The sequence below is a fragment of the Amblyomma maculatum genome, chromosome 2 (assembly GCF_055883805.1).
Source record: "Amblyomma maculatum isolate TAMU_Amacu chromosome 2, ASM5588380v1, whole genome shotgun sequence".
Lineage (NCBI taxonomy): Eukaryota > Metazoa > Arthropoda > Arachnida > Ixodida > Ixodidae > Amblyomma > Amblyomma maculatum.
The window spans coordinates 129,424,740-129,489,436 of NC_139345.1; the positions used below are offsets into that span (position 1 = coordinate 129,424,740).

Below are 64,697 nucleotides of genomic sequence, written 5' to 3' on the forward strand. Positions count from 1 at the left end.
CTTGCCTTGGTGGGGGATGGTAGAATCATTAGTTCGCGTTTTCAGCTCCCTAATGGATGATAGAAACGCGTCATTAAAAGAATTCGCAACGATCGCAGAATCCACTTCTCCGAAAGTACAACGCAAATTCTCATCCAAATTAGGTTTTTTCTGTCTACCTAATAACTCATTTAATAGATTCCAGGTTTTCCTTTTATTCTTGCTACACCTAGAAAATTCCGCAGAAAAATATTGCTTCTTTGCTAGCCTCAGTGTAGCAGTAAGTTTATTACGATGTGCCCTGTATTGCTCTTTCAAGGCTAGATTCCCGACATCTTGTTTATACGCACTCCAAAGTTTGTCTTTTTGATGAGATGATTTCAGTATATCCTTCGTTATCCATTTCTTCTCAGGATTCCTTAACCTGATTTTAACCTCCTTTGTGGAACTGGCATACAGCTCATCAAACTTAGCTACTAAAGAGTTATAAGCATCAACGTGACTTTGAGTTAACAGTATCTTCCAGTTAAAAGTTTGAACGAGGTTGTCCAAACAATTGTTATCGATAATTTTTATCGTTCTAACAGTCTGACTTGACGTTTCCCTATCGTGCTTGAGCACACAAAGCACAGTGAAATAATGATCCGCCACTTTTTTTCGTATTACTGCAGCGTTAACGTCAAAATTCGGGAGTCTAACTGCTATATGGTCGATACACGACTGAGTAAGTCTAGTGCCCATTACCTCTTCTCTAGTATAACTACGAATCATATTCTCTATTCCGTATGAGGCAACTAAGTCTAAATAGCACTCAACACCAGGCTTCCTTGTTTCTGAAATGTCAATATTAAGGTCTCCTGCTATTATCAGATTAATTTGATTGTGTCGATTTAACAATTCTGTAAGTTCAGAAAAACATACATCGAGTATTGAATTAGGAGGGCGATATATTGCCAGCACAAAAAATGTCTCGTCTTTGGAAGTGAGTGAAAGTGCCACCACCTCCGCCGCAGAAAAAGCACAGGCGAGTAGAACGCATAAATCAATGGAGCCTCAAATGGGACTCTTTCAGATGGTTTTCAAATAAACTGACACTTTCGGCTTGGTTTCAAGGTTTACGGAACAATACTTTCTAGAATATGCCGCTTCAAGAACCCTGTAATTACAGAGAGATTCACTTTATTTTGTGACGCAATTGAATCATGCTAGTGGATCAAATACTGTATATATTGTGCCTACATTTAAAGTTATACTTTCACCATTGCCCACTTGTCAAGGATCCAAGACGAGGAAGCCGACCGACCACTAATGACAATGATGCTCGAGTCGTCATTGGTGTTATTACGTTTATATATATAACTGATGGTTAGCTGCTAGTGGCTACTTCACGAGCACACGAGAGCTCTATATCGGCTAACTGGCTTGATACTCCCGGTTCTAAGGCAACACATATGAACAGCGCACCTTTTATCGAGCTTCTGTCACAATTTCTGTGTGTTTGCAGTAATAGGGCCAATCCCCTTAGTACGATATCGGACACGATGAACGCCATCCTCGGAACCGTCAGGTACGTTATAAGTGAGCTCGAATTTATGTGTACGCCGCTACATTGACTGCAGGATGAAAAGGCTAATTTCGTGCAGAACTACAAAACGCATCTTCAACGGCTGCACACACTTCAGCGTCTTCTGTGTTCGGTCCTCCTTATGATGTGCACGGCGCTTTTTTGTTAAGAGGTCAGTCGCCTAAAGAAATAGCAACGACCGTTATAACACCCGGAGACTGACCAATGCACTTGTTTTTGTAGCCGCAGAGTTCTTTTTGCTTTATTTTACTGCACTTATTAGTAATGCACCCTTTTTGCCACGTTACAGGACAGAACGTAAACATACATGAATCGATTTGCAGTCCAACAATACACTTGTCGAGGAGACCTACGCAATACAAACCAATGAAAACGCACACACAAAAAGTAAGCATATGAGCACCTAAACGAAGATAACGGGGTGGAAAAACGTTCAGCGGCTACAAACTAGATAAAAATAAACGAAGCCTGTACCCGATGTCACGATTCTTAATCCAGCGTAAATCACAGCGGTTTTTCCTTATATATAAAGTGAATGAAAATACAGTTCCAACTACGACATCAACGTTTCAACTTTAGGAATTTCGACAAAGCGGCTAAGCAAATTGTTTTGTTTTTTTTAATTCTGCGGAGTGCGGGGAAATCCATTTGAATACATTGCACTACAATAATAAGGGATGAGGCACCTACTGTGTATACGACTAGGGTGAGCATTATAGGTGACTAAGTAGCACTTTTATTCTTATTGGCAGGGACATGGCAAAAGTAAAAGGGAAAATTTAAATAGAGTACAGTTTGTGGCTACACGTTCTCTCTAATCAATTCGACTTTGCCGACGCATACGAATACTCGACAAAACTATCTGCAAAGGAAGTAAACCAAACTTTTCTGGCTTTATGTGACGATGCAGTTGCAAGGGGATGTCTTGAATAGGTGAGTCATAGATAGACACATCCGCGTATTTTAATTATTGCCCGGTTGTACTTTGGCAGAGGGCGCACAAGAAACATAAGCAAACAAAAAAGTTGAAGATTGTCGGATTGCGTTTTAAAGCTTCAGGTTATGACGACTGAATCGTAGCCTCACCTCACAAGAAATATTTTTGATGCCCCCAGTAAAAAGTATCATGTAATGTATGATCCTCTCGCAGGCAGTGGGACGGAAACGTGGCCTTGGAAATCGTTTCATCACAGTTTGAAGCCCGATCTGCCGAGGATCCTATTTTGGACTCAAGCCTATGGCATCTGGTTTTGGCCTTTAGAGGAAGAAGATCCTAAGCTCCGGATAACACGTTGCCCCGATCGATGCCATATGAGCAAAGACCGTCGTACTTTAAATATCAGCGATGCCGTGGTCTTCTATGGCTACGACATGAACACAAGCTTCATGCCAGAGCAAAGGAGCCCCTTCCAGAAATGGGTCTTCTGGTCCCTCGAGCCTCCCTGGTCAAATCCTCTGGACACTTTCAGGGGTCTAACGGAAACCTTCAACTGGACATTTACATACCGGTGAGTTCTCTGTGCTTCAGGACTAACTTTAGGAAGAAAACTAAGACGATTTATAGAGTATAAAACATCTGAAATTCCGGAGAGTCGCATGTAGGAGCGGTCCCAGTAAAGAGTCATGCAAGCTTTTATAGTTGAGCGAAGAGGTTTCTGCACTTGAAGCCGCTACACTGCACCTGGTTGCTGACGGGCTCCCGAGGGAGTTTCTGTAAACCTGTGGCTGCTGCGTAGAGTGATTCGCCATAATATTTAAGCCTGCCAAAGATCTTCTTCGACGTGTACATGCCATCATCATCGTCATCTTCCCGCGGCGCCACTGGTGGCACGCACCTCGCTTGTGCATCGGAATAAACGCCAGACACGGCATCCCTTGCCTTGCCGTCTCGACCTTGCCGTCTCGACCTGGCCTTCTTCCACAATATTTAAGCCTTAGTTACGCCTGCGCACTTCAAAGTGCATGCAGAATAAGGCGCTATGCCATTTTGTTGGCCGCGTCGCCTAAGCATAGTGCATCCCCGTGTGTCGCTTCACACCGCGGAGATGGTCGCAAATTCAGGCATAGACCACCCAGCTGGCGTCGTTTTATAGCATTTCTGACGCGGTTTGGTGCTGAGGTAAAATTTTCGGACCAGTTAGTTGGTATCTGACCTTTAAAAACTGCTACACGCAGAAAAAAAACACAGCAACACAGGGCGAGGAAAGGACAGAAGCGCTTCTGTCTTATACCCCCTCAGTTTTCCTGTAATAGTTGTTTCAGCACACAGCTCTTAAAGATGATCAGCGCTATGTCAGTCTCTTTCATTTTCCTTTTGCACATCCCCATCTGCCTTTTTCATGTTCCTCTTGAGGCGCGTTCCTCCTTTTTCGATGCATTTGCCGGAGATGTTCGCGCAATCGCCGCACGCTGGTTGCAGCTTCTGTAGGAGAGGTTGACCATACGTGGATGTACCGCTTGTGCGAAGGCTCGGAGAAAATAACCTAAGGTTCTCTAAATATGCTGTCACTGAGTTCACTGGAACATTTCCCTCGAGTATTAGAAGCCAACAGTTTGTGCATATGGCCAAAGATTCTTCCAAGGATCAACGCGGCAAGCGGTGTGGTGGTGCCCAAGATTTGAAAGCCTGCAAAGCAGGTTATGGTTGTGCCAACTGCGCTGGTGGTGATCTAGCGACTTCCATTGTCTGCTTTCCGTGTGAGTGCCCTACACCGAACAATGCCCTTCAAAATTGTCCCACAACCTAACCAACCGAGCAGCATGTGCCTGGAAGTGGCAGGTTCCCTGCGTTGAAGTTTAATATTTTTGTCCAGTAAACGAACAGTGTCCCTGAAAGACCTGATTCAAGCTAGACGCAAAGGGCCCCTGCACGCGACAAGATTGTTCCAGATGCTTTGAAAAACAGTCCATACTTCTGAACAACTACATCACGACATGAAGGCAGGAAGGACTGCCTCATGCCTCACAAGCGACGAAAAAATCAGCTACCCTGGCCAAGAGCGCGTCCCTGCCCACACCTTTCGTCGTCGTCGTGAGCCAGTGCTTTGTGCAAAATAAGGGGCTCAAAAATCAGTGTGTCCGACTTCCCACTTGTATTAATTGAGAACCCATATACACGCATTCCAATTATACTGCCTGATCACCTAAGAAATCCCTACAGCTAGTGCTTTCCTTGAGTCTACGGTTAGCGCCTTCGATCCATGACGGCTGGTGTTCAAGCTTACAGAGTTGAAACTGCCAACATTTACGTTTATGTTGGAACGGAACTGCGCTTGGAATCAAAGTCGATTAGCGGAAGTGAAAACATTCTTGAAAGGACCTAGTGTTCCAGTAATGGCAGTCTCGAAAGCAGATCTGCCAAGCGGGAGTTCTTCGACTAAAAGCATCACTCATAAAAATGCAGCATAAAGGCTTTTCCTGTGGGCTGTACCATGCTTTGCGCGTGCATGGCAACTATACTTGTTTTTAACACACATGCCTTCGCACGAATGACATTGCAGTCGCGGCTGTTAGGATACAGTTCGGTTTTCGTGTCTCCCGGTATGAGGTGACATTGCATTTTTGCCTGCAGCAGGTTTGTGATGGCTGCCCATCGGTTAGAATAAATTACTTGTGATTTCAACGCCTGTCATTATGTCTGGGGTGACATAAATACGGATTGCAATGGATGCAAGCTCGTAGATGCCATTGACAGTTTTAGCCTTTGTGTTGCCAATGAAGGACGCCTCAATTTCTCCCAACATCCAGCCTCATCCACAGCTATAGAACTGACTGCATGCACCTGACTTCCGGATAAAGTGGTCAACAGTACCTAATGGAATGGAAAATGATCCCTAACTGAGTTTTGTGTTTGCTAGCGACTTCCGTAAGCAGGGTCCGAAAGTCAACCATGCCAACTGGAACAACCGCAGACAGAACTGAGGGTGACTTTCTGTACGTGTCATTGACAAAGCGGTTTCTACTAAGATGGGAGCAGCTACGGCAGTCACTTTATCTGACTATTTCGCGGCTCCGGATTTAAACGTCAGGAACCTTTGCGCTGTGCTGAGAGAGGCGAAGCAACAACTCATGGTGGAAAATGATGACGATTGGCAGTCTTTCCGTCAATATCAATTCTTCCATTCTATGACACACGAACAATGTCTTCAGATCGCAATTGGCCTCTTTCTATGCACGATTAACTGCATTTTCAATGGTGATAAGGTTACGATGGTCATGGCCAGTCGTTTTAGAGAACCTCACCCTCGGAACCCTTTTTGAGCTCTTGCAGTGCGCAAGCAGAAACCTTTACATGCTTGTCAGACACTTTTGCACGTGTTTTTGTACGAGAAAGTTACAGAATCGTCCGCTAATCTCCACCTGTTTTCTCCACGTCTGTTATATTGATGCCTGTATAACGCTCAGAGAGCTTGGGACAGCGCTCAGCGGCTTACGGAGCCGGTGCCCGCCAGGTCCGGATAGCAAAACCCACCAAATGCTGCACAACTTCCCTCTAGAACAAAGTCTATCCAAAGTTACTTCAATCCACTCTGTAAGTCTGGCGACATTTTTTTTTATCGCGTAAGGTAGCATGTCTTGTTCCAGTGTTGAAGCCTGGCATACTGGGCCTGGCCTTGTATCATTCCTGCGTCCTTTACACCCCTGACAAGGCTTTTAACGCTAATCGGGGCGGCTCGAGGTCAACAAAGAGTTCTATAGCATTACCGAAGTGTCATCATCTTCATCAGCCGAACTATACCCACTTCAGGACGAAGGCCTCTCCAATATTCCTCCAATTATCCTGGACCTGTTCTAGCTGCATCCATTTGACCCCTACGAACTTCTCAACCTCAAACACCTACCTGAATTTCTGCCGCCCCTGCAACGCTGTTTTTTCCTTGGTATCGAACTTGTTTCCGTTTTCGACCATTGATTATCTACCTGAATTTCTACTGCCCCTGCAACGCTGTTTTTTCCTTGGTATCGAACTTGTTGCCGTTTTCGACCATCGATTATCCTCTAATGCATTCGCTGCCCATGTCCAAACTTCTTTTTTATTTACACCAGGATGTCATGAACACGAGTAATTTTCTGACACACTCTGCACGCTTCCTATCCCTTAACGTTACACCTATCAGATTTCGTTCCATAGCTGTATGTTGTCCTCAAGTTAAGTACAGCCATTTTCGTCAGCCTCCATGTTCCAGCCCCATGATGAGTACAAGTAAGATGCAACTCTCGGGTGATACTGGCAAGCTGCTAGTCATAATCTGCGAGTACTTTTCAAATACGCTCCATCCCAATCTTTTTTTTTTCCTGGTAATTGCTCTTTCATTGTCCGGATCTGTGGTTACTACCCGTCCTAAGTAGATATATTGGTTTATAATATCGATACGATCTGGTTTATAGTATGGATATGATCGATAGTGGAGTACCCTTTCCCAAAACCGCTTGATCATTTAGTAGAATAAAGTCTAAGGTTGTCTGATCCTGTTAGCGATTACTTCCGTAACTAGCTTGTAAGAAATATTTGGTAAGCTGATTTGTCTGTAATTTTTCAATTTCTTAATGTGTCTTTTCTTATGCAATCAGATGTTAACCTTCTTTTTTTTCTAATATTCTGGTACCATCGATGACACCTAGCATAGCGTACACATAGTGGCGGGTTTTTCTAGCATGATACCGCCCCCTCCCTTTGTCCTTCAAGAAATCTGTAGTTACCTCAATATCCCCAGCTGCTTTCTCTATTTTTAATAGTTCTAGACCTTTCTGAACCTCATCCTTCGTAACTCTCGGAACGTAAGACTGCCCTTCACTACTGCCAAACTCATTATTGTCCTGACTACCTTGGCTACTGTATAGATCAGTGTAGAACTCCTAGGCTACTTTGGCCATCTTGTCCATATTAGGGATGACATTACCCATCTTGTTGCTTAGCGCATACTTCTTATTTTAGACTATGCCTAATTTTTTCTTCACTGCTTTATAGCTACCACTGTTCAGCTTGTTCGATTCTCTCTATGTTATGCTTCCTTAAGTCGAAAATTTTGCAACTATTGATTACTTTTGATAGTTCTGCCGTTTTTAGCCTGTCTGTTGGGTTGGTAGGTTGCTTTCATACTTCGGGGTGTCTTAATAAAATCTTTCGTCTGCTTAATTTACGGGTGTCCTTTTTGACTATCCTACCACCTAGCGCCGCAGTGCACTCAGTAATGTCTCTGAAGGTATGGTTCCGGAATGAGACGAATACTTCTCTCACTCTGATGCTCCGTGTTCAGAAATGTTTACGTTTTCAACTGATGGGGAAGATCTGTTCTATTCTGTGCTTCATCCTTAGCTTTTTCGAGCAGTAAGGAATTTCACTTACTAAGGTATCTGGCGGCCTTTAATGACAAGACAGTGTTACGAACCGAAAGTTTTTAAAGGTTTTAAGCTCATCTCTCTCATCCGCATTTGTCACCTTTAATAAGCTCCATTTCATCCAAAACAAAGCAGTGTACATAGGCTCCCGCATAGCGCCACAATGCAAACGAGTAAAACATTTTGAAGTATGCAGACGATTGCCTAGTGACGGCGAATTCGACTGGTGATCAAAATTGAGGTATTCCTGTAAATAAGATTCCTGAAACGTTTGGTAGTGCTAGTGACGCGTTGGGCCTGAAGTGCGCTCACGAATTACAGCAGGAAGTTCCCATTCAGTTCTTTAATATGTGCTTTATAGTTGAATAAACGCGAGTGGGCTGGCAGTACAAGCCATGGTCGAAGAAGCAAATTCTTAACTACCGATCGGCCCATTCCAAGCTCGTAAAAAGAACTATTGCAAACATTTGCGTCTATCTGATCTTGCAAAGTCGAGCAGGCATCAAGTGCGTGACAACATCCACGCACAACTAAGGAGACTGGTGAAGGCTGGTTCCCCAACAGAAATTGTGGTCTCTGTGCTGGAAAGCCAGATTCGTGAGATGAAATCTGGTGAGCAACACAAGCTAGAAGAAAACGCACGTCCGCAACAGGCGCTTGTCATGCCCTGCTGGCATCAGACCTCACACCGCCTCAAGAAGGTCGGCAGCAAGGGCGTTGTACGGGTTGTAATTTCAGCACCGGAAAAGTTGTCACGCAAGTGATGGTAAATGATGTCAAGGAGAGGCATTGAAAAGTTAAGCACATCCAACCACTTGTTAAATGTAAGGTTGGCATGGTGCTCAGAATGTATCTCATCAGACAGGAGGGACGCTGCAATAACGAACTCTTGCTCAAGCATCGCAGGACAGTTCACTCGTTAACTGGTGGTCATCTCGCTGACCACATTCGCTGTTGTTCATGCAAGCCAGTAGTCAAGGCGTTTTTGAAAAGAACACTTGTGATGCGCAGATTAGTACTCAAAAGAGCCGATAAGGCTTTAAAGCTTTCAATATATTTGCCGGCATCTTAATAAAGTTATTCATACATACATAACTATTCCAGTGGCCCTTCTGTGGCGCTACGGAAAAAAAGAAACAGATTATCTCAAGGCAAATGTGTTTGGTGAGCCAGGTAGGTGAAGGAAAGTGCACTGATCTGATGAAAGTGAGTGGTATGGCCATCGTCCCTGCAGCGTGTATTTCTAATATCGTTAAAAGGTCGCGGAATATTTTTGTGCCACTGCGCGCTTTTTGTACATTAATCACCGTCCATGGAACAAAACTTAATTGAAATTCTGCGTTTCTGGCGTCCTCTTTACCTTTGTAGGTTTGTGTTTTAGTGTGCTATAATAATGTCTCACAATTTTACTGAAGCTAACTGCCCCGGCTTTCCACGCTTATTCAAGCTTGGAAGGAACCACTGAGCTATGTGAAAAACGCGATGTCCAAGACGTCAAGCAGCAATGCCTTAAGCTCAGATATGGTGTAAAGGCGACGATGCATTCAACGCCAATTTAGGCACCTTCGTTCTCGGCTGAAGAGTCAGAGTAAACGACTGTGCTATGCGACTAGAGTGATATGTCAAGTACTACCGTCTTCAGCTGAGTAGTATCAGGTATTAAGGCTGCAATGTATTCAACGCAAATTTAGGCGCCTTCGTTGTGGCCTTAACTTTTGGAAGAAATGACTGTTCTATGCCACGCGCGTATGAGCCACGTTGTCCAGAAGCAATGATTTCAGCTCAGGTTAGTGCCAAGAGGTGAAATGCTTTCTGGGCAAATTTATCCTTGTTTCCTGGTTGCAAGTTTGGAGGAAACGACAATGCAATAAGCGTGAGGATCAAAATAGCAGCAAAGACTTCAGCTCAGTTTAGTATGTCGTAGTGAAGCCAACAAGCTTTCCGCACTGCATTAGGCGCTTTCGTTCTCAGCTCAAGGTTCGGGGGAACGACTGATCCATACAATGGCAGTGACGGCCAAAAGCAACAACAACCTCAGCTCACTGGTTCCATGTAAGCAAGTAAAATTGCCTTCCATGCCCATTTAAGCTTATTATTAGCTTCGTAACCCAGTTGTTTCAAGCAATGCTGCGAGCAATTTTTTTTTTAATGTGGACTGTAATGTAAGGTTTCGCCGGTTGCCTGTTTTTACCCTTGAAACGCTGTCCTGCAGTCAGCTGCGCGCACGATGTCATCTATTTCGCAATGACGAGAACATTATTTCCATTGTTTTTTTTTTATATTCCATATTTCATAGGTGCGCACCGAAGGACACAAAAAGTAACTTTTGAGCAACGATTCTTCACTTCGACGTGCTTCAGCGGAGTTTTATATAGAGCTAACCATGACGTAAAGTATGATGTCATCTCCAGATGTGTCCATGTTTGCCTGGATTTTTTTTAGCGTCGGTTAATACGTTATGCGTTATTTTAGTCATTGCCGGTTACTGTAATAAAGATATAAAATTATTATGCAAGTAAGCGTAGGTAAAAGAGCTCCCGTTTCATCCACTGTGTCTTTGTCTGGCCATTTCAAACGCAGGCTGGATTCCGACATCCTAGATCCCTACGGCAACTTCACTCTTCAGAATTCCGGTCGCGATATGTACCCCAACGACACCCTGAGGCGTATCTGGCAAAGCAAGTCTAAAATGGCCGCTTGGGCCGTGAGCAACTGCGACACACCCGGCAGACGTGAAGACTATGTGCTCGAGCTGAAGAAGTACATACACATAGATGTGTACGGAGCATGCGGGGACAAGGTGTGCCCTCGCAGCAAGGAGGACTATTGCTACCGTTCTTTCGCCAAAAACTACTACTTCTACTTGTCCTTCGAGAACTGTATCTGTAAGGATTACGTCACAGAGAAGCTCTTCAAGGTACTCAAGTACGATATTGTCCCCGTGGTATTTGGCGGGGCCAACTACAGGCGCGTGGCGCCACCGGGGTCGTTTATCGATGCCCTGAGTTTCAACTCACCCAAGGACCTTGCGGTCTACCTTAAAGAAGTGGCCAATAATTTCAGCCTATACAGTAGGTACTTCGAATGGAAAGGCAAGTATGAAGTGTGGCACTGGACATTCTTCTCATTCTGCGCCCTCTGCCGGAGGCTGCACAGCAAATCCTTCACGGAGAAATCTGTGGTCCCAGACCTACTTCACTGGTGGAACACTTCATCGCATTGCCGGGCTTTTAGCCGGAATACTAAAACTTTTCACGAATGACATTGCTCAATTCAATGACTCTACCTCATCAGCTGCACCTGCACTATACATTTCGCTCGCTGCGTCGAGGAAAAGCAGCATTTACTTCTAAATGCTGGCAGATTGGCCCTACTTCATTGTAGCGTGACCACTGGCTCCAAATCGCAGATTTTCTCAAGAAGATACAGCAGAAAAAAAAAGGTACACGGACGTATAAAGGTTTCCTTTCTGTTCACTTTCTACTTCCATGTACCTTTTTTGCACTTATGTATGTTCCAAAGTATAGATCAACTTGCTCATCACAGGTTCGTGCCGTGTACAATAACTCATTATCATCACTGAAGCTTATCTACAGCAATTGAGCAGTGCGCTGCGAAGCAAGTCAAGTATGACTAGGTATTACCTGGTTCGAATCGAACTGCAGACGTGTGTGTGGCTTGCATTCTCCTTTGTTGATTCGGCGCGCAGGGTATACAAAGGAACTGTATTGGGGAGGGCCATAAATACAAATGCTACAATGAAATATGACTGAAGGATAAAAAAATTACCAGGGTTCAACGCTGCTGAACCAAATATTGAGCGAAAGCATTAGCTGCGGGTGACCGAGCGTTCTTCTTCGTCTCTTTTTCTTCTTCTTGAGCCCACATATAAAGCCCTGCTTTAGAAAGCCGTATGAGTATGCCTTAGTGGCCTATAGGGGTAACGTGAATGCCAGGGTCCTAGCAGGCTAATTCTGACATAACCGTCCCATGTGAAACGAGAGAACCAAGTTGGCAGCTCTTGCCAGCCCATGTGTCACGTGGGTTGTGACGTCACAGCGTCACGTGGGTAAGACGTAACTGTGGCCGGGTCACACAAAGGCTTGAAAGTGCGAGTAGTGTTGCTGTCGCAATAAAAATGGAGGCGCCAAAAAGAAAAACACTTGGAGGCGTAAGTTGCCTCACAAACGTAGAGCAGGCCGCTCAAATACTCGAGAAACATTTATGCGGACTGTACACACTACCTAACATGTATGTAGCGTAAAGGGCACAGAATTTAATTATGCACTTTGTTCGACATCTGCCGGATTGAAATACCACTGTCTACAAAAGATAGTCTAACAGTTTTGCATGTTCTTGGTTTTCTCAGTGTGTATATAGTGTATTTATATGGCCAACAAACCAGAAAGAATCGGCAGGATGTGCTATACTTGAAGCACTTAACCAATTCGCGGTTTGCTGGCATGCGTTTTGTTCACGGTGCCAGCCCATTGGGTTTTGTGGTATAATTGTCATAATTTCAATGTGACGCAGTCGTGAATTGTTGAGGCTAGTTTTGAACGCCACTCTAGTCAACATACGGCACAATGTTTGGTTATGTATTCTGAATGATATGCAGAATTCGCGCCATTGCGGAGAACGTACTGGAACATACGCGATCAATCGGACCCGCTTTGCTTATTAATGAGGTCTGACCGCCAGTGAAATTTCAGGCAAGTTTCTCCAATTCAGACCTGGGCTCAATAGTTTCTCGAAGAATGACTACTTTCGTCCATAGCTGTTTAGACATTGGATCTCTGTGAATGAGACTGCCTATAACGGTTCGAGTTCAAACATCATGTGCAGCAATATATCAACGCCAAATAGAAAACAGTTGCTTCCCTGTGCATTGACCTAATCGATGTTTATTCGTGCGTTATCCTTAAAGTGTATTGTCCCTTCGTTGACTTAATTTACCACCTACCCTGGGGTGAACGTAACTTCTAAACAAAGAAAAGTCCTATGCTAGAAGAAAATAATTATAGTACGTACAAGCATGCCATTTCAGGTTAACAATATTTAATTACAGAACTGAGCTTGACGACGACACTTGCATGAAGCTTGCGGCTGCGTACTTTATTCATTTCAAATATTAATGCCCAGCGGCCTTTCTTGCTGTCATTAATAAAAGCGCAGTCACTGTCATGTCCAAGGGGCCGCAGACTTCGCTCTGGAACAAGAACGCAGCTTTGTCGCCCTTGCGCCTGTTGTAGAAAATTGGTTATGTTTGTGCATGTCGGTATTGATCCATGACGTAAAAAAAGAGTTCAAAACCACGACAACGTAGTAGGGATAGAAACATGCACTACAAGCCCTAATGGTGGTGTGCGTTTCGCTTCTTGGTGGTTGGTGGTGTGTTTAGCGCTTGTGGCGTGTGTTTCTGTTCATTCCTTGTTGTCTTTATTTCGCGCTCTTTTCTGAGTCGTATAATAGTGTAATTGTTTAGGAACAAAAGAAAAGGAGCTAGCTACGACTGCTAATTCGAATAACCTTAATAGATTTTGCAGCTGTGAGGAGTATATTATATGATCTATCCCAACAGCCTAAGAAATGATTTATGTTTATGTAACTGCCAAATACAAAAATGTATTGGAACAAAATTAGGCGAGACCTTTAAAAATTATTATTATTATTATTCACGGCGCTCTCTCTGCTTGTTCGATAATGATAGCTTGAAAGTTCCGTTTTGAACCTAAACTTTCACCTGATATCTAAAGTCACTTTGCCGAATGAAATGATGACTGAGTGTTATGAGTTGAATAACTTCAAACATTCCTGTCGACTGAAGACAGCAGAATCAGCTTTGACGGTGTTTATTTGAAGCAGATTATGATTACATCAGGACACTGGCCCCTTACAGCTGCTGTCGCTTAAAATATTAAGCCATACAAACCCAACCAGAGAGAGTCAGCAAGGTTATAGCGCTCAATGCAATACCGCAAATACATTAGTCGAATTCATACGCTGTCATATCGTCAGCACACAAGAAACATTCTAAGGAGAAAGCGAGGTATGAATATCGGTGAGGCCGAGTAGGAATATAATCAGATCAAGAAAGCAACCTGACGGCGGTGTGTTTAATAGTTTGGATGCTGGAAGGAACTAGGAAAGGCTGTCAACTTCAGACCTATGAATGATAACATCTTTATCAAGTGAAGAGCTGGGGTATATATATTACAACGCCTTCTAGCTTCGAAAATAAGACTGTGTGGTCATTTTTATTATTAGATTTCAATAAATTTGCAAAACGAAAATGAGCTTAATTTTTTTTTTATCATTGAACGCAAATTTCAGTTGCTAATGCTCCCTGTGCAAGTTTCTCTGTAGAGGCGGTGCGAAAACAGAACTGACAAACAGGAAAACGTTTTCAAATACCTATGTTTTCTCAGTCTAACTTCTTCGTCAATTGATAACTGGGGTACTTGGAGTGTAAGTGTTAAATTGAAACATCTCCATTATTCTGTACTCATGAGTAACTATCCATGATCAATTCAATTGGGAAAAATGCGAGCCTTAAGGGCTAAATTAGTCGAGTACGAAACTATGGTGCAGCAAAGGTGTCAAGTCAGATTTATATACCTAAGCTATATTATCATTGACAGATTGCTTCCTCTTCGACTATGTATGATATAATTTTTTGCGATGCCGTTAAATATAAACAGCACACATGTTCTTTCTTTTTAGAGCGATTAAAAGACTCCGTAACTTCCATAATAATTAAACGTGAAATGCACCAGCAGTTTTCTTTTGCCATGTTTACGAGACGCCACTGCCAACTGTTTTAATTTCGCGATCAAGTAAGATAATATTGTTGCGGGAAAACTTTACTATTTTTTCATTCTTTCCGGTGCTCATGTCTTGGTTAGTGATAATGAAAACATATTACAGTCTTCTTAAATTATTTCTCTTTAGTTTAAAGGGGCTAGTCTTACTGTACTCGCAGAAAGTTTATTTTGAACAATATGTTTATTTAAAAGCGAGGGCATTTTAGACACACTTATCCCGGTTGAACAGCGTCAGCGTTGTCGCCGTTGAGCATGTAACAGCATAAGCTCATCGCGTGTGTAGGGCTGGTGCAATATTAGCCCCGAGAAGTTTGAGTGGCGCCCTCTGGTAGTCAACCCGACGTGACGTCACGGCGAGGACTCTGCGCGCCGACCGCACCGACAGCCCGGCCGGCCTGGCTCTTCCGTGTTGCATAGTGCGGTCTCGGTTGTTCTTCGTCATAAGAGCGTTATGAACGACAGCAGCGATAGAGTCTCAGGTAAGCAAAACTATGAAAGCATGATCCCTATCGCTTTCAAAACACGAAACGGGGCTCGTCGCCGCGAGCGCGTAGATGTAAGCAGACGCACGTGTGCCCAAGCGCTCGCCGCGACGGGCACAGCCGATGCCGTCGCTGAGACGGGAGCCTTCATTTCTTCGTCCCTCTTGATGTGCAGTAATGCCGGTTTTCTTCATGTCACTGTTTGCATGGTTGTATGGTGAATGTATTGTTACATCTGCGATGCGATAATTTTATATCGTTTTGATGTAGACGTTGCTGCGAGCGCGCAGTCGTGCATTCGCCTCGCGCTATCATACTTGTGCAGGAATTTTTCATTCAGAGAGGATACCGAAGAAAGCTTTGCAAGACTAATCTGGCTTGACGAGCATTTCTGAATAGCAATTACACGTTATCTCCCAAAACCAACGTGCATAGATTAACATTTTTCACTCGTTGATTGACGAAAACATGATGAATTATTAACCGTACCATCGACATTTCCGCCAATCCGTTCGCATTTGCGTGCTGCGCCGTAGCAGTTTGTGCTTGGACTGTCTTCCGGGTAATGCTAATTTGCGAATGATTTTTTTTTCAGTTGCCCTTCCACTGAGCAGCATCAATTGCTATGTGGACAAGGCGTGCGAGACGAGTCGCTGCCTCATCGAAGCAGAGGATGTGTATTACGCAGGCCATGTAGTTGAGTGCTGCGTTGAAGCTGCAGAAAATGGTAATGTGAGATTTCTGGCGTTTGTTTTACAAACCACCGCACTCAACAATGCCCGACATGAAGTGAAGATCAGCGTGCGCAACTCGGAGGTTGATCGAGCCTGCTGCTCCTGCAAAGCAGGGTATGATCTCTCTACGGCAGGCTAGATGCACGGAATTTTAGTATCTGGTGGAGGGTAGCCAAACCGACAGTTTCTTGCGTTGTGTATATTATTTATTCGTACAACTTGTAAAAGTTAACAATGGCCAGTGTAATGACCCAAAGTGACACATATGGGCTGTTAGCTGCGCCGTAAAAGAGGGCTGTGGATTAGTAGTAGTAGTAGTAAATCACGATGAGTACTGGGCGCCTTTCGCGTTCCGCCTCCGTCGAAACGAGGCCAAATGAGCTGTGGAAAAAAGCTCAAAGCATTATTTTAAGCAATCGACCCTTCTATGTGCAGGCATGCTCTAATTATTGATTGCCATATCATATTAACAACTGAGTGCCTTTTGCAGTTGAGACAATATGTGGTTAGGCTGAGGCCTCTTCAAAGTGCTGGTTTGAATTTTGTTTTTACAGAAACTACAAATGCAAACACATTGTTGCTGTTTTGCTACATATTAATGCAGCAAGAACATTTGACAAGTTATCATCAACAGATCAGCCACAGAAGTGGGGCAAAGCCCAGAAGGACCGGATAAAAGAAAAATATGAGCCAAGAGTTATAGTCGACCTTCCATGTGCAAAAAAGGTACGTGAAGAGTCATGTTTTTACAAAATTACATGAATTACAAAGAGCTATAAAGTAAGCTGAACTTGTTCTGAGAGAAAGGGCAGTGCTGAGTGGTGCAATATGTACTAGGGTGTTCAAGTTTTACATGGCAAGCCATGTATTTGATGGTTGGCATCAAATCTGTGTAGTCATTTATTGCATCTTTCTGGTCTAGACCTTATACCTGGCTCTTTTCGTTTCCAGGCTAAGATCAAAGAGCCTGCTGAATTGAAAGGTGACATCCTTCAAAGACTTCTGAACAATTTAGGCCATGTGTCTGCAGCAAAGATGCATTCGGAGAACGCCGCTGAAATAGGTATGCAAGATTATTTTGGATTTTTCTGGGCATATCAGCACAGTATACTTAGCAACTGAGCCTAGTATGAAATAAATCCTTACAGTCAAAAGTTTAAGTGCTGGAGGTGACTGTCCAGGTACTTCACGCTACTTTGCTACAGCCAAACTTGCTAGTGTTGCACAACAGCTAGACAAAGTAGGGCTGCCTGATATGGCCAAATTATAGTATGTTCTATGCACAGACATTCAACACTAGCAGCAGTAAAATGTCATATTCATAAGTATCATAAATACAGTTCTATATGCAATTAGGATTAGTACCTTAGTGTGCTGGAATGTTTTTCCGATTTAAAATTTGTGCCTCTATTGTAGTTGATGTGTAACTGCATATTTAATGTTTTTAATGATGAACATGCATTAGTGATGCAGCAATGTTAGTTGAAATGTGAACACGCTGTTGAGGAACAAGCAGCTCTCCAGCATACACAACATTCTAGTTCTCGTTCTAGTTGGTGACCTGTGAGCACACACAGCCACCTTTAAATGTCTGCAACTCTGAGCATTTCTAGAGACTTCACCCTTCTGGTTTGGACATTTTCCTCTGCAATCAGAAAAATGTAGCTCATATATTTTCCCGTCAATTTCCTTGATATGTGTGCCAAGCAAGCGCCAGATTTTCATACCTTTGACAGCGTAACAGGTTAATGACGCCTTTGGTTCTGGTATTATTGAAGCCATAGTGGGTTCTCGTTCAGCTGCCACCCTCACCATTTTATCTATTTTCACATGGCACTTGCATTAATAGCAAGAATTAAATCTCTGTCAATATGGACCAAGTGTGCACTGGCGAACACACTCATTGTTACGCGAACTGCTACATAAGTATTCCCAAAAGTTGAAAGCTGGAGAGCTGCTGCCATAGGTTAGTTGGTAGCACATCGCGACACATTGATGCCACTTGCAGAACGGGGTTTTTCCTTTTCAAGCATCTGTCATACTAGAAATGATTAAATTACATACTGATATTTAAGTAGAAATGCAATTCTTTATTTAAGTTCTCTACTGCTTTCCTAGGTTTTGGGGGCTGTGTGCTTCCTTCATACACATTTCAAATGAGCTTTTGATTTCATCAACCTTGTTTGCTCTGCAGCAATATTTGTGTTTTACTATAACATCCTGTATTTGGGTGTGGGTAGTAAACAAAAATACTAGTAATTAGCAAGAATGTCCATGTGCATTCTATATGTATTACATTAGTGTACTGATGCCATTTCATTTGTCATACCTCTTAGGAGTCGGTAGACTTTCTCAGGTGTTGCAGAGTTTTATATTTGTGTGGCCTGCTTTCTCTGCAGCTGTAGGAGACTGGGCTGAACAGTCTGAAGTCTATGAGACAGAATCAAACGACTTGACTCTGATGGGTACCTTGCATGAACTGTGGAGGTTTCTTGGTGGAAGCTGTGATGTAGAAAAGCTGCTCGAACACCTACACAACGCCAGGACCTGCGAAGATATTGCTGCAATTGAGCTAGCAACAAGAGAACAAGCAAAATCTGGCCTCTGGTGGCACCACAGGGTGGGAATGATTACTGCCTCTATCGCATACAGTGTTTTTACGAGAGTCAAAACACTGCGGACCAAGATGGGCCCACATGACTTGAGACCTCTACTAAAAAAGGTCATGCGGCAGACTTACGTCCGCACAGCAGCAATGTGTCGTGGCAGCATACTGGAAGACAGCGCAAAACAGTGCTACATTCAACAAAAGCAGTCAGAACACCAGAATTTAGTTGTGAGCAAGTGTGGACTGTTTGTTTTAGAAGGACGACCCTATATTGGCGCTAGTCCAGATGGACTGGTAGAGTGTCAGTGCTGTTGCAAGCGTGTCCTGGAAGTGAAGTGCCCGGAGTCCTTGGAAAAGTTCTTGCTGTCGAACACTGAGAAGAACACAGACAAATCTGCAGTGAAAGTATTAAAAAGTGCAAGCACTTACTTTTGCCAGGTTCAGGTACAAATGGGCTTGACACAGGTTAAGAAAGGGGAGCTATTTGTATATTTGAATGATGAGAGCAACACATGCATCCCAGTTGCATTCAATGAAGAGTTTTTCAGAGATGTAGTTGAGCGGTCCTCCTACTTTTTCGAAGAGTATGTTCTCCCACATATTCTGTGTGCATAATAACACTCCACTGTGTGAGTTAGTCACAGCTTAGAAGCCTCATTATGTGTTTGTTGAAGGAAGGACTGAAGATAGTTAGTTTGTGTATTACTTTCCTGTGAAACATGTGCAATATATGTGCAAATCATAAATGTAGAAGTCAATCATTTATGTATCTGTATTTTATCTACGGCGCATTTTTTGGTGTTCGCCACATTTTTGTGTAATGGAGTCAATCCTGGGTATATCTACCACACATATACCATTGGGAATCCTGTATAAAAGTGTTGGGAGTGCCATTTCACCTGTCATGCACTATATATCGAATCACATGCTGCACTTCTGCAAGTGGCATTTCTAAGAGCGTGGAGACAGGTTGGCAGTATGGCATTGGGCACCTGCTGGTAGTGTTAGCGCTTTAAAACCTTGTGACAAAGTGAGTGTGGGGTACGTGGATATATTCAGGTTTGACTGTATACCTTTTGTGATACATCTGTGATATAACGCAAAACAAAGCAAACACGGTTTGAGGGGTAACTTCAGTCCACTAGGTAATGTTTCTAGAGGAGGAGCTGTCCAGGCATGAAATACAGTCCTTGTTGAAGGGTTGGCTAGTGGACTGTTCGCTTTGTTTGGTGTTTTCGAGGATCCCATCTTTTTGCCATGGATCTGTGAAAAGCTTTCTTTAAAAAAAAATACCACATACTCAAGGCCAGAAATTTTTACTGGTGACATATTGTTCAAAATGTTACAAATGATGCTGTGATAGAAATAAATATTTTACAAACATGTGAAGCATGCAACATCGATCTGTTTACACAATACAGTCAAGCTGATTGAACTTATGAGCGGAAAAGGAATTTGTTGCCTTTGAACAAAGGCTTTGATAGGTTCACTGTGCCAGCAATTACAGTGAAGATGTTGTCAATGTATGGCAGGAGGTCAAGATCAAACCGATTCCTCAAAATACGAAAGAGTTTCATCCTTTGGATAGCTCTTTCTACATGCACACGAGCACTTGCGATGGACTGATTATCTCTTGCTTCCTCTGTTGTCAACTGTTTTTCCATAAGGAAAGGAGGTCTGATCATCTTGATATTTTTTTTCTCTACAAAAATCACCGATTAAAAAGCCTTTATCCACCATGACACTGTCAACATGTGGTGTACACTTGTCTAGCACTTTGCAGTGTTTTGTGATGTGCGTGTTCGATGCTTTCCCACCATATGCAGGACTTATATAGCTAATTAGACCGCCCGGAGTCTCACTCACCAGCACCTTTGCTGTGTACGTGCGTTTGTAATGGCTGTAAGCAAGCAACCGCGACGTAAGATCTTTTGGTCTTTCGATCTCGATTTTGGTGCAGTCAAGCACCATTCTGGTCTCTCTGTAATCTTTGAAATAGGTTGTGAGGCAGCTGACCACACTAGCCTTTTCTGGCCAAAATACTGCGTGCTTTAGGATGCTGGCCAGTATCACAATTGACTCCCTGAACAAATTCGACACAGTTGTGCGGTGAACTTGAAATAATACAGCTAGCAGTGAGAATGTCAGATCGTGATACAGTTTCATGAATGTAAGCAAGACAGCATCATCATTACTTAGACAGAAGCTGCGTGTTGTCTGCAAGATGCGTGCCTCTGTAAACAGTTCCGTGATGTTGTAAAACAATTCAAATGACCTGATGCCTGTCAGCACAAGTAAACCACTTTCATCGGTGATTTTGGACACTGTTATCATCTGTTCTCGCTTGAAGATGCCATTTGTGTTGACCTGGATTCCGGCGTCTTTGAAAAGCTTCTGAACTTCATCAGTAACTTCTGAAAAAAAGTACAAGCTCTGTCAAAAAAAAAAAAATACAGCTGCAGGTAAAACAGGAAGACATTGTATAAAGCTGCATCAAATACCTTCAGAGCTTGCTGTGTGTTGGTCAGTGCTCTGTGGTGGAACTGCTGAAGTATTGAAAACAACAGCAGAATTAATACAGGTCATCTAAAATACTCTTTGCATGCACGGGATATAACTGAATTTCCGTCGCACAGCGAATTTTTTTTTTTCCGAAATACTACAAAGACCTCATTGAGCACCATGTGAAGAGGACGAAAAATGGTCCTTGTTTCAAACTGGCCAAATCTTCTTTGTGTCTATTCTAAAGGTAAGATTGTGCTTATTTAGAGTGACAGCCTAGTTTAGCTCAAGTGCAGTATTTTTGGCTACATTTGTTGATGTGGCTAGCTAGACTTTGTATTTCTTGTGTATTACTGATGAATTACTTGTGATTTCATTACTTCAAGGATATGTTGTACGAAGCGCTCAGCTCAGTTACTGCCAGTGACAATTCACTGCTGTGAGGCAGTATTCGGTTTTTGTGGTCAACATTAGTGATGAGGAGGTAAAGCTGATAAATGATAACGTTTTGTGTCTATTCTTGCAGTTCAGTTTCATGGTCAGCACTGAATGCAATGAAGGCAAATATAATTTGCAATTCTGTTCCTCAACGCTCAACAAAAAAAAGTAAAGAATCATAGCTATGTGATTCATCACATGGCCATAGAGTATCAATATGTAAACACACCATCGCACTCCATAACTTGCACTTCATCCTCTGTTCGTGCAACACGGTCCGCGGAAACGGTGCTCGAATTTTCACTGCTATCCCAGTACTTGTGTGCGCAGAGCTGGTATGGCTTTGCGCGAACGCCTCTTTCACCTGGATTTGGGATACAGTGGTACAGGCCATCACCTCAAAAAAACAGTGAAACAAAGTCCTAATGCAGTTCAGGCATTGTCTCAGAAGAGCGGTGACCAGCTGTACATCACGGACTCTCTAAAGCAAGCACAGCACACAAGTCGGGCACGTAGCTAAGACAGGGTTCTACGGACTCTGGGCAAACTATTCCATATGACAAATCTTACTGCAATGCTCTCTGGGGACGCGTTATATTACATCTTCGCGCAAAAAAATAACACCCAAGCAAAAATCCTACCTACTTTGTGCCGATTCTGAGATGCGTAGTTCACCCGCACGCACCGCCACTATGTGGATTGTATCAGATTTCGCACATGAATGAGCACGAGAACACCACTGCCGTGCGACATATGTTACACCAAGTTGAAGCATAGCCTCGGCTAATCCAACTTGGACAAACCGCTACTGCCGAAACTATTTTCCAAAGTTTAGCCCGCTTTAATTAACTGTCTGAGCATGCAATGACAAAAATAAATTGAGGAAACAAAAGCTACAGCAAGGTCTGATTGACTTACGTCTCCGCTTCGACGATCCCGGGAGCGATCGCCTTGCATCGCATGGACGTACAGGAAGGTTGACGGACGGAACAGCTTCAGGCAGCAGCTTCCTATACTTGTACCCTGATAATTATAAAAGACTAGTTGGCAAACAGCATGGAAAAGCGTCGCTACACGGCTTACCTAGTATCTTGTAGACCGGGTACACAAAGTCTTTTCTTTAAAATGCTTGCTGCACACAACAGACGATGCCGACGGTTGCTTTCCCATTCTTAACTTTATTATCCAAACCTTCTTCATTTTGGATGACTTTGGGTAGAAGTGAAAGCTTATACCGGCTTCTCTCCGTGATGTGCACTGAGGCACTGAGCAGTAAGTAACCATGATTGCGTACTGGCGAGCAAAAACGAACGAAAGCAGCCGGCGCGCTAGCAGAGCAGTGCTAGCAGTCCGGCCGTGCGGCTTCCGGAGAGTCCTCGCCGTGACGTCACACCGCGGCGATTGCAGCGGCGCCAGTGTTCGTTCTCGGGGCTAATAAGGCTCACTCGGCAAGCGAGTGGTCAGTCGTCACTGGCGCTGCACCGAGCGCATCGTCGGCTGTGTCGGGAAGTCTCACAGGCCAGTTTCAGTTTCTGCCTGTACAAGCATCTCTCGAGTCGGTGTCGCCGTCTCACAGACGAATTCCCGGCCGGACGTCAACATTTGATCAATATAAACGAAGTTATAAACTATAACATCAACTTGGTCGATGTTCTTATTCGACCTTGAAACTGCTCCGTCCAGAATTGATTGAGGCTGTCGTTTGAGGCGCATATGGTGCATATTCTTTGGCTCGGGGTCATTTTGAGAGAATAATTCTGCGCCCGATATCTCAAAACGCGATGCCGATTTTAAGGTGTTAAAAACTGGGTTAGCTCATCATATTAAATGCTTGCTATTCCTCTTAAAATTATTTTTCTGTAGTTCAGTGGCTTAAAGGCAATCAGTCAGTGAGGGTAAACCAACGTTGTTTTTTTTACCACCTAGAGCAAACAATTCTGTTATGCCTTTTAGGATGTATCAGAAAAAAAAAATCTGTATAGATTAAAAGATCATCACCCAGTATATAATATTGTCACCTGGCGTCCCTGATGTCCTTAGGTGGCGCCTTGAAGCAAAGGACGCCGAATTTGGCTCGCGTGCTTGTGCGCGGAACTTTGCCTGCTGGTACAGCTTCGTTCCGTCGTTTTAGTCACGTCTAGCCCTGTTGTCCGTGACAATATGTTGATCTTTCCTGAAGCTTCGTATTCTAGGCCATTGTTGACAGGTCAGAATTCTGTGCGCCATGCATAAGATTGTACGGAACACAAGAGTATCCAATCAGATGCATATATCGACTGCACAGAAGAGAAGAGTAACGAGCCTGTCGTATAGGAGTCTTGTGTAGACGAATTCTTAAATGGTAGACGCCATGTGAGTATTACGTTTGAACGGCTGTCTCATCTTCTGCCACTGCATTTGGGAAGAGATACAACAGCAAGCGGACAGGAGAGTTTTTAAGAAACAAGCAGCAAGTGTAAAGGGCAAGGGTCTCATGAAAACATGGTGACTTGAGCGACCACAGTTCAGTGCATGATTCGCACGTGTGGGAGTTTTTTTTAACAAACAGGCAACTGATGTAAAGAGCAAGGTTGAAATTAAAACGCTATGCCTAGACCTATCACATTTCCATGTGAGTTCCTTGGGGTGGCGGCTATGGCAGGACTAAACTACAAAATAGTTGTAACTTCTTGGATACCAGCCCGTAGGCATGTTGATTGACATTTAGCTCCTTATTTAAAGGGCGCAGGTACAACTACAGACCAGCGTGGCGGCATTTGGATAGACTCCCAATGCAGAAACAGCCATGCGCTTTGTGATGTCAACATGCATTATTGAGTGAGAGGTGGTCGATACTAGCCCGGAGACCTCTGCTACTTTGTTTCTTGGTAGAACGAGAGGAAGATGGCTTACACGGTGTGAAAGAGCCCTGAACAAGGGTGGAGTAACTGCGCAGGTCGAGACAACGTTTCGACAAGTGGACAAGTGGCTCGGACGAAGTCAAGTCCATTTGTCGAAACGTTGGCTCGACCTGCGAACTGAGGCTTCCGTTCCTCTACCTTTGTCTATTTCTGTGACGCTCCGTGTGTAACCTGTGTGACCCATCGCATAATTAAATGTTAGCTCTATACTACTACAACTTGTTGAAGACACTGTACCGTTTTATGTATTTCTGTGCAGCTTTCAGTTTCATGTGGCATCCTTGGTCATACACTCAACAGTACACAGATATGAAGCGCGGTGCTAGGGCCCCAACATTTCTAAACGGTGTCCTCGTTCGGGGAGGATTCCCACAGCTGGATGCAAGGCATCGCTTTTTTACATGGGTCAATTTCAAGCAGTCAGAAAGAGAGGTCGGAATTCATTTCTCCTAAGGGACGGCCGCATCTTGAATGCATCTAAATTAGTCCGCCTACCAGAAAACACTCTGACTCTGCACCGCCCTGGGCACTGCCTCGAAACAATGAGCCAACTGATACTGAAGATTATGCAAAACCAGCACCAGTTGAAACGATGACATCTGAACCGCATTCTACTCCAGTGGTTGAAGCAAGCTCAACTCCTCCGCAAAGAAACGACAAAAGACGAGTGCAAGACAGCGTCGCCCACCTGACATACTTCCATACTGAATTTACTATTTTGCTTCTCGTGCGTACTGTGCTTTTACGTGTGTTTCGTACTTTTTTTAAAGCGGGAGGTGATGTTGTATCCCGCGCAAGTTTCGGTTTCGCTTTCTATACAGCCAGTGCTATCATCAGCACTTTCTGCGCCTGTTCATTCCCTCCGTCCCGGAGTGCGTTCCAATACCCCTCGTTCTCTGACAGGCGGCCACAGACGATTCCAAATGGATATACTGTGAGTACAAAGCGGTCTTGTTCTGTGGTCCGGTGTTTGCTCCCTTTTTCTGTCTGCCACAGAACGAACCGAGCTTTTATCATGCGACACTGTAGCACATCAGTCTGTTTTTTGCTACATTTTAGCGTCTTTTAGGCCTTAGAATTGCAAGTGTATAAAGGACATTTGCGCACATTAGATGTAGGGCATCGCAAAATTACCAAACCAAGGTGAACCTGACTCTCATTACTTGTTTTCTCTACTTATATCATCTGTCACATTCCGTGCGTTGATCACAATGTATGCCGCAATTTACTGCTGATGATGAGCAAGTTCTCACAACAGTAAACAGTGAATCGGGCTGTGGGATGCCAATATACAGTATAATTTTCATTTTCAAATGTTTTTTATTGGCAAAGCCTTAATATCAGACGTTTCACTGATTTGTTTCAGGAACAAAGTGTTTATAAGTCGTCTTGAAAAACAGTTGTCTGAAATATTTGCTCCAAGGTTTCGTTTTCTTGCATTGATTTCTTTTCATTTCTTGCGTGACACGAATTATAACATATGCAATGAAAAAGCATAGACTTGAGAGATATGTTACATCAGCGTCCCAAAAGACGTCCTTTCCAGAAAAAAAATTGTCTTGGCGAGAAATATGCGCCACTAGCTAGCCAGGTGGTAGCTTGCTTTTAAGGCTTGTAAAGAAATGTGCGTAAATGATACCTTTGTACACACCTTTCACCGGCTAGTTTTGGAGATTTTTACCATTTGTTCCCGAAGCCAATAAATAAATGTTAGCCAATTGTTAGCCGGAAACCAAAACAAACTAACATCTAGGTTGCGTTACTCTTAACAGCCTCCAGGGTGTTTGCGGCTAGGGCGTTTTATTTATTTTTTTATTTGTTACAGGAATGGCTAGATTCATTCGGACACCTTGTCTATTCGAAGTGACTTCAAAACAAAATATTGGGAGTTAAATGCTTTCTCCCTCTTCAGTTATCATTCAACCCCATATGTCTTCGTTGTTTATAACATTTACCAATTTTCCGTCTCAGTCTAAGAATTTAGAGCATATCTATGCCAGTTACGCCATTCCGCAAACAGTGCCCTCGCTATGGCGATCTGCTGCAGCGAACCAGGACTGCTGCGAATGGAAATATTCAACACTCACTGAGGGGACTAAAATGTTACATTGAACCCTTATTGATTACTTGTCGGCGGATGTCAAGGACATATTCTGTAGAGCGCCCATGATCAAAGCAGAGGCACTAATCGTATCCATCCAGCACTCACTGTACCAGAGTGGGATGCTGACATCACGTACGTCGTGTTTGTGTTTATTGATATCTTAATCGTTTTATCGGCTCTGTACGGAACAAGATAACAATAGTGTGCATAATTAACAAGAACTTGAAGGTGCGTGCTTCCGCCTCTACTAGGTCGCTACAGGAACAGCAGCTGTAGCTTTAGATGCCCAGCTTTCGCTCATTTATTTGCTCATCTCGTGTTAATGAGTTCATCAAAGCAGAGTTCTTCGCAGAAGGGAATTCAGAGATGCTGAAAGAGGTAAATCTGGATGTTATAAACGAAGACACTACACTTGACTGCATGGAGGAGCTGGGAAATGCGTGGTACGCTCTAGAGAAAAGAACTCTACGGCTCAATGCTTGTACAATGGAACTTTCTTCCCAGACTGAAGAGAAACTCTTCAGCCGTAAACGTGATAATAAGGACTAGAATTCCCAATGTGTGAACGAGCTACAATGGTCCACTTTTTCAAACCTCTCTAAAAATTATGCTTGGCCGAGGCACTTATCCCCGGTAATTTTCCCTAACATAACCCAACTGAAATCATCCAAGATGATCGGAAACGAATTTTGAGAGGGAGCAAACAAAGAAATATTGCGTCCCCTAACAACTTACAGCAGATGCGGTGTCTCCATCCAAAACTTGATATAGGTATGCATGAGGTATTCCGCAGCGTTCTACGTCACAGCCTCACTAGTGATTCGTTCGTATCTGAGCCTTCGTAGAACGTCATCGCACGTTCTCTCGATTCCCTCGACCTGTTCCTTAGAAAGCCGTCGCCTCCAACTGTCGACGACTTGCTTCGTATTCCTTTTAGTGGAATGTGCGTTCCGGAGATCAGCGCTAGTAGCTGATGTGTGATTCTTCAAGTACGCTACCACGGACGGCGCGAAATCCAAACCCAATTTTGCAAAGACGCGCGCTGTTTCATTGCCGGGATCAGAGGCCAGGTCTTCGAAACGGAGCCGGTAAGTTCTGTCTGGGCGCATTTTGCTGCTGAGTTCATCGAACTGGTCAAGGTCGAAGCGCATCTGCTCGCAAAGTGCCGCCGCCTTTCCGCAGGCCTCATTGTCCGTGCACCAACGAAGACCTCGGCGGGAGGAGTATATGGCCCTCGGATCCCGCACTAGGTGGACCACGCGAATAGACGCCGCGAGCTCCGGGTTCCTCTGAATCCAGGCACTCACCTGCACAATCGGCACACATTTAGATAATGTCGACATCCGGTTAATACACTTTACTGTGAGACTACTTGCGAAAAAATTTCGGTTATTTACTTTGCTAAAAACTACAGGGTCTCTTACATATCTTTAAGAGGGGAAAGGCGAAAGCCTACTGTTCTTCCTCTTTTCATTCGCCTCTTTCTCACCTCTTCCCTTTACCTCTTTCTCCTTCCTTCTTTTTCTGGGCCTCTCATTTTAGTCATTAGTAGTCAATACTAAGCATTTTTATCATTTCAATAGATTGTCGTCGTTACGAGTAGTCTTTAGCCATATTAGTCATTTATAGTCATTAGCATAGTCATCACAAGCCAGTAGCCATTTAGTCATTACTTGTCATTACTACTCATTACTAAGCACTTCAGTTATTTCTTATCAATTGTAGTCATTACAAGTCGCCGTTAGACATATTGGTCATTTGTAGTCATTACTAGTCATTACAATTCATTAGAAGGTAACTTTATTCATTGCAATCAATTATAGTTACTACAATTTGCGTTAAAAATATGGTTCATTGCAAGTCCTTAGTAGTTATCATTAGTCCTTATAGCCTGTATCAATCTCTATTATAACCTCCATTAATCAGTATCAAAAGTTTTTCCTTTTTTAATCGGTCATCATAGCATGGCCATTTCCTGATGACATGTCCGGCGGTTACTTCTACCGACGAATCATGAGACTAGAAAGGCTTTCGCCTTAAAAGATTGATCAGCGAAATAGACAACATGACATTAAAGGTGAAGCCAAAAGCCTGGATTTCTCATCCCCTTCTCTACTTTCGCTCCATGCAGAAAGGATGCTTCATTTGTGCGTAAACCTTGGAGCCTAGTCCCTTGCCTCCCGCATTAAATTCTTAGCTTCATGTGCTCCAGCAGATGCAATCATCTGTTCGCGAATACTGGAGAGACCACGACGGAAATGCACATTCATTTTCTCGTATTATAACCGCTTCCTGGTGAACCTAAACGAGGCCGAGGTCCACTCATCGAGTACGTGTGCTATATACAGTCTTCTCCTGGTTTCACCGCGTCACATAATATTTGTCATTTGTACCCTAATCTTCTTATTCATCTCGTGAAAAACAAGCGCGACAGAAATATTGTTTACTTTATTTCAGCTCTGCCAATTCGCCAAGTGATATATTGCTTCCCATCTTTTCAGCCTAACTTGCATGTACCTGACTGAGACCCTAATGCAACAACATACTGCAGACATTATGGCATCGCGCTGGATTCTGAAGAGATGGTCCTTTCCCGTTCACTTCATGACGGGCAGCCCTGGTGGAAAAATAATTTACCCGCCAGTGATCAGTCTCTCGAGCGCCAATCTAGCCCAGAGGGACGCAAAACGAGAGGGTTTGATTTTTCCAGCGCCAAGCACAATTTGTTATTTTGCGACAGATGAAGCATTCTTGATGTGAGAGAAAAACCTACTCTTGTCGTGGACACCGCGACGATAATGCGGGTAGTGAATTCATTCCTTCTTTTTAAAGGGAAATAAAAACTGGCCGCTGCCGCTCACACCAGATGGAGATGACCGCCGCTGTACATAAGCTAATGAGCCATTATCGATATGTCTCGAAAACAGTCAACCACTTTCGGTTTTTTGTAGCGAAAACTACACTCGGCGACCAGTCGAGCATTTCGCGGTGACTGAAAGAGGCCTGCTGTGCGCATGCGCCGTTGCCATGGAAACCGGAGAGAAGCAGCAGGTGCGGTGTGCGCCGCGAGAGCGACCTAGAGGTGTCGCCACCGTCGCTCCGCTAATGGGGATCGGCATCCGGCGGCGTTCGCTGAAACGCACGCGACGTATGTCTGCTTTTGACTTTACGGCAGGTTTGTTGGCCTGAAAAACGTGTCTTATGCGATGCATTACCGATTTACTGTTTAGTGTGTTTCAATATTGCAGAAAAATTCGTGGATTTCGCCAATGCAGCAAAAAAGCCACCCGTCTTTTAGATTTACTGGCATCGCTTCGCACGTTTTTTGCGTTGTACGGCGCTCACGGGCCTGATTCTCGGGCCTGGACATGACATATGACCTTTTCAACACAGTGTGCGCGTCTTGCACGAGTGCGACAAGTAAATTTAGTGTCGAGCCCACGGAGATACAAGGTTCGTACAGTACTTTAGAATGAATCGAGGCAGCCTTGTTCATTATATTTTTACGAATCGGCAAGCCGATGAAGACAGGAGACAGAACATGACCGATGACGATGGTAGATGACGTTTAATGAATGTTCGCGGGCCTAGCGCGAGCGCTCCTGCCTGCGCCACTGCCCGCTTCTTCTTCCTTGTCGTCCGTAACATGACTCGGGGCCACCGAGCGATCGTCCCGATCGTGGACGAGGAAGTTTAGTGATGTTAATGATTTTATGGCATGATGATGGGCGTGTCTGGATGCTTGAAGAAGAAGAGGAAGACGGAAGAATAGAACGGCTTGCCGGTACGATGTCTGATGCGTGGGTGATCCGCCTCCCTTGGAGCTGTCGACCATCCGTCACCAGAGTCCATGGGACCGATGGCTCGAGGTCACGTCGGGCAGCTTGGGCGGGGGTTGCGTGTTCGTGTCCATCGGTTCCTTCGGGTCATTCAGGTCTTTCGGGTCCTTCATCTCGGTTCTGATCGGTATGTCTGTTCTCCTTGTCTTCAGGTCCGGGCTGGGGGCTGGGCGGTGGTAGTTGTTCAGGTCTGGGCTTGAAGGGCTGGGCGAAGCTGCTCGGCGATGTCCCTGGGCTTTCGGTGATGGTCCCGGCTTGAAGATGGCGTCGATGCTCCAAGGCGAGGATGGGGATGCCGTACGCCGCACCTCCAACCAAATGTTACGAAGCGGCAAACCGATGAAGAAAGGATACAGAACATGACCGATGACGATGGTAGATGACGCTTAATGAATGTTCGCGGGCCTAGCGCGAGCGCTCCTGCCCGCGCCACTGCCCGCTTCTTCTTCCTTGTCGTCCGTAACAATATCGTACTTGACTCGAGGATTTAGCTGGTTAAATGTAGCACTAACAGCGTACAGCCCGGCGGGTTGCCGTAGATTGAGTAGACATCAACTCTGGCTAGACAGCCTGTCACAAAGTATTCCCCAAAAATTAGATTACGCCGACACTGTACAGGAAACCTCGCAGCACAGTAAAGCTAACTGGTCACGAGTAGAGCGGTGAGTGGATTGAGTTTGCCGAGCTCACAATAAGGAGGATGCTTCTTGCGGCAGATAATCTGGTAGTGTTGCACTCTGAAATGACTCTAAATTAGTTCCTGAAATCGAGGGAAGTATAAGGAATTTCTGATGCGTGTGATGTTTATAAATGATAAATTAGTGGTGTAATTATATTCTTTCAATGACAATAAATTTCACTGTGTGACAGAAGTTTTACATTCTTGGCAGAATTTAGGACTACCAGTGATTAATTTTTAGTAACGTTAAAGTACAAGCTATGAATCAGTAGCTGCGAAGACGTCGTAAAAACTGCGCTTGGTCGCTGTCATGTTTTGGCAAGGAATTTTGAAGGCTGAAAATGTATTCATCATTGTATTTATTGTTGAGCAGTGACTTGGGGCGGTTCTGTCGTTTACTTCCAAAGCATGCAGGTGTCGGATATAAAACTATCCTGAAAGAAATGGAGTTTATCTTATCATGTGCCTATAATTATGTATTTATTCCCGAACTAAACACCGATGTTTAAGCATGTAGGAAGCTATTTACCCCCCTTATCAGAAACAACTAATTTGCTGGAAAGACTGCTTAGACGAAAAGGCGTTCTAATAATTCTAATGGGCTAGCAGTGTACATTGATCTATGTGTTTTATGTAATATTTAGTGCAACAGGGCTGGGAAGATTTGTTTCTCAAACGTTCGAGCATTTCTCTAAAGCGAAATGTGCTCATATTACCACTGTTACGGATGTGCAGAAGCCTTCAACAGAAAAAAAGAAAGAAGAAAAGAAATACATTTATGGGTTTAACGCACCATGCGACATAACTATATGACGGATGATGTAGGGGTGAGCCCCGGTGTCGTTGACCTCATGGGATTGTCTAACGTGCAATCAAATCCAACAGCCGAGGAGCGCCTCTCGAAACGGCCGGGGTCGAACCACCTGTTCTCAAAATGAGCAGTCGAGCGCCCTACCACTAAGACACAGCAAGAGCAAAAAAAAAAGACGGCACTACAAACAACAAAAAAACAACAAAACCGAAAAAAATGTACTGAGACAACTCTATCGTGGATACAGAAGGTACAGAGTGGCTTTTTCAAATTTCGTTTTGCTAGGCAGCAGTCGGCGGTCGCATGTTTCAGTAGTTGCGGTATTCCAAACAGAAGTGGGAATTCATGATTTTTGACCGTTTGCATTACGTTGTATTGATGGCAGCAACCTATTTTGCAGAGCCTAACAGCATATTTATTTTTTTTTTGAGACACCACTTATCAAAGAATCTCAAGAGCCGAAGACCACGACTGATGTCCTTTGCAGCGTGACATGCTCGATATGGGTAAGTATTTATTTTGAATGGAGCGTGCTGTAATAATCTGTTCATATTTCTTTTGCAACAGGCATATAGGTAAGCAAAAAGCGCACAGGAACCACGAAACAAACAAAAAGCACTCTTGTACACGCCACACACGCGCACATAAATCACTGCGGCGGGCACACGACGCGAACACGCATCCACATCCACACTGGGTAGGGTTCGCCTCTATGCCACTAGGTGGTGACTCTGCTCGATCTCGAGGCGGCGACCGCTCCACCCTCGGAGCCGCGCTTGACGTCAAACGGATAAGCGGTTGTGCGCATACGCCAACACCATGGTAATAGATAGACCCCACAGGTGCGCCGCGAGCTTCGTCGCCGCCTCACGCATGCCGCTTTATCACCCGAACCACGCGTCGCAGGGCAGTTTTGAGTATAAAAAACGGAGATTAAATAAGCGGCTGTATCACAACGTTTGACGCAGATGCAGAAAAATAGAGTCTAATCGCTGCAAGTTTCACCTTACTTTAGCTTCAGACGCTCACTTCCAGAATATACAGTGGGGAACTACTATAGAACTTGTATACGAAAGGGACTCTACCAAATCGAAATACTCTATAGGCAAAAATTGAGACTGCTACATGCCACTTCACAGATCATCGAGCAGTCTTCGTTTCTGTCAATCATAATAAATAAAAGATGTGTGTACCCAATGTCTCTTATTGCTTATCGCTCTTATTGCGCCGGGGTGGCGCAGTGGTTACGGTGCTCGACTACTGTTCCCAAGGATGCGGGACCGAATTCCGGCCTCGGCGGCCGCTTTTCGATGGAGGCGAAAAGCACGGTGCCCGTGTGCTTTGCAATGTCAGTGCACGTTAAAGAACCCCAGGGGGTCGAAATTTCTGGAGTCCTCCACTACGGCGTCTCTCATAGCCTGAGTTGCTTTGGGACGTTAAACCCCACAAGCCAACAAACCAATCTTATTGCTAAGCACACAATGACCAGAACAATCTCAGCCAGAAAAACGTACCTCTCACTACGCATATCCTGGCATAGCCGAGCCACTCCCAATTTGTTTTTATGCGCTGCACATATGTCAAGATCTATAAGCTATAATAATCCATATTGAACAACCGATATTGAAGGCATTAGGTATTACTATTGCAGTACGGGTAATTTCTTTTCTTGCCACCTGTGTCAAGCTAGGCGCAGCGTACAAGTACCGATTACACATCCTCCAATTTGAACTTATGCAGTTTTTGGCCGTTACGTGAGGTAGAGCCTGCCTTTGAACGACTGTGGAAGCGAGCATGTCTATGGCGTATTTGTTACAAACCTCCTCATCGGATGTAGTAGTAGGCAGTTGATTATGATCTTGCGTGTATGGTGAGGTGCATAGGCAGTTATCTGTGTGGGCAGTTATCTCTTGATATCTAAAACTGACTGGCTGCTGATTTCGTTTGATGCTACCCTTATGCTAAAGCGAATTGGAATGCAATCGAAAATGTATAATCGGTCGATAAAGTTTACGGCACCAAGATAGAGCACATAGCCACTACTGGATCCATTCCGCGAGCGAGGAAAAGTTCCGGCTGCTTATTTTTATTTTTGAAGATTTGCATGCTTGCAGTTGGATTATTTGAGCATCAATTTTTTTTTATTATGTTTTAGGCGTACATTTGGCGATACATATCACTGTTTTTTTTTGTGTGTGTATGCTGGTTAAGCACAGGATTCCTGGTTATGCTTTAAACAAAGAATAACAGGGAGTGTTACACACCTCTCACATGAATCAATTAGTTTTCCTTTAATGAATAATGATATATTTTATCAGAATAGTTACCCTTAGTATGCGCCAAGGTTATTAGAAAGACACATGAACAGCGCCTCGGTTTCGAACGTATTACGGGCATGCACAAATGTCACATAATAATGATACTCTTACAAGTCCGCGGTAGTTTACCTCACGCATTTTATCGCGCGAAATTCGTTCGTTTGGACGCTTCTTCATCTGACTCTCCTAAAATAACGGTGACAAATTATAATACATCCTCACCTGGCCCACAGAAAGTCTTGTGAACTTGAACACCTGTGTCTTGGCCCGAGAGCAAAGCGCCGACACGTGTCCCGGAGAGGAACACGACTCTCCGTTTCCGCAAAGTTCCGCCAGGAAGTGGTTGTACTTGTAGTAAGGATTATTCTCGGACCACACTGTGTAGAGCGGCACGTTCTGCATCCTGCACCTGACCAGTTCGTCAAGCAGCTGAAATGCGTGGCCCTGTCTTCCCGGACGAACTCTGCCGCTAACAGTGAAGAGCATCAGGGGCTCGAAGTGAAAGAACGTTCGAGGTCCAGAGGAGAGCAGCTCTCCGACGAATGAAGAGCCAGACCTGTAGTAGCCGACGATCAGCACTATTTTGACGTCCGAAATCGGAACAGCGGAATACGTATCCAGGGCCGCCCGGAAATTTCCAGGAAGCTCCCACTCCAAGCTGGAGTCGATGGCATCGACTGCTGAAATTTTGGCCAATCCATTTCCTCCATTGCTTCCTGCGCGATGAGTTGCAAGTGACCCATATGAAACAAAGAGAGCAGCCTTAACTTGATGCGTGTTTTCCATAAGCACTTTTCATTGTATCTGCCCTTTTAGACCGAAATCTCTCGTCAACGCAAAAGTCGAGCACTGGCGGTCTGCGTCCGTATGACCTTCAGCTCAGGATCAATGTCAAGCCTTCGAGTCAATGCTTAGCTTCACAGCTGTTGCAGTATTGCGCAGTTAATCATAACAGTATAATATCAGCACAATATTACATCGTTATTAGCTTATCTAGAGCATAATTACGCTTTACTAATTCTGTGTTGCAATTAAAAATTAAATTCACACTGCAACGCCAACTAATATTTTGGATAGCTTATGTAAGGTACGATTATACTAGACTAATTTTAGATCTTATTAGTTACTGTTAATTAGTTTGTGAATAAGACGAGCTATACGCTGTGGCATCGTCCTATAATATTGGATAGCTTACATGGAGTATGATTGCACAATACAAATTGCAGGCATAATAAATTATCGTTAATCATTTATTAATATTATTATTGAACTTTTTCTACAATGTCTACTGATATATGATTGAAAATATATCTACGAGCACATCCAAAAACCAACGCTAAAATTTAAAAAGCATTACCAGAGCTATGGCTATTCCCGAACACGGTCATTTTTTTTTTTTTTGACATTGGGTACTAATGCTCCAGCGATAAAAAAAAAAGCGCTTAGAAGCGAAAAGCTGCACTACTGTGCTGTCTCCAGGATTTAAATTCTATGCATCGAATATTCCCACGAGTGTCGTACAGAAATATTCTTATTACGGCTGGTACAATATCATTTACACCAAGCACCCACCAAAACAAATACCGCAATAACAATAAATTAGCTATGATTTAGAACTATTACGCGTAACCTAACCCTCGAAAGTTGAACTAAGTTTCCATAACTAGCAGTTGCTGTTTTTTCTTCATACTGCTTACAATTCGTTTTTATAACATTACCTGAAAATGTTTATTAACATGTCGTCCCGCGCTTTTCAATGACAGCGGCATCCTGTATAATGCTTGAGCAGCAATAAAAAATCCGTACTAGGTCATCGCCTAGACGCGATCAATACATAGTCAGAATAGCGCTGCTTTGAAACAGCCTCTTTAAGAGGTCTTCCATAATGCTTCGTTGCTGAACGGGAGAAGTTTATTGCGGATACGGAAAATAAAATTGCCATCTCGGTGAAAATTGTCAGTTTCATAAATTTGCTGTTGAACGCTCGTGTCTTGGTCTGCCTTCCGACGAAAGAATAAAACTGTAATCCTGGGTCACTTTGGGACCTTAATCTCACAAAACAAACCGAACCATTAAAGCTGTAATACCGAATTTCGAACATATATTATTTTTTTCTGTATTTTATAGTAATATATTGCATCAAATAGACATCGCAAAAGGTCCCATTATGAAGACAAGCCGGGGTCGGTGTTATAGTAGTCAGCGCATGTATATAGCTGGCAGGTAATATGTAGCAAGTGACGTGTTTGAGCAGTGATCGGTCGGCACGCTGCGTCACGTGAGGAGACCACATGATATGGCCGAGTTGGCAGGAGCTGATAACACAGGTAGCTCCTGCGATATAGAACGATGAGATAAGAAACATAAGCCAAGAAGGGATGAGATAAGGCATGCTAACCCTACTCCACGCGGGCATGTTCGTAGGGCTTGCTTTAAGCGGGGCTTTTCTATGAGAGCGGTTTTGGAGATAATGTGGTACAACGTGACTGCATGCTGATGAGAATACACTGAAAAATTATGGCATAAATAACTAAGCGGATAGAAAAGTGCACGTGCGCGGAGGGGGACCGACACGAGAAAGCGCATATATGTCATCTAGCTCAAATGTTCCAATTTTTTCGCTTTTACATTTTCATTGGTTGTTATCACTCACGAATTGGGATAAGGGGAAGTATGCAATAATGTGCTCAGTTCTATAGTGTATATGTACAATAGTTATACGGCATTTGTTTTTGTAATAAATGCATATTTTATAAGATATATACATGCGGGAGTTTAACTTTCATTTCTTGGAATGGTAGGCATCTTGAAGGGCTTTCTCTAATGGCCCTACTGCGCATAACGGAGCTCAATGGTCTTTCTGACAAAGAACATAGAACTTCCGATAATTATCTTTAATTTTAAGCAAGCAGGATCGCATTTAGCGAGTGTTAATGGTAACCATCAGTAGATATACCAGCTACCTAAAAACAAGACCAGTTTTAAATAAACCTAAAATAAATTGCTCTCGTATGTGCGACCAATTTCAATTTCAATATTATTTATGCGCAATAAAGAATAAATTTTACTTTTTTGAGCCCGCATATAAGTCAGATTTTAAACAAGAAGAATATTCGACGACTTCCGAAGCGACGTCTGAGAACAGAATTCAGACATGGAACCGGCAGCCTAAAGCATTGAAGATCTTTGTAGAACGTGATTGAGGATATCCGTCTATTCCGATGAGCTCACTTCGGTAGCTCGTTCATAGCTTTATTTCATTGAACATTTCAGTGGCAAAGCGCCCATTGCTATATTACAGCCCACGCTCACGTCTGGAAGCTGCAATCCTGACATGTTGCTTCGCAGAAACAATACAATGAATATCATGAAAAGGTTGCAAAGATGCCAGTGGTGCCGCTTGATTCGAGAAAATTACGTTTTTCGCTAATTGGATGATACAGTTTGTTTATTTTAACACTCAAACAACTGCACATTGTACAATAGCTGTACAAGATGCAACAAATATTCGAGCAGTCGATAGATAATTCCATGAACAATGTAACTTCACTGAAATTATACCGATGTCCAGAAAATTGTTTTGAAAAACTGACAAGCGGTCATGCAATCTGATGCAATAATTAGGTGACAGCATCAAGCTTCGTTTCACGGCGTCGCAGCAGCATGTTCCGCTGTTAGGTTCCACAGCCTGTCCATCGCTGCCAATTAAGATGGAAAGAATTGCTTACCTCTAAACTCTCCAAAAGCAGAAGCAGTGACAGACTGACGTGACGCAAATGCTATATGCCTAACACGGCATATGCGTCACACCAACATGACAAGCAATCAAGGAGCATTGCGAAAATTTCACATGGTCTCCGCTCCCAGCGGAGACGTATAAGTGCGCGCGTCATACGGAGCTTTTTTGTTGTCATTACTGTTGCACGTGGCGCTAGTGTGTTAGAAGTAGAAAGTACCATAAAAGAAGAGCTGAACTCAAGAACAACCTGATGTCTACAGATCAAGCATGTGCAGTACTATCCTTGGAACCATAGAACGAATGACGGTGTAAAGATTTGCTCCTTGAAGCAGTCTGTCACCAGCCTGACTATCATGAATGCAGGCACGTTATAAAATGCTGGTTGGTAGGTCGTAACTGTAATATTTAAGGGAAGATGTATACATGCGCAAGCGAGGTATGCCGAAGAAAATGGACGGCGTACTCTAATAGCATTTTCTGAATTCCTTTAGTTCTGTGGTTTTTTGGTGACAGGTACGGACACTGGCCCGAAACAGTTACCTCGAATCAATAGCGACCATCTTAAGCTGCAAAGTAGTTTCTCACAGGGTAACGAATTCAGAAACATTTGGCCTCTCATTGCATTGTGCGTGCTGTCACTTCAAGGTTAAATAATGGTTTCATCAGGCTTTATGCCGAACCTAAACCGCAATTAATTATACTCAAACTGAAACTTGTTTACTCCCTGATTGCTGAGCGTTAGTTTTCATCTCTTCCTTATAACTTTTAGGTCGAATTTTCAGTTTTACCTTTCAGGTTCGTCCATCATAATAAGCTATTCGGTCCATCAGTACGTAACAAGGCATGTCATCAGCAAATCGAAGTTTACTGGGACATTCTTCACTAGCTTTTACGAACTGTTCCCCTTCTCCAGTTATGCAGTTCTCTGAATATCACCCACAAACTCATGGTTGTTAATACTGTTGCCGCCATTCTCCTTGCCTGACTGTTCGACACCCTTCCTCATTGGTTTTATCAATTTGCTTTGGGATGTAGTATGGCCGCAGAGTCAACTTTATCCCTATTCTCTACTTCTTTACATCGGCCCCTCCTACATGCTGATTAAGCAATGCTCTAATTCTGCGGATGTTTCGACTGGCTCAAATGTTTTCACGTCGTTTATGAAGGCTGTAACGCAGAAGTAGTTAACTGCAGTTATGAAAGGTGTATATTATTTGGTGTCCTGCCGCGGCATTTCCAAATATTGCCTGGTTATTTCATTGACTGAAGTATAAGTTTGGTATATATCTATTAGCAAATAACAGTCGTAAATACCTCCAAAACTGCAGACAGTAAGCCCAAAAGGGCGTAAGGTTCAAGTCCTTGCCGTATGTATGTATGTATGTATGTATGTATGTATGTATGTATGTATGTATGTATGTATGTATGTATGTATGTATGTATGTATGTATGTATGTATGTATGTATGTATGTATGTATGTATGTATGTATGTATGTATGTATGTATGTATGTATGTATGTATGTATGTATGTATGTATGTATGTATGTATGTATGTATGTATGTATGTATGTATGTATGTATGTATGTATGTATGTATGTATGTATGTATGTATGTATGTATGTATGTATGTATGTATGTATGTATGTATGTGTGTGTGTGTGTGTGTGTGTGTATGTGTGTGTGTGTGTGTGTGTGTGTGTATGTATGTATGTATGTATGTATGTATGTATGTATGTATGTATGTATGTATGTATGTATGTATGTATGTATGTATGTATGTATGTATGTATGTATGTATGTATGTATGTATGTATGTATGTATGTATGTATGTATGTATGTATGTATGTATGTATGTATGTATGTATGTATGTATGTATGTATAACTTTAATGAGATGCCGGCAAACGACGATTTAATGCGTCGTGAAGCTGGCCAAGCGTCGACCCGGGATTATGCTCTACTCCGCATTACCTCATTTTGGCCCGTTTGTGGTGTGCCTTGAGGCTTGTGCTTTTCGAGCGCACCCCGGATACTCATTTTTCTCAATTCAGAATATTTGAAGATTCAGGTAGTGCCGAGGCCATCAGATAATGCATGCACAACCAGTGCGAAAAGATTTTTTTTTTGCACAACTTTGCCGCAAAGCTTTAAATAAGCTGCGCTACCTGAACCTTACCAGCCGATGTCTCATTTCAATCACATGGAAAGATTTGTTACTTCCTCTTTGTTTACCGAGAGGACGTCCAGTTTTGCCGCCACCCTCTCTGCCCGATTTTCATTGTTTTGTCTTGCTTTTTGCTGCTACGCGCTGACTTGCAGAGTTCTCATGCTTTTTTAACTATCTTGTCTAGCATATTGGTGACGACATTGCTGATCTTCCATATCGGGACGAACATGACATTTTTACCAATGATTTATTTCCATTCGGCCGCTTTTAGGCTTTCTTTTCATTAGAGCGAGCCCGAACGCTTTTTATTCAGCATTTCCTTGTTTCTGTCGTTTACCGTAGGTTTATAGGTTACCCTTGAAAGTGCACCCAGATCTGCCCTTCCTATGCAGCTAGTGGCTTTAATGTTCTGACGTTCAGTCTTCTACGGGGCATTGTGCAGTAATAATGGTAAAATAAAACATGTGTTCTTGAACACTACAGCCATTGCTAGGCTGCCGTTCTAGCCAAATATCTGTGCATCAGGGAGATCCTGAATTGCTCTGCTAATTCTCCATAGCTGTTTGCTGAATTCTTGATAGGTTTCTTGGCAACTTGTTTATTTCATTCACTGGTCAAATCTAGATTGACTTGAGAACTCGAAATCCTATACGAAACTTGCAATGTACTTTGCCGCTACCCGTGTCGCCACCTAGTAGCCGTGAGTATCAACCCTGAGGAGGTCAAGAAGTGCGCAGGCTATACGCAACTGCCCTCCTATGGTTAAAACATGAGCACATGCATTGAATTAAACTTGATTGCTTTGTCGTCTTAATCGTCTTTGTAGTGGGAGCAGAATGTGCGCCGCTGCTGCAAAGCATACTGCCACTTTACAACCCCGAATGAAGCCCTAGGTGACAAAAGACTTCCTCGAGAATTGACAGGGGAAACAATTCACCCGATATTTACGTATTTCCTTTTTACGAATGCTAATTGCACCAACTACTGGGTTAGCATGAAGTGTTTAAGCTATTCAAGTGTGGTACACGACGGTTCTGAGACATCACTGATCATGCTGCATCGTGGCACGTGTTGATAGCAGTTATTTTCAACTTCCTGGTTGACAGCTCACTCATTTCTTGCCTTGTGTTCTAACACAGCTGCTAAGGGAAACTTAATGGCACTTCCTGCGGTTTTTCACGGGGTTTAACAGGAATTCATCTTGTTTTCTTGTGTCGACGAAAGGAGTTGTTGCTTAAGCCAGAAAGAATGCGATAGTGCCTGCTAAGTAAGCAATAATTCATAACTCAATTTGCTGTGTTATGTGACGCTTAGCTCGATGCATCACGTTTGTAATGTACACTTCAGTTACTTGCAAGGTTTTGTAAACACATTTCCTGAAGGCAATATGAGTAAAAAGGAGCAGCGAGCGATAACGGAATATAAGCATGACAAGAGGCGATGTGATGCAAAATAAAAATGCCGTACAGAGTGTGGCGGACAGCAGTCTTACGGCAGGTAAAATTAGAACGCCTTGGTAGGACGAGGTAGCTCATCGGTTCGCTAAACCAAGTTTATGATACCGTCAAAGAGCTCTCCAATCAATTATTTATCGTGCAGTTTATGCTTAGCCGCCCAATCCGCGCACGCTTGCTCTCCGCTGATTCAATTAAGGTCCCTTACTAACGAATCACGCTAGGTGCAAGCTGCGATTAAAGTCATCAATTTCAGCCATGCCAGCAGCTGCAGCTTTTTAGTTGCCTCTTACCTGCACGCCGTTTTCGCGAGATACGAGTTTAAAACGCAAATTTTAAGAATTACGCGGAATAACAATCTTGAACAACGAGGACACTCTATACATGCTGCTGCTCAAGAGAGTAGCAGCTAAAGCCCTTGCAAGCACGTGCTTGTTTTCACTCTTCACAGACAAACATGGCTTGAATCGATCGATTCAACAATAGACATAAAACGTGTGCACAAAAACAAGTGAAAACAAAAATGAGGGTGACACTTTAGCTCGCGGTTAAGGGTATGACGCGATATCGTTTTACACAAGCGGATATTTTTCACTTTTCCAGTCTGTAATATCTATTTATAAGTTTTTTGTTTTCATTTTCATACACTGGTATTCAGCATCACCAAGCAATGGTTTTTCATATCAACAGTCTGACACTTTTTAACTCATTTTTCTTTTCTCGATTGTTTCACTTATTTAGTTCATCACTTACACAGTCGTTTTTATTTATTGGTGTCATCAAGCATTGGCTTTTCATTTTGAGAATTTCAACACCTTTGAACGCCTTTTTTTCTAATTTTTCATTTTTTTTTTTCATTTATTTATTTCATCAAATAATTAAATGTTTGGTTTTGGTTTTGTGGGCTTTATCGTCCCAAAGCGAGTTAGGCTATGAGAGACGCCGTAGTGGAGGACTCCGGAAATTTCGGCTACCTGGGGTTCTTTAACGTGCACTGACAACGTACAGCACACGGGCGCCTTGCTTTTCGCCTCCACCGAAAAGGGGCCGCCGAGGCCGGGATTCGATCCCGCCTCCTTGAGCACAGTAGTCGAGCGCCGTAACCATTGCGCCATCCCGGCGGGGTCAATTAATTAAATAATTAAAATGTTTTTGTTAACTCGTCATTGCCTATCGCACCCCAATCAGTCGTCAATCACTAGGACCACAAATTACCAGGATACAATTTCTACTACTATTACCGCTACCATTACAAAACAACAAGGCCTACTACTACTACAACTACTACTACTACTACTACTACTACTACTACTACTACTACTACTACTACTACTACTACTACTTGTACTACTATTACCACTGCTACTACTAATACTACTGCTACTACTATTACTACTACCACTTCTACTACTACTGCTACCACTACTACTACTACCACTACTACTACTACTGCTACTACCACTTCTACTACTAATACTACAACTACTACTAATACTACTGCCACTATACTACTAATACTACCACTTCTACTACTACTACCACTACTACTACTACTGCTATTACCACTTCCATTATTACTACTACTACTACTACTACTACTACTACTACTACTACTACTACTACTACTACTACTGTTACTACTGCTACTACTACTACTACTGCTACTACTACTACGGCGACGGCTTTTCGACCGAACTAGCTGGCAATATGCTGTCGCCTAAAGTACTCTGTGCCGTTCGACGTCGTACGCAGACCTAGTTTGTTGCGATAGACGCTTCACTTGAGGTCCTCGCCATTCATTTGCACGCTTATACGCTGGTATCAAAAAAAACAAATGTCAAAAACAGCCTAAAACACTCGAACATGCCCTAAATAATCTTATAACCGTAAAATTGATCCTATAAGCGCCTTACTGGACTGCCCGGCGGTGCTCCGAAATCTACATGACCGGCGTTGGTAGCGCTGAACGCTGCAATGCAGTGGCGCCGCCTGGTGGTCATTGCAGGTTCCTTATATTCGCTACATCTCAATGGGCCTTTACGCAGTCTACCATACCAGCATGCGCACAACGAAATAACTATTCCGTTTTAGGCTCGCTTTCTGAACTTTCAATCGCACAACGCAGGGCTGCTTTGGGCCGTTGAGAAGAATAAATAACTGCGAAAATATACTTTCGGTTGTGCCGTTTTCAAAAGAAATTATTCATGATTTGTAAGTCATTGCTTTCTCTGAACTTTATTGAGCACTCCCATTTGCGTTTCCTAAAACTGACGCAGTAGTTCCCTACTTCCTGGTCACTTACCTGCTTTTTCCTTAACCTGGCACTCAAGCTGCGCCATTGAACGACTATTTTGATATCCCTGTCAACCTATAGACTATTTTTCTTCTGTACCGGAACTGAATGCGTAGGCCTGTACAATATTTAACTCGTTGCTTCTTCGTAAGCTTTACTATGGTACGTTTCGCCCTCGTTTCAATACGGCCACATTCATTAACGTTATCAGCCATATCCTTGTTAACTAAATGTCTCACACCTAGTCGTTTGCGATGCGCCGTAAAACGATAGCGCAGTACTTTCTCCCATTCTTTAACAATAAATGGTTCGCCCTCCTAACCTTAGTAAGCATATGCTATGACCATCCTTTGTATTGTCCAGCTTGTTTCTCAAATGACGATAATAACCGCACTGATACAATTTTCAATGGTAACCTTCCCGGAGCCAGAGATGCTTCGCCCTCGGCGACGTTATATGTCTTACAGCCGCCTTGCTCAATTGATCCGCGGCCCCATGGGGACTCACTACATAGGGGCTTTGCTGATTTTTGAATTGCGGGAGGTAATTATACCAGTGGGAGAAAACTCTGCTGGAGGCCGTGAAGCGGAATTTGTGGTTTGTTGGCTGTGGTCACCGGATGCATTCAATTTCTTAGGCTGTCCTTTTCTTTATCAAGTGGACAATCGCGCTGTGCCAAGATCCAAACCGCCGTTCCTTTCCACTCGAGAGAAGGGTTCTGGTTCAACGCCCCTGCTACATGCTCGCTGTTCATTGCCCAGTCGTTTATTTCCCATAGGGCTCTACTTTCCACACGTCTTCTTTCAATCCTTGAAGTTTATGTAGTAAAAGTTGCATTCTTTGCTTGGCGCTTTGCTCATTTTTGAGCACGTCGTACGTGAGGAATTCTTATTTCTTTTGCCTATTAACACTCTATGATGCATATAATCACTACTATATGAAGTGCGTAATTTTAATCGCTCCTTCGTATTTTTTAGTGCCACATATGAGTCTCATTTATACAAATGTGTCGTTCGTGTTGAATTTGAAGCATTTCGCCGTGTTCGTAAACCGATCTGTCACCCACCAAAAAGCACCATAAAGTTAGACAGAGCAGCAAATTTATAGAAAATTTTCTGGGCATTAAAGGCCCACCCATGACGTTGTTATTACTATACTGACATTATTTCTACTGCCCGTTTGCGAAGTTATCGAAAGAATAGGTAGGAGGGAAAAAGTTATGAAAAGCAGCCATACATTACCTTGTCCCTTTTCCCCAGCATCTGACGCTTGCTTTAACTGCAGGCAAGTATTTCCCACCTGTACGTTTCTCCATGCGTACAATACACTACAGACGAATAGGCATAGTCCTGCCACGAAAATGGTCAAGCTTATTCGCCTTTGCATCAGGCATCTGCAAGGGCCAAATAATACATGGATGATGCTTACTCCTCCTATGGTGGGGCGATTGGTTTGATCTATACGGTTTAACTTTCCAAAGCAACATCGACTATGAGGGACGCGTGGTAGCATATATAGGGCCCCGGGATTTTAGACCACTTGCAGTCTTTTACCATGCACCACTCTCGCACAATACTCGTGCGTCTTTCCTTTCGCTGCATGCGAAACATGGCCGCAGCGGTCGACTATCGGAATCAGGAGTACAGCGGCATAAGCACTAATATACCGCGGCGGCCTTGGTGAGTTGCGATGAGTCCGGCTAGTGCGCGTAATAGTTAAAAAACCATTACGCGCTATATTACGTCATGCATTCTGACCAGGCAATGACGATCCCCCCCCCCCCCCCTCTTTTCCTCCCACCGGGCATCCGCGACGAGGGGACGATCACGTGCGAATGGCTACGGGGCCTCGAAAGCGGCCAACACCTTGACCGGAGAGCGACGATATACAGGCTGCTGTTGGGGTCGGAGAGGAGCGGCAGTCCACAGATCCGGGGCTTCGAATCCGTCGGCCATTCTCATCACCTCCGATGCTTGAGCAGTCGTGCCGCGTTTTGCGCTCCTACAGTTTTGTGGAGTACGTTATGTAGTTGTTGTGGAACAGGCAGGGAACGCAGATCAAAACCGTCATCTGCATGTGCGTGTGTGTGTGCGTGTGTGTGTGCGTGTGTGTGTGTGCGTGTGTGCGTGCGTGTGTGCGTGTGTGTGTGCGTGTGTGCGTGTGTGTGTGCGTGTGTGCGTGTGTGTGTGCGTGTGTGTGTGTGTGCGTGTGTGTGCGCGTGTGTGTGCGTGTGTGTGCGCGTGTGTGTGCGTGTGTGTGCGCGTGTGTGTGCGCGTGTGTGCGCGTGTGTGCGTGCGTGTGTGTGTGCGTGTGTGCGTGTGTGTGTGCGTGTGTGCGTGTGTGCGTGTGTGCGTGTGTGCGTGTGTGCGTGTGTGCGTGTGTGCGTGTGTGCGTGTGTGCGTGTGTGCGTGTGTGTGTGTGTGTGTGTGTGTGTGTGTGTGTGTGTGTGTGTGTGTGTGTGTGTGTGTGTGCGTGCGTGCGTGCGTGCGTGCGTGCGTGCGTGTGTGTGTGTGTGTGTGTGTGTGTGTGTGTGTGTGTGTGTGTGTGTGTGTGTGTGTGTGTGTGTGTGTGTGTGCAGTTATGAAAGTCAGCGATATTTTGCCAAAATGTAGTCACATGGGGGGTTACACTGAAAGTACTAGCGTTTCTCCGCTAGATAACGCCTCGGTTGTTTTTATGCGATTTTCAATGGCAAATTAAAATTGTAAAGCCTCTTTTCTTTGATACTGTAGTGCTCGATCCGTACTGTATGAGGCAAGATCTTTTCATCTCCACCATAATCTCATGACATATTTTGGCCAGTGTTCTGTTCCTTTAAGGCCGAACCACATGGCAGCGTTTCTTCGGCGCCGCGTCCGTGTCTCTACTATCGGCGTCGCTGAAGGCGCAATTCTGGCCCTTGAAGCGAAGCGACGCTGAAAGACGCAAGTATTTGGCGGTTCCAGATTTCAGCGTCGACGCCAGAAGTTATTAGCAAGCGCGAACCAATGACAAGCAACGCGTGGGCAGCTGATGGTGGTGGTGAAAACGTTTATTGTACATTTGGAGGTTTGACGCGGGGCCTTAAGGGCCTCGGCCTTACAATACTGGGTAGAGACCCTAGTCAGGGACCCCATTGGCGGTTGCCGCGCACGCCGCGTTAAGGCCCTTTGAGCCTGTAGGTCGCAGCAGCCGAGCAGGGTCGCCTCCCAGTCCTTCCGGGAAGGGTTAGGGATAGGGGGAAGGGATGGATTTCGTTGGCAGGCCCATACCATGTTGTGTAGGCAAACTAATGGAGACTATGGTGTACGATCGGCTATCCGAGTATCTTGAACACAGGCACACTTTCGCGGACGCCATGTTCGGATTTCGCCCACACAGATCCGCACAGGATGTCCTTCTCCAACTTAGCAGAGAAATTCTCAACCCATTCGAACGCCCCCACAATGACCGGGTTGTACTCGCCCTAGACTTAAAAGGCGCTTTCGATAACGTCACATACGAAGTCATACTGACCAGTCTAAGTGAAACACACTGTGCCAGCAATATACTTTCAATTATATGGAACAATTGTGAATTGTGTGTGAATATTTGTTGAATTGCTGATGTTTTATATTTTTTATTTCTGATACCTGTGTTAGTGCCTTTGTTTTTGTGTAAAACTACAGATTCGCCTAATTTCTGTGTTAGTGCTTTTGTTTTTGTGTAAAAATATCGATTTGCCATGTTTTGTATATTATAACCTTTCGCTAACTTTGCTGTTATTATTTATTTTGTTGTAGTGATATATCGAGGGTCCCGGTGCAGTCTTATGACTATGGGACCCTCGTTTGTATTTTTATACATTTTTTAAATATGTTCGATCTAATAAACTTTCACTTTAAACTTTCAATTTCTTACAGATCGACAATCCTACACCAAAATACAAGACAAAGAGCACGGACCATTCATGCTCGGCACGCGGGGCACACTTCAGGGCGCAGTTCTCTCCCCGCTGCTTTTTAACATTGCCATGAGGACGTCTGCCGGCCCAGCTGGCTGAGGTCGAAGGCGTGCAGCACGCGCTCTACGCCGACAACAGGCGAAACTCGAAAGCAAGACCTCCTCTTTTGTCCACGCGCGTGCCTGCGCCTTTGTTCCCCTTGTCTCCCCCACCCTCCCCAGTAAGCTACCGTCGTCGCTGAACAGCACAATTTTAGCTAGGGACGGGGGACAATTGTTCGAACTTCCAGGATTCCTTCATGATTTGGCTTGCAGACGACAGTTCGTGCGCCGTCATGTGTTTGGTCACCCTCTCCGGCGCGCGCCGAGCTACGACGCGCGTAGACGAGGCGCTGACACAACGCCGAAGAAACGCTGTCATGTGGTCGGGCCTTTATCATATGTAATTTGGTTCTCTACTTTTTTTATCAATTATCTTTCGCCTAAAAGCTATTGCAGCACACATTTATCCTTGAGCAAAGCCACACAAAAAGCACTGTTCATATGCTATTCTCTAGTATAGAAATGCTAGTTTTTTTCAGCTTCGAAGATGGTTGTTGGTGATGGTGTGCTGTTCGTGTGCAGCATGATTGCATAACAAATGCCACAGCGGAGTAGGTCCTCGTTACAGGCATTCGTCTAAAACATAAATACGTACGGATGTAGAAAAAAGTAAACGGAGCACGCAATTTCCTTTCAAACTTTTTACGCATTGCACAATTGAAACTAGCAGTCGTGGTATATGCGAACCGGTAGTAGACGACAGTGTGTTTTTACTAGGACAAATAATATTTTCTTACCTCCAATACAGAAGACGCGATTTTAATTTGAACAGAAAAGCATGCTTTGTTTACTTATGTCCGCAACTGTACATGTATAACTTGAGCAGTCCCATACTTTACATTCGAAGAAACCAAGGCGACGAACAAAACGTGGAAGTAGCGACCTGCAGGTAGGTTTTGTCCCAGTGCGATTCAGGCTATGAGAGATGTTTTAGTGGAGGGCTTTGGAAATTTAGACCACCTGGGCTTCAAAGAAGCATGCACTGACAACGCACAGACCACCAGCGCTTTGTTTTTCGCTTCCATCGAAAGGCGGCCGGGCCGCGGCCGAGATTCTATCCGGCGTCGTTGGGTTCAGCAGCCAAGCTCCCGAACCACTGATCCCCCTCGGCGGGACAGGCGACCACAAGAAGGCGCCTACATGCACTGAGTGGCGCATTGCCTGAGGAAGGTGGCAGGCAGGTACGATGTACCGGTAGTGTTCTCTGCGCGGAAAATCTGAGCGCTTTATGCTCACGAATTAGAAAAAGTAAGAACGCCCAGCGCGAGATGTTATAGCGCGTGATCGCGTGACGACATCTACTGCGATATATAAACCTTATTGATACAGATTGACACAGGGGCAGCTGCTACAATTTAGTCCGAGGGTATGTACGAGTCCCCCTTCATGGATCACTGCCTTGTCGTGGCGGAGGGGCTTGCGAAACTCGATGAAGTCGTGAGCTCTGCTGTGTACGGTCACCCAAGATAGACAGGTCACGGCAGAGAGTTCTGACAAAGTGTGATTCACTGGAGAAGGTAATGGCAACCCACTCCAGTATTTCCTGCCAAGAAAACCCAATGGCCAGTCACAATACCATTAATGATATGGAGCCGGAAGATGAGCCCCCCAGGTTGGAAGGCGTCCCACATGTTACTGGGGATGAACAAAGGGCGATTCCTAGTAGCTCCAGGACGAACGAAGCGGCTGGGCTAAAGACAAAAGGACGCTCAGTTGTGGATGTGTCGGGAAGCGATCGGAAAGTCCGATGTTGCTAGGAGATATATCACATAGCAACATGGAATGTAAGATCTATGACGCAAGGTAAACTGGATGTCGTCAAGCCAGAAATGGACAGATTGAACATTGATATCCTGGGTATCAGCGAGCTCAAGTGGACCGGAATGGGAAAATTTAACTCCGGCGACCATTATGTCTTTCATTGTGGGCACGAATCCAAGAGAAGGAATGGGGTCGCTCTCATAGTAAACAGAAGAATGGGCAAAGCAGTGCTAGGGTACAACCCCAAATTGCCTAGTAAAGAGCAGAGACATTAGTCTGCCAACCAAGATCCGTATAACCCGTGCTATGGTCTTTCCAGTTGTGATGTATGGATGCGAGAGTTGGACTGTGAAAAAGGCTGACCGCCGAAGAATTGACGCGTTTGAATTGTGGTGCTGGCGAAGGCTCTTGAGAGTTCCTTGGACTGCCAGAAGATCAAATCAGTCGATATTGTCGACCATAAACCCTGACTGCTCATTGGAGGGTCAAATTCTAAAGTTAAAGCTCAGCTACTTTGGTCATCTGATGAGAAGAGAGGAGTCGCTGGAGAAAGATTTGATGTTGAGAAAGGTTGAGGGTCGCCGGAGAAGGGGTAGGCAGCGAACGCGATGTTTAGATGGCATCCTCGAGGCGCTGCAGATGAAGTTATGTGATGTTAGGAAGATAATGAGAGACCGGAAAGCGTGGCTTGGCATGGTCCATAGGGTCACGAAGAGTCGGACACGACTGAACGACTGAACTGAACTGATGTACGAGTCCCTTTTACCGCATGTAAAATGCGAATCATCCACAATCTCTCTCCGCACATATACTACACTCTAAGAAAAAAAGGTGTGATCTTACCCCTTTAGGGGGGTAAGTCCACTGACGCACTGGGGAGCCCCTTTGGGTGCAAAGTTACACCCTCGACGGGGGCTTAAGTGTGTCTGGTGTAAAGTTTACCCTACAACGAGGCTAACGTTATGCCATATGGTGAAGTGCAAGTATATGCTACTGAGGAGTAACGTTACCCTTTCTCAGAAGGACTAAAGGTTAGGCCATGAAAGTGCAAAAATATCCTCTAAAATCGGGTGCATGTTTGCTCCCAGCTGGAATAAGCTTATGCTTAATCATAAGGCGTAAACTTACCCTCACAGGGTCTGCATTTATGCCAGCGTAATGAGCTTACTACAGCACCCCGTAAGTGCATGTTTGCACCCTATGGATGGGCGTAACTTTGCACTTTTACGTTCATATTTACGCTTTGTTTGGAAGGGTAATATTACCACCCAGAGGAATAAAATAAATTCATATTATAGTGTTTTTACACCCATTTAAGATAATGTTCTTTTCCTTCGAAGAGTATGTTTGCGCCCTTCTAAATATAGTCTAGGCGCACACTGGTACGCTAGTAATTTGAAAACAACCACACTTCAACTGATTGTGCACTCAGTCACAAGACATCGCCGCTATCGAAGCGATACGAGACATACATTTTCTTTATTTGCAACGCAAGCGACTCCGTTTGGCATATGTGTGGTAATGCAACATTAGACAGCCTTAACATACGCCCTATACAGAGGAAAAACGTTTGGTGAAAATATGTATGATGTCTTCGTCAGCCGGTCACAGACGCCCTCGCTTCCGCAATGTTGGTTTCTTCGTGCTAGAGCGACATATTTGTGATGGGCCATGTAGCCATTCAGGGTGCAGTTTGCACACCGATATTAGTACATGAGAACGGAAGACAGGGTTTACTTTTTATTGCGTTTGAAAATAGCAGGATAACCGAGCAGTCTTTTGTCATCGTCGTACGTGGTTGAATCCATACTCCGAGGGAACCTGTGTGAGAGAAAAACGAGAGAAAAATGAGATGTGGAGGGAATAGACACATTCACAATGTATACACATGCAAGCGATGGAAACACCTCGGCGACTAAACTGCGGCGGCGCGGCAAAAAAAAAAAAAAAAATGAAAGCGTGTTGGAACCGCATCGCGGCTGCAGATACAGCAAGCGCTTTCTCTTGCATGGAGAACATTTTTCCAGCACCGCACCCTTCTTGTGGCCGCCAAGCGAGGAACATCTGACGGGGCGGGTTACCGAGGATCGCTCCTATTTTTTCTGCACAAATTCTTTCGCAGTAGTGGTGCCGGCCTGTTTTCCAAGCAGTATATATAAGTGCTGGGCTACTTTCAGCTAGCATGTGTAGTGATATGCTTTAGGCATCTGTGGACACGCCCTGATATATATTCCCCCTGCACTTGACCTGCTTCCTATGACAGCCCTGCATTCAACTACTGCTCAGAAAATAAGCCCACTCAACTATCGTGAAAAAATGTTTGCTGGAAATATGCGAGGGAACCTCAGTAAGCTAGCCGTCCCGTCAAGGGTACTTCACCTGGCGGTCACAAGAGGGGTGCGCAGCTGAGAAAAGGTCCATTATTGTGCAGCAGGCCAGGGCATCGATAACTGAGGGGACGTTCGTGAAAAATCAAGCTCAGAAAACTCCTCCATTTTCGCAAGCATGGTCATCAAAAATGGTAGATGAGGGGGCTTTGTGCAATTCCATGAAGCTACTGCAAAAATGTCCATTATGAGACATGAAATTAAGCTGCGCGAACTGGCCTGAAGTTCAAAGCTGTGTGCATGATTCTGTTAAGCGGTTTTACTGTAGGAGAAAGGATATGACACAGTAATCAACAACGCAAGCTCTCAACGCCAGATAACTCTGAAGGACATGTCCCAAAACTAGACCAAACTTAGGTATGCCTAGATAAGAGTGCAAGGAACAACAAGGAAACACACAGAAGAATGGACGGACACAGGCGCTCAATAACAACTGAAATTTTATTTCGGAGCACAACACATATAAACATGCACAAAGGTGTGAAGCCAAGGTAATGCTGTGCGATCACCGAAAACAGTCTATAGTAATCGCCCTGGCTCCACCTCTTTATGCATGTTTATATATGTTTTGCTCGGTAATAAAATTTCAGTTGTTGTTGTTCGTCTCACAAGTTATCTGCAGCACTGCAAAAGGCAGAGGAGTCCTTGCAATTGTGCTCCGAAGTGCCTCTCGCCTCTGCACACTATAATAGAGAATTGTGCTTTTATACTGTTGCCCCCGCCAATTTGGTGGCAAGAGCCGCATAGGAGCACAATTGCCTATTGCAGTGCGCGTGATCCTGATTACACTGGGATGCCTCTGCCTTTCGCAGTGCTGCAAGCATCTTGTGAGACGAAGTATAGTCAGCGGCAGTGTCCATCCATTCTGTGTGTTTCCGTGTTGTTCCTTGCGCTGTTCTTTAAGAATGCAGTACCCACTAGCCCGGCATCTCGCACTTGCAAACTTGGGTAACCACGAATATTGATTACGTAAGTGCCATAAGAAGTCAATTGTTACGAGTTTAGTTAACCATCAAATTAGCTTGAATAAACTGTATCCTGATGTAAACAACTGCAATTTGAAACCACCTCAATATCACAAAAAGCAGTTTTAAAACTTCTGGGTCACCTTCGCTGAAACACATACTATACGTATGGGTGGTCACTCAAATGCAGTCACGTCTGCTGATCATAGAGATTGGGACCACTCGAACCTCGGACTTAACACTGTGCTCACTATTGCGACGCATGCTGATTAAACGAGTACCGGCTTAAACCCACAATAAGGGCAGCAAAAAGTTTGAAAAATGGAACTTACAAGCACCATGCGCCGGTTTACGTTGACCGCTGCCGCCGCACCTGCTGCTGTCGCCCATCATTGACATGCGTAATGGAGTCCGAAGCTGGTACATGGCGCCACCGCAGCAGCAGCAACCTTTCAAGTCCATAGTTGTTCTAAACGCTGGCCCAGCGAATCTGCTAACGTGATCTCTCCTCCGCTGCTGCTTTTGGGCAGCCCAAGACTGTTGCAGCACTAGAAGGTGCGTACCTCTTGCTTTATCCAAGCTCCACGTCGTCGCTGATTGCAGAGTCGTCGTGAGCTGTGCCCTTAACAGAATTCTGCCGCGTCAGTTAATTTAAGATTACGTCTTTACAGGGGGTAGTTCCCTGCAGCGACAACGAAGGACTTTGCTCGCACATATCTATTTGTATGTTGAGTATGATACAAATATTTACAACTCAAGGGCAGTGCAGCCCATGGGCATAAGACTGAGACCACTCGATGCTTCCGCGTCCGAACAGGACATCGCTTCTGCTGGAATGACTCGTGACCCCACGGAGCCTTGAGAAGAGTATGTGTTCAGAGCCACCATGTGCTCGCCGTCGAAAAGAGGCACGCATTTTGGGCTCCCTGGGACCTGTCATATTGTTCACAATGAAGTATTGTGTACCCCGCCAAGGCACTGTGGAAGCTACAGCCAAACTGGTTTCCGAAAGTCCGGCGAAAAATGACTTCATGCTGTGAAGAAAAGAGTTCCGGGGAGCAGCAGGTTCTTTTGATTGTTCCTTACCCCACCTCCATCATTGGGGCTTGAGATTCAGTGTCCAAAATTCTGATGTTCACTGAAGGGACAAGCTTATCAGGACAAAAGAGGTCACCTTTGCGCTGTGTCATACGGCGAGCGAAGGAATCAATGCCCAGTTTCCTGAATTCTCGGAAATAGAAAGGATAAGTGACCACGTGCAAGTATCACAGGTTGTACGTGGCTCCGTAGCCAGCTAGCTGGTCTTTTGTAAGTTTTCCACTCAACTTATGCTCGAAGGCATCGTGCCGCACAATGCTGCTGCAAACACGTGTGTGCTGCATTGAAAAACGCGAAGTGCCTGGTGTGCGGCGTGGCGGAAAACATGCATGCGTCGTGTTTCATCACAAAAGCGCCGGAGAAGTGGTGATTGGAACCACCCGACAGCCTGGTGCAGCAAGTACGAAACACGCCAAAGCACTGCGAAAAAAAGGAGCCCTGGTAAACTAAGAACAATAGAGCTAGCTCTTGGGGCAGTTCGTACACCTTAAAATTAAAAGAACCTGATGAAATCGGAACAAATGAAAAAATTATGAATGATGACATGCAAAAATAACGTCTCCTGAAATATTAATACAGAGCATGATGACACGGTGTACGCATTCTGTTTTCTTCACTTTCCAAACTGATTAGCCTATTTTTCAAAATTAAAAAAAAAGGAATGAAGAAGGGAGCATGTGTGTAGAACAGTAAGATCAAGCAAATGAAAACCTTGGTTGAGGCAAGACGAGTTATTTACCGCATTCCGATGGCCCGTGGAAAAGTGCATTTATAGGACAGACAGGCAGGTAGGTCGTTTGCAGAAACATAAAAACTCTCTAAAAGAGGAGACCCAGGAATATACAGGGCGTTGCACAATTACCAGCGCGCTGTAGAATGCTCCTCCAAACTAAACCGCAAAATCCTCGCAGCTAAAATTTCGCACAGAAATGGAATTTTGCCGTTGGTATTTTTAATAATAAAGTTGTTTGGCGTACTTGCCTGATTCAGTCAGAAGTCGAATGTTCCCATAATATGCGGCGGCTGCGATGCAAGACGAGCCACTGCCTCAGCGATAGCACCGGCATTGCCGCCGCATACAATGGGAACATCCGACTTCTGATCGAATCAGGCAAGAACCATACCATCGACAAAATGCCATTTTTGCCCGAAATTATGAGCTATATATATATATATATATATATATATATATATATATATATATATATATATATATATATATATATATATATATATATATATATATATATATATATATATATATATATATATAATATGGACCATATTACGCCACGCTTTCCGGTCTCCCACTATCTTCCTAACATCACATAACTTCATCTGCAGCGCCTCGAGGATGCCATCCAACCATCGCGTTCGCTGCCTACCCCTTCTCCGGTGACCCTCAAACTTTCCCAACATCAAATCTTTCTCCAGCGACTCCTCTCTTCTCATCAGATGACCAAAGTAGCTGAGCTTTAACTTTAGAATTTGACCCTCCAATGAGCAGTCAGGGTTTATGGTCGACAATATCGACTGATTTGATCTTCTGGCCGTCCAAGGAACTCTCAAGAGTCTCCGCCAGCACCACAATTCAACGCGTCAGTTCTTCGGCGGTCAGCCTTCTTCACAGTCCAACTCTCGCATCCATACATCACAACTGGAAAGACCATAGCACGAGTTATACGGATCTTGGTTGGCAGTGAATGTCTCTGTTCTTTACTAGGCGGTCAAGGCTAGCCATGGCTCTCTTGCCCAGAAGCAGGCGTCTCCCAATTTCATGGCTGCAGTCTCTTTCTGGGGTAATCTTGGAGCCCAAGAAGAGAAAATCTGTCACAGCTTCCACTTCTTGTCCCTTGATGCTCCAGGACTTGATAGGGGCAGACGCCATGATCTTCGTCTTTTTAATGTTCAGTTTAAGCATATGTATATATATATATATATTATACATACGTGTGTGTGTGTGTCCATTTGTAAACTAAGAATGTCCGACTGACATACTTTCCGCGGTACAGTAAATGAGGGTGAAGAAATCCTTATTTTCAGTGTAGCTGGTCGCATTCAACAAAAAACTAGTAGAAAGAATCAACTTTTGATGAAATTTGTCGTCGAGTGTCACAGCTTTCAGCTGCCCACCAGCCTGCCTCTAGTTAAAGCTATAAAATTAAATAATTTCATCTCAGCATGACACCAAAGCTGTAGACACGATAGCGCCGGCGTTTTCATTCCGCGAATTCTTGCCGTTAAGAGACGCAGAGTTTGGCAATGTGATTAACGCCTTTAGTTTGCTTTGTTTGGAGGAACGGAAGGTGCTCTATCTGCCTCACTTCTCGGTGAACGGCGAACTTTAAAGTGAAAGGCATAAAAACGGAGGTAGAGCCGCCCAAATCTTCAACTGGCGTGCGCATGACGACCTCCTTTTCTATGCTCCTGCGTCTTAATAAGGACAATACTAGCCAGATGATCAAGATTACGCAAAAGCTTGGTGAGCTATTTCTTATAGTTGACTTTTCGCAGGTTAGCTGCTCTGTAACACTCAGAATTACAGAAAGTACTGCCGTCACGAACGTCAGTTAAGATTTCGGCAGCTGTACATAGGTCGTTGGTTCCAATCTCTGTCGCAAACTAACCTTCAACATGACTAGCAGATTGATGCTAAATGTGACGCGAAAAGGGTATGACACCACCCTGAAAGCTGTATGAGGAATCGATTTTATCAAGATTTTAATATAAAACAGAGCATATATTTTTCCACGAGTTGCGAGTTTCGGCGACATGGCAATGGCGATGCCTTTTCGGCCGAACGAGCTGTATGCGCTTCAGGTAAAATCAAATATGTGCATAATTTTGTTGCTGAACACAACCAGCGCCTCTTTCTCTCTTTTCTTTTAATCGACCTTCCTTCGAAGCGCTTCCCCTTACGGTGTGGTTCAGGATTCTACCAAGAAGTGTGAAAGATACTGTGCCTTTTCTTTCCTTTAAGCAGCTTAGGAAATACGTTTGCAGAACGGCCCGTGACAGTTCGCTATGCAGTCGGAGTGGCTCCACTATAAGCCTGAAACAGGCTGTGCACTGCCAGAGCATTACTCCCACAAGCAAAACAAAAGTATCTGCTGTTTCATTACAATTTAGAAGCAGTTTTGCAGTCATTACGTCACCCCATAGAAACCAGGACACACCTGCAGCTTGCAGTTCCTGACTGGGGAGAGAAAACATGGAGAGGGACTCAAACGCCGCGAGAGAAAAACGGTGGCGAAGGTGGCACAAAAGGCGTCCCCTCTTTGAAAGCGACGGTGCAGGAACGAGACATGATGGGACAGAATGCTGCACGAGCGCCCCATCGTGACATGTGCCCAAACTATTCACACCGCTGTCTAAGGGGCACGAACACACACACAAACACACAAACGCTGGTAGAGAGGGTAAGTAGGGTTGCAGTAGGGTGCAAGTTTTCTAAGAGGGGGTAAGTGAATAGGGACCTGCTTCCAGCAGGTGCAAAGTTACCCCCAAGGCCTTCTAAAGGGGGTAAAGGACCATGCTATGCCCTTTTTACCCCTTTCGCACACCCTTTTTTCTTAGAGTGTAGAGACCGAATGCGTCTTAACGGTCACGAATGAGGTATTTGTGACTTACAGAAACCAAATAGTCGCTTTACCGTAGATAGTTGTAATCGATAACGGCCAAAAACTTCCAGTGCTCCTGGGGCGAATTTGTCTTGAATGCTTAAAGCTTGATTGGCCGGAAATTGGCTGAATTACGGCTGAAGGTCGGGTGCGAGACCTGCAAAACAGCTATCCTTCGATAATTACGGACGCAATAAGAACCATACTGAAGTTTGAAGCGCCGGTAGTGCTGAAAGCTGGTACAGCCCTAGGTTTCTTCCGTGCAGTAGACCTCTTCCATTTGCACTTCGACAGCAGGTAACATAGCAGTTGAACAGCATGGCAGAAAAAAATTATTCGCGAAGTCTCGGGCAGTGACTGGGCAACGCCATCAGTGGTCGTTCCGAAAAACGATGGTAGTCTCAGGTTCTGTGGGGATTATAAAATGACCGTAAACTCGGTCATAAAAACCGATCATTATCCCTTACCCAGGCCGGAGGCCCTGTATTCAATAATTGCTGGAGGCAAGGTGTTTTGTGTCTAACCTATCTACCGCATATCAACAGGGGCCTCTCACACCCACGTCATGGCCATTTTTGACCATTATTAACCACTTGGGTGTTTTCGAGTTTCAGCGCCTTCCCTATGGGGGATTGGGGAGGGGGGGGTGGGGATGTGCCCCAGTGATATTTCAGTCAATGATAGATGTGATGAAGGGCGTTCCGCACGTCGTATGCTACATTGATGATGTAATCGTTGCGGGGTTCGATATAGCAGACTGCCAAATAACACTCGAACGTGTCTTAGACAGGTTGCGTGAGTATGGTATCGCGCTCAAAATGGCGAATGTATTTTCTTTCAAAACAGCGCGACATACACGTACTTGAGCCACACTGTGACCGCTGAGGGAATTTATTCCACAGAGGCCAAGACCGCCATTTTGAAAGCGCCTGAGCCCACCAAAGTGACGGAACTGAGGGCTTATTTAGGCATGCTGAACTTCTATTCTAAGTTCCTAAAGAATAGTTCCATCATCACAGAGTCGCTGCATCGGCAACTAAGAAAGGGTCAAAAATGGTCATGGACGCCGGAATGCAGTTAGGCTTTTACCGCGACAAAACAGCTGCCGGCTAACAGCCAGGTACAGACATTTTACGATATAAATAAGCTGATGGGAATGCTATGTGACGCGTCGGCGTATTTTTGGGGGCTGTTATCTTTCATGAAACAGCTGAAGGCCAAGAAAGGCCGATCGCATTCGCGTCCAGAAAGCTCCCAGCAGCTGAGAAAAAGTATGCGCAGTGTAAGCGCAAAGGATACCTTTGCTTTTTGGGCTTAAAAAGTTTAATCGCTACCTGTATGGAAGAATTTTCATAATATACGCGACCATCATCCGCTACTAGAAACCAACGCCCACGTCAGCCGCAGCGCGAATTCAGCAGTTGGCTATGATTGTGGCCGCATACCAGTACCGTCTCAGGTACTGATACGCAGGAAAAGATGTTGAAGCGCCCACCACATTTTCCGGATTACCGCAGCCTGTCACTGCTGAGGAAATTTCAGAGGAATGTCTCGCGGTGTTCGAATGCCTTCTGATAACTACCGATGAGATTTCGAAGGCGACAAGGCGAAATAGGACCCTGTCTCGTGTGGCAGAGTTCACTTTGAATGGCTGGCCTAGACAGTATACGGAAAACCTCGGAGCCTATTAAGGCATCGCGACGAGCTTTCACTGAAACAGGGGTGCTTAACCTGGTGTATTAGAATGGTGATTCCGGAACAATTGAGAGATCGCTTACTGAACTTGCTGCATAAGTAGCGTCCAGGCACCAGTGGCATGAAGATGCCGGCTAGGAGTTTGGTATGGTGGCCTGACAGTTCTCTCAATATAGCAACACATATACCGAGATGCAAAATCTGCCAATCGGCTCGGCCAGCCGCCCCGCCCATACCACTGTGTCCTTGGAACTGTCCGATAGAGTGTTGGTCACGCGAGCATGTAGCTTTTGCCTCCAAAGGTTCTTATGTGCTTCTAGTGTTAGTCGATTCATTTTCTAAATGAACCGAAGTGTGCCTGATGTCGTCGACATCCACCTCCAAAACAGTTGAGAAACTCCGCAACAGCTTTGCAGCCTATGGCTTACCTGAGGTTCTAGTGAGCGATAACAGACCCCAGTTCACGTCCTCGCTCTTTACCGGATTCTCGTATCGGAATGGAATCAGGCACATTCGCTCCCTCCCCCCTCATGATACAGCATTAAACGGCGCAGCAGAACTCACGGTGTAAACACTAAAGAAAACACTGCTCAAGCAGGTGCTTGAAAGTCAGGCTTCTGGGGTTTCATGTTCCATCCAGGAGAGTTTATTAATTGCCTGCCGCAACACTCCAAGCAGCATGACTGGACGTACACCTGCAGCGCTTTTCCTCAATATCGCGACATCGTCGCACGAAAATGTGCATGCAGATCCCATCGCAAGTCCTGCGCGTCCAGTGCTGCAAGAGCAACGAACACAGCCTTCCACAGATGTCCCTGTACAGGCGCCGTCAGCCGCGACTGCATCGAAAACGTCCACGACTGCACCCCCAAATACCAAGCCACTGCAAGACTCAATGGGTGTGCGCCGGACATAGGATCGGCGACTCCTACTGGTGACTTGACTTACAAGTCGCCACAATCTACCGAGACGGCACTTTTGCCAGCCACAACAGTGGAAAAGCAACCGCTTCAACGAAGCTCTCGTGTACGAAAACCCCCGTACCATTTTAAGCACGAGGACTTCCGTGGGAAGGACGGAAATGTTATAGCACGTGATGGCGTAACGTCACCTTCTGTTATATATAAATCTTCTGCGCATGAATAAATGGCTTTTGAAGCGAAAAGCTTCACTAGGCTAGTCAGCTCCGAGTCTTGCGTGTGCTCCGTCGTTAGATACACATATAAAGCCCCTCTTTAACCAAGCCGTATGAACGTGCCTTAGTGGCCTATAGGGGTAACGTGAATGCAAGGGTCCTAGCAGGCTGAGTCTGAAATAACCGTCCCATATGAAACGAGAGACCCGAGTTGGCAGCTCCTGCAGCGGACCACGGTAATGGAAACGGACACGGACACGGCACACAGCGACGAGCGGTTAGACCTGGCATAATATTGCTTTCGCAATAAAAGCCACAGCTGCGCACGTGCAAACCACATGACGTCACAGGGGAGGCGCAGGTGGTCGGAGCCGCCGCTGCCACCGCCGCGACTTCGCCGGTTCACCTTTAGCTGGTGCCGCGCGCTTTCACTGGGCTATGGTTATGTCTATACAGAAGTATAGCGGTAATGATGATGTGGAATTGTAATAAAGTTTATTACTATGCGATGTACTGCTGTAATCAATGTTTCACCGTGATGATAAGATATGGAATATCTATAAGGTGCAACCGTGAACAACAAGGTAAGCCACAACTACGCCAAAGAACCACAAGATAAGCCATGGCATTGCATAAGCTTTTCGCCTCTCATATCCAAGCTTAACCCAGCTAAGCCACCACCAAATTTTTTTGTTCCTAGGACGTCATCATGATAGTTAATTCACGAGAAGAGATGAGTCAGGCGTTGTCGCCTGCGGGGCTGTAGTGGTTTATGAAATCTTACTTACGTGTGAATAGGTATATGCCGGCCAGACTGGGCGTTGAGTTAAGAAAGGGCAAGAGAACATGAAAGGTCTTTAGAAAATCGTAAGGGGTGAAATTGTCCTCCTCATTGCCAAGAATGCAAATGTGAGCCTTTGCTAAGCATTATTAGGGCCCTAAGCAAGAGTCGGAATCAGTTTGCTAGCAATATCTCAGAGGCGTATTTCATAAAATGAAAGGTAGGTTCTGTGCCAGCGATGTCTTGCTTTCCATAGGCAGAAATAAATATTTCTCCTTATATAATTTTTATGAATAGTTATATTGTTGAGGCATGTATTGTAGTTTTGTATGTTTTGCTTTGTGTTAGAATTTGTGAGTACTTTTGGTGTCATGGTGTGACAGGTTTTGCTGCTTGTAGTTGACACTGACTTGGATTCGTTGGTTTGTCACTTCGTGTGTTTATCTAGGACTTGGTTTTTGGGTTGGACATTGCCTTGCATAAAACAATCGCTATTCTTTAAAGGGACACTAAAGACACCCAAATATGCTATCAAAATCTAATAAACAGCATTTGGTGACACTGTAACACCGCATATCCGGCAGCAAAACATCGAATTATTGCTGAGATATTGCGATAAGCAGCTGAGGTGTTTTTCTTTTTGTTTTTTTTTCTGTTCCCGCCGGTGGAATTCAAACTGTTTTCTCCTACTACGTAGTCGGGTAGGATGACGCACACTACGCAAGAGGAGACTCCGTGATTGCTTGCACGCGGGGAGCAGAGAATACTTCCCAGGTGCGTGCCAAATCATGATCTTCATTCGATACGCACTGAGGGTAGGCGCATCTGCTGCTCTGAACTCGTATTTCAGGCGCCACAGGCCCAAACCAAACTATCTGAGCCCGTACGAAGTGCCTGAGCCGGAACATAACTGAAACTGAAGTGGACGCCTGTAGCGCCATGTTAACTTAGAGACTAGCGGCATCTACCGACAAGCGGACGAAATTAGTATATTTTATATTTGCCTTGCAACATTTGCGTTGTCTTTTCGTCTTTTCGCCGTCGTTTACGTGTGATAAAAGCATGTTATCATATTCGAGACAAACCCGACTACCGCATTCAAAGGGTCAACGTAATTTGCATTTGTCAGCCTCCGGGTCTCCGGGATCCCTTGTGCGTCACGTTATTTGTAGTTGCGAGCCTCGGCCGATTCGGCTGTGGTGGCGATACCTATATTCCTGTCCTCCCTCTTTTTACTACGTTATAACAGCTCTGTTTTCAGTATGAGTAGCTTTTTTGTAACCAGGAACTAGCATTCTGTTGATGCAAGCCCACTTCATTTTTCTCTTTAGTGTCCCTTTCAGAGAAAAAGTTCATTATTGTAGAGCCTTAATTTATAGCGGACGAGGGAGGGATGTGTGAGATAGATGTCGATCAGGTGATCGTGTGTCCTTAAATGTGAAGGAAGAAGTTCGGGACTTCGGGTTCGGTTAAACAGTTTTTTGCGTGAGCCTGTATCGTGTTCTCCTTTGTACTATTTTTGTTGCGCCGCTTATACCAGGTATCATGCACCAATTAGCCCCACACTCTGTTGTTTTGAAACCAGCCTCCTTGAGGCAAACATATTCGCTTTTCTCCTGCACGACGAAGGTCACATTGCCGTCAGCATTCTCGAAAAAATGTGCAGACTGATTGGAAGTGCACGAAGCACAATGAACTTCTACAGTGTTTAGGCAGACCCCTCAGAATAAAATTCTTCTTTTTTAATAATTGAACACTTACTGATTACATTTGCCCCAAGCGAGCCGTACCGTCAAAAATACAAAAAACTACATTACCCTGGTCCCAAGTTCTAACCAGGCGACCACATATTATCCCGAACCATTGCTTTATCGACTGGGCTAACGAGAAAGTGTGCCAAATCAGATCGTATATAGGACAGCAGCGAACAGATCAAATACTCAAAGTGTGAGCGGCTTTTGTTTAATGTTTAGGGAAACCCCACAAACGCAGAGGTAGAGTTGTGCTAATGATAATCCCCCCAAGGTAAACATCGCGGCTATAAAAGAAAGGAATGTAGATATTTTCAGCACTTGCGTAGCTGAAGAAGCCTTTGCCTACAGCGCCGCCGCCGCTTTGCTGTATGAAAGCCCTGCTTGGGTGAATTTCAATTCATAATTACTTCCTCAATACAAAGTTGCACAATAGTGCTCACAACTGTATGGTTTTATAAAATGAGCTGCTTTCCGCGGAATGACTCTTGCTAAACTAAATACGATTACGTTTTTTTTTTACTTTGCGAGATCTATTTTCTTAGTTTACTCGCAAAGATCACGTACTATCCTCCACTGTGCATTTCAAGCAACATTAGCCTTATGTTTGGTAGACTGGAGCACCCATGTTTAGTACAAGGAACATATGCTTAGGTCTGGGCAGTCTCTTAAATAAACACCAATCAGTCCTCTTCCAAAGACAGCTCTTCGAAGCACCCCTAACTAAGCCTCTATTCACGAAACTTCATGGATTTTATTTCAAGGAGGAAGGTCTGTTCCTGTTTAGATGTTCCCCAAAATTTACAACAAATTCAGACACCGGATTTCTCAAGGAAAAGCTCAAAATAATCCGATTAATTTAGGTGCACATGTCGGTTGTTATTTTTCAAGACAGCAGCAATACCGCGGAGCTTTCCACCAAAGACGATTAAAAGAGCTTCCTGCGATGAATTCATCAATAAAAATTTTGTGTCCTTTCGTTGATTTTACACATTGCATATACATTATCTCGAGTACAAATCAGTAGACAATATTTCAATATGACACGGGGCATCACTTTTGATTAAGATATCTTTGTCAAAACGCTTTCGGACGATAACTTATTAAGCACAGCAGAGGACTTACCAAGGTAGCAATAAAACTTCCCCCAAAGTCACAGTATGAAGCCTTTTGAATCGCCTCCTTTCCTGCGAACTCGTCCCACTCGAGCAGTCAGACTACCTGCACTAAGTACAGATACTTGCAGTATAGCATCATTTCATATGCATGTGTCAGCACGCAGGTGCCGTACAGGAAAAACCTGCAGTCACAGGAAATGGCATTATGGACCAAAACAGAGAAACATCAACTCCCTCCTTTTTTACATTCGCAGTTTGTTTGCTTATTCCAACGCCAGAGAAAGTACCGTAATTCGTGGTCTATGCTCCACATATTGGCGCAATAAGTGTAACCTTCTCGTCTACTGTGTCAGGTATGCGCGAGTGCAGTGCTCTACGTTAAATCAAATAAAAAGAATAAACACGTGTACTTTGCGACGTCGCTGCGAGCTAAGAGTTCGAGATTTTCAAAATTCTTCCTTCAACACTTCTTTTCAGGTGCGGTTGAGGTTCCACAGTGGCTCCTGCAGTGGAGAAGCGTTTCCTTTCTTCACATTTTCTCGCTCAGTTCACGGGCCCAATCTTC

General features: G+C 44.4%; 3 protein-coding genes and 1 pseudogene across 3 annotated transcripts; 2 read left to right on the forward strand and 2 right to left on the reverse strand.

Annotated features, from left to right (window-relative positions):
• The first annotated feature begins 2,687 nt into the window (after positions 1 to 2,687).
• Positions 2,688 to 11,267, forward strand: LOC146199847 (alpha-(1,3)-fucosyltransferase C-like). Its single transcript, XM_084592818.1, has 2 exons — positions 2,688 to 3,072; positions 10,484 to 11,267. Exons 1-2 carry the CDS (start codon positions 2,696 to 2,698, stop codon positions 11,163 to 11,165), a joined length of 1,059 nt encoding a protein of 352 aa, XP_084448944.1. The 5' UTR covers positions 2,688 to 2,695; the 3' UTR covers positions 11,166 to 11,267.
• A 3,911-nt stretch (positions 11,268 to 15,178) lies between these two features.
• LOC146199848 (uncharacterized) lies at positions 15,179 to 19,166 on the forward strand. The gene is made up of 5 exons (XM_084592207.1): positions 15,179 to 15,206; positions 15,805 to 16,057; positions 16,498 to 16,669; positions 16,895 to 17,006; positions 18,343 to 19,166. Exons 1-5 carry the CDS (start codon positions 15,179 to 15,181, stop codon positions 19,164 to 19,166), a joined length of 1,389 nt encoding a protein of 462 aa, XP_084448333.1.
• A 363-nt stretch (positions 19,167 to 19,529) lies between these two features.
• LOC146199849 (uncharacterized) lies at positions 19,530 to 20,732 on the reverse strand (annotated as a pseudogene).
• Positions 20,733 to 26,642: 5,910 nt separating this feature from the next.
• On the reverse strand, positions 26,643 to 43,844 carry LOC146199850 (carbohydrate sulfotransferase 2-like). The gene is made up of 3 exons (XM_084592208.1): positions 43,808 to 43,844; positions 34,365 to 34,858; positions 26,643 to 27,802 (listed from the first exon to the last, which is right to left on the reverse strand). The coding sequence occupies exons 1-3, from the start codon at positions 43,842 to 43,844 to the stop codon at positions 27,293 to 27,295; spliced, it is 1,041 nt and encodes a 346-aa protein (XP_084448334.1). The 3' UTR covers positions 26,643 to 27,292.
• Positions 43,845 to 64,697: the final 20,853 nt, after the last annotated feature.

Bases quoted from the DNA above. Each gene is read 5' to 3' on its own strand.
- LOC146199847 (XM_084592818.1), top strand. From the start codon at position 2,696: ATGTATGATCCTCTCGCAGGCAGTGGGACGGAAACGTGGCCTTGGAAA. The intron at 3,073-10,483 runs GTGAGTTCTCTG...TTTCAAACGCAG, and splicing joins AACTGGACATTTACATACCG to GCTGGATTCCGACATCCTAG.
- LOC146199848 (XM_084592207.1), top strand. From the start codon at position 15,179: ATGAACGACAGCAGCGATAGAGTCTCAG. The intron at 16,058-16,497 runs GTATGATCTCTC...TTGTTTTTACAG, and splicing joins TGCTGCTCCTGCAAAGCAGG to AAACTACAAATGCAAACACA. The intron at 16,670-16,894 runs GTACGTGAAGAG...TTTCGTTTCCAG, and splicing joins ACCTTCCATGTGCAAAAAAG to GCTAAGATCAAAGAGCCTGC.
- LOC146199850 (XM_084592208.1), bottom strand. From the start codon at position 43,844: ATGGCGCAGCTTGAGTGCCAGGTTAAGGAAAAAGCAG. The intron at 34,859-43,807 runs GTAAGTGACCAG...CTCATCGCGCAG, and splicing joins CCAGGTTAAGGAAAAAGCAG to GAAGCAATGGAGGAAATGGA. The intron at 27,803-34,364 runs GTGAGGATGTAT...CCGATTGTGCAG, and splicing joins CAAGACTTTCTGTGGGCCAG to GTGAGTGCCTGGATTCAGAG.